Source organism: Rattus norvegicus, chromosome 5 (assembly GCF_021556685.1).
Source record: "Rattus norvegicus strain SHRSP/BbbUtx chromosome 5, alternate assembly SHRSP_T2T, whole genome shotgun sequence".
Classification (NCBI taxonomy): Eukaryota; Metazoa; Chordata; class Mammalia; order Rodentia; family Muridae; genus Rattus; species Rattus norvegicus.
Window position 1 is genome coordinate 65316374 of NC_141538.1, and position 61120 is coordinate 65377493.

General features: G+C 48.5%; 2 protein-coding genes across 2 annotated transcripts; one reads left to right on the plus strand and one right to left on the minus strand.

The window, feature by feature from the left end:
- Nucleotides 1-18702: 18702 nt before the first annotated feature.
- On the plus strand, nucleotides 18703-23725 carry Aldh1b1 (aldehyde dehydrogenase 1 family, member B1). Its single transcript, NM_001011975.1, is given in 2 exon segments — nucleotides 18703-18781; nucleotides 21596-23725. A coding segment is annotated over 1 exon segment (1560 nt). The 5' UTR covers nucleotides 18703-18781; nucleotides 21596-21604; the 3' UTR covers nucleotides 23165-23725.
- An 8038-nt stretch (nucleotides 23726-31763) lies between these two features.
- Igfbpl1 (insulin-like growth factor binding protein-like 1) lies at nucleotides 31764-47172 on the minus strand. The gene is given in 5 exon segments (NM_001108972.2): nucleotides 31764-32090; nucleotides 34035-34192; nucleotides 36490-36606; nucleotides 37298-37407; nucleotides 46556-47172. Coding segments are annotated over 4 exon segments (813 nt in total). The 5' UTR covers nucleotides 46992-47172; the 3' UTR covers nucleotides 31764-32090; nucleotides 34035-34042.
- Nucleotides 47173-61120: the final 13948 nt, after the last annotated feature.

Consider the following 61120-nt stretch of genomic DNA (forward strand, 5'->3'; position numbering starts at 1 on the left):
CAAAGTCTCAAGGTACTCAGGGGAGTTAAATCAAGAGGTGAGGTCTGGCTTACAAGCCAGGGGCAAGGCTAGCAATTAGAACCTTTTCTTGGAGCCTATTGGCGGCCCTAGGTAAAAGAGACCCTGCAAAGACTTCACTATCATCCCCAGGGCTCTGTGACTTGAATTCTCTTCACAGGGGAGATTGGAAATAGAGAAGGTGCTTTGTCTGGCCTGCAGAGGGCGTTTAAAGTCTTCCTGTTAATATTTAAGCCTGGGAAGAGTTGGGACCTTGAACTCATACACTGCTGTTGGGGTGAAACTGGATGCCTCCCTTCTGAAAAGCTGATGCCGAAGGCCTGAATGCTTGATATCCACCCTGCAGAGATGTGTGCACACAGGCACCGATGACAAGTACTGGCTGAGGATGCCGAGATGGCACAATGTGTAATACACCCAAACCAGAAACAGCCCACCCGCCCATCAGCAGCTGGATGGCTATACGGATTGAAACATAGCCATTCCAAAGCTAAATCTGCACAGCAGAAAGCGGCCCTTCCAATAAATCTGATGCTGTGCTCTGCAGAAGAACCAGACTCAGAGCCCTGTGAGTCCCATCAATTCCATGTTGATAAGGTTCATAACCAGGAAGAACTCATGTTATGGTATCAGAACTCTGGGCAGTTGCCGGCACATGTGACGTGATTGGAAGGGTACCCCAGACAGGTGCAGTCTCCTGGGTAGCTAATTCTGCCTCGTGACCCTTCTGATATCTTCACATATCTGAAGAGTCCTTTAGGCAACCCCACGCTTAAAATACCTGTGCTTGACTATAAGGGCTATTGAAACAGTGAGACAGCTCAGCAGGTATTTTAGTTTTTGTTTTTGTTTTTGTTTTTCTTTTTGTTTCATAATGTTGTGATAAAACACGATGACCAAAAGCAACTTGGGGAAGAAAGAAGTTGTTTTAGCTTACACTTCTGGGGTCACTCTTATCACCGAGGGGAGCCAGGGCAGGAACCTGGAGGCAGGAAGCATCGGACGGATGCTGCTTACTGGCTTGCTCCTATGGCTTGCTTAGCTCGCTTTCTTATACAACCTAAGACCACCTTCCCAGGGGCAAAATCACCCACAGTGAGCTGGGCCCTATCAACCAGTAATCAAGAAATTGCAGGGGCTGGGGATTTAGCTCAGTGGTAGAGCGCTTACCTAGGAAGCGCAAGGCCCTGGGTTCGGTCCCCAGCTCCGAAAAAAAGAACCAAAAAAAAAAAAAAAAAAAAAAAAAGAAAAAGAAAAAAAGAAAAAAAAAGAAATTGCCCTACAGACTTTCCTACAGTCCGGAAGACTTATTATAAGATGGCTGATCGAGGCATTTTCTCAGTTGAGGTTTTCACTTCTCTTGTCCTGTTGACCAAAAACCCCACCTAGGACAGCAGGTAAAGGTGCCTGCCTGCCACCAAGTCAAAGTGACATGAGTTCAATCCTGGTGGAAGGAGAAAGCTGATGCCTGCATATTGCCACCACACACACACACACACACACACACACACACACACACACACACCACACACACACACACCACACACACACACACCACACACACACACACACCACACACACACACACCACACACACACACACCACACACACACACACACCACACACACACACACCACACACACACACACACACCACACACACACACACACCACACACACACACACACACATTATTAAAAATAAATAAATCTTAAAGTGTTTCTTAAGCACTGACAAGGAAGGGCTCACAGGTATACAGGGCCATGAAGGATTCCCGGCACAGAAATCCCCAACCTTTTCCTCCCTGGGGAACCAGCCATCACCCAGTCTCTAGGGGTTCTCTTTGAGCACCTTGCCTACCTCTTAAGTCACAATGATGTATTCTCATCTGAAAGGCTCCAGGAAACCTTTTAACAGTTGAAAGCTCTGAGAGCCATTGGCATATGAAGGGGGCTGACCTCCAGGAACAAGAGGTCATGTGTTCAAGGTCACACATGATCCTGGTGTAGGAGACACAGCTCCTGAAATCATTATGTGACATGGGACCTAAGAAAAGTGACTCCAAATCCAGGAATACATAGACAAAAGTTTTCTAGGGACTTTACAGACAGAGCATGTTTTAGACGGCAACAAGACAAGGGGGTCCTTGTGCCCCACCATGGTGGCAAGGAATAGGCCACAGCTGTAAGAATACTTCTTGATCTTTCTAGAAACACTTCTTAATGTGCCCACGGTTTATCAGTCCAGTTTCTGGCCTATCACTCTTAGTACTTGCTTGTCTTGATAACTTCATTTGCCCTAACAGGACTGGGAGGTGTGCCAGGGTCTGCTTTTGAGCAGAATAGGGATTTTGGCCAAGATGGCCACCGTGTGTCCAGCTGGATGCCTCTGTGCAAAGCCCTCACAGTCTCCAGCTCCCAGATTGTTCTTATCCAACTTAAATTTTGCAGAGAGTAGATGGGAGTGGGATATAAAGAGGGTGAGCTTTGACGAATGAGAAGAGACATGAATGACACCCATGGAAGTCATCACATCTCAGAGAAGACCAAGAGCAGGGAAACTGTTCCCGAACACAGTTTACTCTCAGCTGCTCAAAGGCGTATCTGGGCCTGGAGGGTTCACCTCTCAGTGCCCACGTGGATGCTGGCATCCTGGAAGGAGATCTCAGCTGCAGAGCTGAGCGTGTTCAAGGTTCCAGGCCTGAAGCTTCTGCTGAGAAGGACAGAAGATGTTCTACATCGAAGCCATAGCACGTTCATGGAAGGTGATGAGTCAGCTTCCTGCATGGTGTCCTGACACCGAGTGGCTCTACCTACCCCTCCTGAGTTGCTCATTAGTGCTAGGCTTGGGGGAAGGAACGAAGAAGTTTGGAAGAGAGATGTTGAGTCAAATCGTCCTTCAGGCAAGAAATTTATTGACGCAGTAGCAAGCAGGAGGGGAAGGAGGTCTTAAGTAAGAAGCTTCGGTCCCATTAGACAAAGCAGGTGTCTATTTTTAGAGGTTTCTGGGGGTGGGCTAGAGAGATTTCTCAGTGGTTTAGTGCATTTGCTCTTGTAGAAGACCCAGGTTCGATTTTCGGTACCCATGGTGTGGCTCACAACCATTTGTGATCCCAGTTCCAGGAGATGCAGGTGCAGTCTTCTGGCTACCATAGCACCAGGAACACATGAAATATACACACCCATGTAGGCAAAACACTTGTACCTATAAAATTAAATAAATAAATCTGAAAAATAAAATTATCCTGAGGGAAGGGAAGTTTTTGCATGTTGAAGAAACGGTCTGTCCTAGTTGGCTTCTCCGTTGCTGCGACAAAACACTGTGACTGAATGTAACTTAGAGGAGAAAGGGGTATTTCAGCATGTACATCCAGGTCATGGTCCATCGTTAAGGGAAGTCAAGGCAGGAACTGAAGCAGAAACCGTGAAGGAATATCACTTATAGCCTTGTATACTGGTTCATGCTCAACTAAATCTTTATACAGCCTAGGAGCACTGGTGTAGGGGTGGTGCCGCCCACAGTGGGCTGGGTCCTCTCACATTGGTCCTCAATAAAGACAGTCTTTCACAAGGCCACAGGTTAATCTGACCAAGGCAATTCTTTAATTGAGATTTTTCTTTTCCTAAGTGACTCTAGGTCCTGCCACGTTGACAATAAAAAAACAACCGTCACAGCCTATACGTCACTTAAATGTCACATAGGCCTATGCGTGACCTATGCTTCATGACCAAGACAAAAGGGGCAGGGCACGTGTAACTTAGGCTACCTGACAGGGGTCACTCTTTCTCTGGATAGAGAAATGGGACTTCGTGCAATGTGACAGTAGTCAAGCTGCCATCCTCCTCTAGGTGGCAGGGGAATCTCGGCTGGGTTTGTTCTTACTGCTTTTAGCTCTCTCTGGGCCTGGATTCGCTAACCACTAGTTGTGTGAAAGAAGGGATAGGCCGCAGCTGTAAGAACACTTCCTGATCTTTTTGAAAACACTTCTTAATGTGTCCACTATTTATCAGTCCAGTTACAGAACCCTATCTTTTTCTTCTTCCTCCTCTTCTTCCTCGCTGAAGATTCCATACCTACCATTGCCGGGTGCAATGAGAGTCCAGTCATGTGGTCTGTGTGGGGCTTAGGTGCCAATGGCTTATGTGTGCCCTCAGGCGATTGTAATGTGCAGCCAGGGCCTGAGACAGCCCGTGTGTCACAACCGACTCCATGATGAAAGTGCCATTCAGGTTGTAAAACTCGGCGTGTAGACAGAACCGCCAACCAGAATAAAAACAAAGACCTAATGCATCAGAGTTCATGGCTCTGGGGAAGTCCCTCACGTACTAAGCTTGCTTTTTAGCTTCTGTAGTTCCACTTCTGGCTAACTGCTCCTGTTAACTGAAGTACATCAGCTCAGAACATGGTCTCTGTGCTTAAAAGCTCATCCTGAGAATCGAGTGCTACACTAAGATTCCGAACACTTGGTAAAGACTAATAAAGACCCTCTATTGGCTTAAATCCATGTGAACAGTCTTCCCTAGTGAAGGCCCCACAACACGATGACCATAAGAAGACAGTATGGGTGAATGCATAGCTCTGTTTATTTAGCAAACCTGTGTGAGCCCTTCTCCCGCTTCTGTGGTCCAGGATGTGTTTTGGTTGAGCGTAATATGGGATGCCTTCTCCCTCAGTCTCAGAGCTGTCCAAGCCCTCTCTACCCCTCCTCTTCCATTTTCCTTGTACTGCAAAACAAGATTGAAAGATCCACTCTGTCCCTCTGGGCACCGTGAATCCTGTTAAGTAAACATGTCTATTAAAGGCGTTGATCTGTCCCCAGCAGGCAGTAATTGCACCTCCAAGGCGGCAGATGCCTTGGCTTGGCTGTGGATTTACTCTCCTGCCCACCAGGGCTTTCGGCCTGGCCAAGGGCAGGCCCGTTCTTCTTGGCTTCCCTGTAATCTGCCATGCTGTGGGTGTGGGGGCGGTGATGGTGAGCAGTGGTGGGGTGGGGAGATGAGGGGGTGGATGTCTTCATTGTTACTGGTCCCCATAAGTCCTCTCATCCCTGCAAGGAACCTCAAGTCACAAATGGCCAGGTAGGGTTTCCTTATAGCTAGAAAGAGCCTCTATAGCCAGATAGGTACATTACCATGAAGGTTAAGCAGACAATGTCTGAGTTCTGAGACGCAGCTCCTTGCCAGCTCACACCCCAGCCCTCTATCTCTACCCCTAACCTTCCACATAACCAGCACAAAAAGGAGTGAAGCCTCGGAGCTGCTAAGATGGCCCAGTGGCTAAATATACACTTGCTACCAAGTCTGACAGCCTGAGTTTGAACCCTGGAACTTACATGGTGGAAGGAGAGAGCTGACCCCTACAAGTTGTCCCCTGACCCACACACACCGCTGTGACACTTGCATGTAGCCTATCTCAAATAAATACATTGACCTTGAAAATATTAAAAATAAAATAAGGAGCCTGGAGAGGTAGCTCAGGTAGTTCTTGCAGGGGACCTCTAGTAGCCGCAAGATGGCTCACAACCATCTGTTACTTCACTTCCTTGGAATCTGACCATCCTCTTCTGACTTTGTTGGGTTTCAGGCGCCGGCATGGACACACACACATAGACAAAACATTTATACACACAAAATAAACAAGTCTTAAAAACACTCAAAACAAACTAATAAAAAGATAGAGTAAATCCCGGCCCAGTGTGGCAGACACAAGGACCAGACGCTGGCTTCTGCTGGCTCACTAGTCAGGATAAGATATCCCATGATTCAGTGTGGACAGAACCTCACCTGGGTTGGGCACTGGGCCTCCCCTGGCTGCAGTTCCACAGCCCTGCCAGGAGCCTGTTTCCAGGGGCTTGTTCCTCCACAGCAGAACTAGGCTGTTCTAACCCCTCACTGTTCCCCAACCTCTCCCCTAGAAAGGTGCTTTGGTTGGAGAAGTTGGCCCTGGGGGACAGTTTGGCCCAACTCTGTCCTCCAGCACAGTGAACCATTCCCACCTCACCTGGCAGAGGCCTGCTTGGTTCTCTACCTCCCCATATATCCCTTCCTCTTCCTTCTCCTCCTCCTCTTCCTCCTCCTCCTCCTCTTCTTCCTCCTCCTCTTCCTCCTCCTCCTCTTCCTCCTCCTCCATATTCCTAGGCTTCCTTGGCCCAGGGGAAGAGCTGGGAAGGAGGAGAAGCTGAGAGCCCCTTGACCTCTCAGGGGCCACCAGGGAATGGGGTCAAGTGTCTCGTCTCACCGAGGCCTATGTCAGCCTTCTAAGTAAGATTTTATTTGCATCTGAAATGCATCCCACTGTCTTGTCATGTGGGTTTTAGATCACACAGTGAGGCTGTTAGCCTGGGACCCAGCTGACCAGGCCCCTCAGATACCTCACAGTCATCACTTTCCTCTGTGGGTCTCTCTCTCCCCTGCCACACCCAACATGCCGAGGAAGAAATAGTCCGTGATCCGTAACCTAGGTGAACAGATGAACCACGGCAAGTGCGTATGTTATTCTAAACCTGGGGCAATCCATTCTGCAGCTGACGCTTCACCCAGATGCCGACATTTCAATAGGGTTGTTTAAACATCACACTTAGCCTCAGGGACTGATCAATAAACTGCACCTGGAGGGCACAGTCCAGGCCCTCCTTCGTGATTCCCCACCCCCACCCCTGAGCGGAGGTCAGTCTTGTCAATTTGATGGGACTTTTAAGATCAGCTTGGAAACAAATCTCTGGGCATGTCCGTCTGTGGGAGATTTTCCAGATTAGGGTAAAGGAGATGGGAAGACACACCCTAATGGCCTGTGTGAACCAGAAAGTGGGCAGTCTGAGCGTCACCTACCTCCACCTCTGCTTCCGGACGTGAAGCAGAAGATACCATTCCTTCCTGAAGTGACTTTTGTTGGGGTATTTTATCACAGCAGCAGGAAGAGTTACTAATTCACTGGGCCTCAGACTCCCCATCTCCACCATGGCAGGGTGGAGGTCCAGGAGATCTCACGGCCCCTTTGCTCCTGGATCCACTTCCGACTCTACAAGGCTAGGGTAGGGGTTCATGAGACTCCTTTGGGGACAGTGTCTCTCTCTGGTGGAGCCACCACGCCAGGGAGCTTGGCAGTGGGGTTTGATGAGGTGACACTCGGCACTAGGTCAGTTGTCTCCATAGCTTGCCTGGCGCTTCTAAAGCGTGGCGTGCAGTACCAATTGTCAGAGGTACCACTCAGGGGCTAACTCTCCTTTGTGGGCCTCAGTGTCCTCTGCTAGCTGAAGCCGGTGACCCGCCTTCTTTATGGCTATGCAAAGCCTGTAACTATGTTCTGGCTAGTGAGAAGGAAGTAAAGGTGTCTGGCCATACTGAGTGATTGTGTCTCCTTTGGAGCAGTTGGCTTGTGCGATTTGCTGACTTCCACTCCTCCTGCATCCTGCCTCTGGGGAGGTGAGCAGAGCAGCTGTTCTGGATCATGAAGACAGTGCCCACTACTAAGAACAACAGCACAGGAAGCAGGAAAGGGGACATGTGTTCTCTAATCATTCATCTGTGGCTTCTGCCACTTACGCCTGCTTTGGGCTTATTTCAATAAGCCCAATATTTCAATAACTTCCTTTCTGAAGTTAGCCATGGCTACTGGGCTCTCTGATACTCAGAGATGAACCCAACCCTTACCTCCTACCAGCATGACCCTCAAGCCCCTCGGTTTGACATATGAGACACTTTACGATCTGCTTTTTTTTTTTTTTTTTTTTTACTGTCCCAGCCGAGGATCTCTTATGTCTCCACCCCATTCAGCCAGGAGTAGTATGTCACTCCTTCCAAGCCTCCAAGCTCCCTCTTCCCTCTGGCCCTCTGTGTAGCTCTGTCTTCTCCCCATTCAATTTCCCAGATTCAGCTGCAGCCTCCCTTCCTGCAGAAAGCCTTCTCCCTGACTGCACCAAGCTTAGTGTTGTGGTTTTGGTCTCACTTCCCAGTTCTCCGCTCTCTTGGCACCCCTGGGCTTTCTCACACACAGGGAGAAACATGATGATTTCTGTGTCTGTCTCTCTGCTTATCTGGGAGCCACCTGAGGACGGGCTCCATCTCTGCACAGCCAAGGCCTGGCTCAGGGCCCGGCGTAGACACACCAGCAGTGGCAGGAGCTTCGGAATGGCAGATGCTTGCTAATTTGGAAGCTACTAGGTTTGGTAGGGGATGGATTGAAGCGATGGTCTTTGAACCAGAAGGAGCTAGTTGGAAACAGCGGAAGGGAAGGACGTTCTGAGCTGCCACTTACAGCTTCTGCTGTCACCTCCACTTCAGCTCTGCTGGATCCAAAAGGCTCTGGGAATGTCATTAGAGACTGGGCAGTGTTTCAGGCCAGCTCAATCAGCAGATGTGTGAAGATAGATGCGCTGGGTCCCTGCCAACACTTTGTACTTCAACCATGGCCTTAACAGCCCCTGATAACAGGATGGGAAAGTCAACGGACTGGGTTTCACAAACAGCAGATGTACAGGGTTCAAGGTGTCTGACCTCAGGGCTCAGCCTGCAATGAACTTTTGTTAACAGCTCCATCTTGCTGGGTCCGGGGTCTGGTGGCCCTTTGTCCCTTGTTTTTACCTTGATGAAGAAGCTGAAGACTGAGGCTGCTGTGGGGACCAGGGCCCATGCTCTGACACCCAGCCAGCCGCCTGCCCTGCATACCATTTCTGTCTATTCAGTCATTGCTGCTCAAAAGTTTATTTTAGGTTTAAATAAAGACTGGATACCCCCGCCCTCAAGCACAACCACAGACTCACAAACGTAACAGATCTATGAACAAAAGAACACATTTGGGGGACATAAACTTCATTTTTATTTTTTCATATTTCTTGTGAAGAAGTTTAAATGTCCTCACATTTAGAAGCAGTCCATGAGCCCCTCTGTGCCCATCAACTGCCAGAACCACTAATTCTCCACGGCTGCTGCCCTGGTGCCATGATGGAATCCCACATTCACCTAAAGAACTAGCAAGAGACACATTCAGCAGGTGGGATAATTTGCTTGCACACAGGGTTGGATTGCTCTCCCTCCTCCTTTCTGATACTCCGCTCTCAGAGTTGGGGGTGAGTTTCTGGATGACCCACCTTTGAACCTCTTCCCAATGACATAGAGATGCCCATCTTTTTTTGGTGGCTTTGACCTATGTCAGTAGTTGACAAGCCTGGCTACACCATGGAATCTGCAGAGGAGCTTAACAACGCAACCAAGAAACCAGGTGCCCATGTTTCCAAAAGCTGTCCAGGGCACAGAAACACAGAGCCCAGCAGAGAACCATTGGTAAATGGTGCGCACCTGAGTGGATTCTAACTGATAGATGGCTCAGCTGGAAGGTCGCTGTATTAGCGTCCTAATACCTGACGTGTGTGTGTGTGTGTGTGTGTGTGTGTGTGTGTGTGTGTGTACATGTGTGCACGTGTGTGTGCGCATGGGTGTGCATGCGTGTGTGCATGCGTGTGTGCGTGTATGTGTGTGTCTGTGTGCATGTGTATATGTGTGTGCGCATGTGTGTGCATGTGCGCGCGAGTGTGTGCACGTGTGTGTGTGTTTGTGTGTGTATGTGCGTGTGTGTGCATGTGTGTGTGTGTATAATATAGTTATCATATGTATATGATATGCAATAGGATAATTTACAGGCTGTGGTCCAGCTAATCTAACAATGGCTTCCTATACATAAAAGGTCCAAGAATCCAGCAGTTGCTCAATCCGTGAGGCTGAATGTCTCAGCTGGTCCTTTAGCAAATACCAGGATCCTGAAGAAGTAGGCTACCAGGATCCTGAAAAAGTAGGCTAACAGCTTCCTTCTTCTATGTCCTTGTATATCTTTCAAACGGAAGGCATGGCCCAGATTAGAGGTGGGTCTTCCCACCTCAAACATCTAGATTAGAAGTGCGTCTTTGCACTTCAGATTAAGCAAAAGTCTCTCACAGGCGCATCCCTCCACTTTAGGGTCTTACACAACCATACACGTGGTCAAGTTGACAACCAGGAATAGCCATCACGGTCATTGTCTCCAAGGGGTCCAGGAAGGGACTCAGGGTCCTTCTGCTCACACAGATGGAGTGTTCCAATCAGAATATGAAACTCAGGCTCGTGTGTGGACACTCAAAGCCCAGATAGTGATGCTACCTGGGGAGGTTGTAGATCCTTTTTGGAATAGGGCTTAACTGGAGGAAGTGGGTTGGAGGGGACCCTTCATTGAGGGTTCTATCTGCTCTCAGAGCCAAAATAGACTTCTCTCCTCTCTTGTTTTTTTGGGTATTTTTGTTACAGCAGTGAGCTAAGGAATTAATAATTTGTCTCATAGGTTATTTCATTTCTTTAGTTTGGCTCAGCTTTACCACTATCCTTTGGGCTCCTCCAGGGTAGGACCACAAGTGAGAGCTCTATGACTCCAGAGCCCTATATGGTCTGGTCCCCTCCTCTTCTACAAGCATTGACCTCTTTTTTTCTGGATTCTACCACAACTGTCTTCCTTCAGTCCCTTGAATGAAGCTTGGCTCCTCCCACTTCAAGACCCATGTGTCAGGTCTCTTCTCGCTCTCTAGCCCTTGCTTGTCCTTAAGCACTGCTGGGGGGGTAGGTTATAAATGCAGATGGAAAACTTTAACAAGTTACCCGTAATCTGTAGGATGTGACAGTCTCACCAAATACATGCCTAGGATAAAGGGGAACACTATTTCCAGAAGAAAAGAGATATGTTGGACAATCAAAATAAAGGCTGCCCACCGTATCATGGTGTGTTCACACAATAGAACTCTGTTGAGCATCTGCCTTACTCTGCAGTCAGGCCGTGAGCTAAGATGTCTGCAAGCCCTATGACTGTGTCATTGTCTTAGTTTCCTAATGGTTCTGAGAAATCAATAGTTTAATACACTGTCCCTTGGTTATTTTATAGTTCTAGGGCTCCAAAGTTTGGCCACCTTCTCACTAGGGTAAAAATGCAGGTTCTGGCAGAGCCGAGTTTCTTCTGGTGACCCTGGAGGAGAATCTGCTCCATCTTTTCCAGCTACTCACACAGATAGCTGGTGACTGTACCACTCCCGTCACTTCTGTCTCCACAGCACTCTGATCCTGATTCCTTTCCATAGCGACCCAGGACACTACCTACGCAATTCATAGGTCCATTCACCTCAAGATCACTAGCTTCAAAGTCCCTTCCAGTATGTCACGTAACCTGCTCCTGGTTGTCAGGGATTAGGGACACCATAACGTGTTTAGGGACTGTTACCCATCTTCCTTATTAGTGAACCTGGTGTGGCACAAAAGGCTAGAGGGGGGCCTTTCAGCCATCTGAAGTGAAGGCTTCATTTAAACAGATATCTGAGCTGGCAACTGTGGCAGGACTTAGGAGGTAAAAGCAGGAAAATCAGAAGTTCATAGTCATCCTTAGCCACATAACAAGCTGAGGCCAGCCTAGACTACATGAGATCTTGTCTTGAGGATGTATGTATGTATGGATGTATGTATGTATGTATGTATGTATGTATGTATGTATGTATGGATGGATGGGCAGGTGAGCTGATTAGCCATTCCATGTGAGAGTGTATGTTCTTGTCCAGAACTTCCGAATTTTCAAGCACAACTACAAATTTATATTAAGCATTCTGTTTATTTTATTTCGCATGCTTGTATAATATAGCATACCTCCATTATTTTATGGCTCCAGGGATTCAAAGTTTGGCCAGCATATGTCTATGTCTATGTCTATGTCTATGTCTATGTCTATGTCTATGTCTATGTCTATGTCTATGTCTATGTCTATGTCTATGTCTATGTCTATGTCTATGTCTGTCTATGTCTATGTCTATGTCTATGTCTATGTCTATGTCTATGTCTGTCTATGTCTATGTCTATGTCTATGTCTATGTCTATGTCTATGTCTATGTCTATGTCTATGTCTATGTCTATGTCTATGTCTATGTCTATGTCTATGTCTATGTCTATGTCTGTCTATGTCTATGTCTATGTCTATGTCTATGTCTATGTCTATGTCTATGTCTATGTCTATGTCTATGTCTATGTCTATGTCTGTCTATGTCTATGTCTATGTCTATGTCTATGTCTATGTCTATGTCTATGTCTATGTCTATGTCTATGTCTATGTCTATGTCTATGTCTATGTCTATGTCTATGTCTATGTCTATGTCTATGTCTATGTCTGTCTATGTCTATGTCTATGTCTATGTCTATGTCTATATATATATATGTCTATGTCTATGTCTATGTCTGTCTATGTCTATGTCTATGTCTATGTCTATGTCTATGTCTATGTCTATGTCTATGTCTATGTCTATGTCTATATATATATATGTCTATGTCTATGTCTATGTCTATGTCTATGTCTATGTCTATGTCTATGTCTGTCTATGTCTATGTCTATGTCTATGTCTATGTCTATGTCTATGTCTATATATATATATATATATATATGTCTATGTATATGTATCCTGTGGGTATGTGAGCCTGTGGATGTCAAATCCATTGTAACTGAAGGTAGGGGGCTATGAGCATCCTGGGAACTGAGCCTGGGTCCTCTGCAAAAACAGCAAGTGATCTTACCAGTGGGCCGTCTCCCTAGCCCTAGATTGTATGTTTTAAATGTGAGCCGTCTTTAATTGTTAAGCATTAGGAACATACATAGGTTAAACGACAACAACAAGCGCCACAAACCTGCTAAGGGGAGAGCAAGCATGCATGCTGGCCGGAGCCTAGCTGTGGCTGGGTGGTGGGTCTTCTCCCTAGCACAGCCGAGGCAGCAATGACGGTAGATTTTGGGTTACTAAGCCAGTGGAAGACATGGCTGAGGACTGAAGGCCAGGCCCTCTCAAGTTCCAGGGTGCAGTTAGATATCCTTCCTGTTTATCATTCCCTTGTTATCCTATCCCTTGACCTTTGCTCAAACTCCAGTACAGTTAGCTTGTCTTCTGGAAAAGAGGACCCACAATAAGTATTTTGACTGAGATTTAGTTCAGGAAGTTAGACTTAATATATGGAAGTCATGGGGTGGCTGGGAAATAAAGAACAAGATGTTTCCAGGAAATGTAGAATAATAGGGAAGCCATCCCCAATGTCCTCTGCTGTCTGTAGTCTGGGACCAGCCGCTCCTCAGGGACTCTCAGGGATGTGGGTGGAAACCCACATTGTTGATGACTCTGTCTTTTGGCCGTGTCCTTTATATGTTGTCCAACAGACTCCCTTCTCGTATGAACTGCACAGTAAGCCCTTGGTGACCTCAGCCAGTCTCCCTCCCATCTGGGTCTTAACATTCCTCAACTGTGAAAAGTGCGGTGCAGAGGGAGAGAAGGCCAGCAGGAAAGGAACTGTCTATGACAAAGAGCCAACCAACAACATTCAGATCTTGGTCATATTTAGAGTGTAAGCTTCGATTAAGAGTGAAAATACACACATATATATATATGTGACTGATTTTTTAAAAATTGTTTGAGACAGGGGTTCAATAGTAGACCTGATTGGCTTAGAGCTAGCTATGGAGCTCAGTCTGGCTTCAAACTCTCAGAGATCCACCAACCTCTGCCTCTAGAGTGCTGGGATTAAAAGTGTGAGGCACCATACTTCTAGATGCTTTCCCCTAATTAATGGATTTATTTACTGGAGGAAACTGTTCAGGGAGCAGCGTCTGAGTGTTTTGTGGATAGCTCTCCTCTCAGGAAATATCCTATGAGAAGCTCCTGTATTCTTGGCATAGAACAAGGTGGCCAAATCTGCAACCTGGGCTGCCTTTCCTGGGACTGGCTGTGAGGTGATCCCTTTCCTCTAGTGCAACCCTGTGAGCGCTCTTGGTAGCTTTTTCTATCACTTTGTCTGTGCTGGATGTGGTAACAGCATAATAGATGTCGGGATAGAAAACTTGGCTCGCGTCCCGACAGACCACACCAAACCAACATGGTTCCACGTGGAAAGGTTTAATGAGAGAAGAAGGGTAGAAGAGGAGAGGAGTAAAAGTCGGCCATGAGCACGTGGAGGGAAGGGGGTGGGGAATGGGGAGAGAAGGGACAAAGAGGAAGAAGGCAAGAGAGCAGAGGAGAGAAGAGAGCTAGAGAATGAGGAGGGGGGCAAGCAGCCCCTTATATAGTGTCAGGCAAACCTGGCTGTTGCCAGGTAACCGTGGGGCGGAGCATACCAGGCTGTTGTCAAGTAGCTGTGGGGGTGGAGCTTAGACAGAATACTAACGGTAGACATTCTTAGTAGTGGTTCTAAGGTGGATTTATTAAAAAAAATATGATGGGGTTGAAAAGACGATAATTGAACTCACTAAAAACTTCAAGAAAGTTCTGTGAAGAACAGAATAGAAATCACGCAATTTCAGGAAAGCACAGGATGCATGCTGCCGACTCACAGAGTAGCCCTTGCAAGAATGGATTCGGGAGGTTAATGAACACACACGAACATGACTAGATTAACTCAGGAAGAAGGAACTCATCTCTGCAGGTGCCGAAACCTCAAGTAGTTAGAAAATAGAAAAGGTTGGCCAAGAGTCAACCGGCTGTTGTTCCAACAGAATACATTTTCTTTTCTTTTCTTTTTTTTTTTGGAAGCTGGGGACCGAACCCAGGGCCTTGCGCTTGCTAGGCAAGCGCTCTACCACTGAGCTAAATCCCCAACCCCCAGAATACATTTTCTTATTTTGGTCATAGTTGTACAAGACAGAAATAAAGATGCTGTCGGTGTAGATTCGGATAAAAATTTGTAGTGGGTATTTAAGACACTGGGCTAACCACAATGTTCAGAGAGATGTGTTTAATTATGAACCCATAAGGTTAAATATCTGCCTGGGGGAAAATAAAGCATGTGAGGAAAGAATCTTATTAATAAAAAATCTTCAGAGAGTTATGATCTGTTTTCTTGGAACATGTTTGAGGAAATAAAGCTGAAATTGTATGGTTTATGACTTTAAAATGAAATAGCTCGAGCTATTGGGGGCATCTCTTGTACAACAAGCTGGTGGTCATCTACTTCACTGTGCCGATGTCACATCTCGACGTCACACCTCCGTCCTGGGGCCGGTGGACTTTGGACTGGAGCTGAACTCCAGTAATTCACTTTATGTTCTGATCAAAGCTCCCCTCCCTCCTCTTCTCCCAGTCCTACCCACACACCCCTTCCCTGCACCCTCCCTCCCCTTCTACCACTGAGCTAAATCCCCAACCCCCTCTGGAGTTTTAAAACCATTTTTATTTTAAAGTTTCCAGTCATTGCAGAATCCCTTGGCCTAGTTGCTCATCTTCATTCCGATTCAGAGAATGAAGGTGCCAGCGCGGATCATTCCGCGGCGTTCCTGTCTTCTATCTTTGGACTCTACCCATGAGCCTCAGAGCTGGAATCTTCAGTTTCTTCCTGGACATATAAGTCTTTAAAAGGCCGAGGAAATCGCTCCCCTCCCTGCATCAACCCAGCGCACTTCCCCCACAGTCTCTTGTGCAATAAACCCCCAGTGGCTTCTGTTAGTTTACTTTTTCTCCGTCAGTCCTGTCACCCAGACAGTGTCGGTGGCTCCGGGCTCAATACCTGTTACAGGGTTTTTATTAAAGTAAATCGATAATCCCTGAAAATGGCCAGTCCTGTGCAGAACTAATTCATGTTTTATCTTCATCCGCTTCGAGGTCATCATCTCCATACCAGGAAGTGTAAGTCTGACAGCCCGCTTCCTTAGCATCTGACAGGGCACAAGAAATCCTAAATTCCCGGCTATGTCGTCAAGAACCGCCGACGTCCTTCCAGAGGTGTCTCCTCTCAGTTCACGATGCTACTGAGAATCTTGAGCTATTCCTTTTGGGTTTTTTTTTTTCCACATTTTTTTCTTTTACTTTTTAAATTTTTTTTGCACAAATCTAGCTATTTTTATCGCGTTTTATTTTTGATTTTGATCTTGAAGCCGTTTGCCTTTCTTAAGTTCTCATTGTATTAATTTAAAAACTAATTAAAAATGCAAGGAAAAAAGATTCCTGTTTCTGAAATTCGTTTAATGCTTTTTTACAACAGAACCAACCGCTTTGGTGGATTCCGATGCCAGCGAGTTTATGAAGTGTTTGGGGCAGGGGTGCTGGATGGAATTTAAACACAAAACATTCACAGAAGAAGTCTTTTTCTGAAACATTATGGTGTACTTACAGGATGCACAAAGAACTCTTGGGCCTGCCCATATTTTCTAAGCTACACATCTGAACATCAGACCTCCATGGGGAGCGTTAAAAGAAATCCTTGGCTCTCGCCCACACCTAGAGACGTTGAATCTCTGAAGGTTTGCCTTGGTGATAATTATTTGCTCCATTTCCCGATGCAGTTCTGACCCATGGCTGAGTTTGGGAGCCCCTGGCCTAACTGATCCTTGTTTGATGTTCCTTCCTGTAAGTTTCTGGCGAATTGATGTCTGTCCCTAGGGATGTCTGTGACTCCTCATTCTCCTCCAATGTGGAGAGCAGGCACCTTTTAAGGCAGCCCTTCCCCCCCTAAGCCAGCTTTGTTTTGGTTGGTTGTGTGTGAGGAAGGGTAGAAAGATGGGAAATTAAGAGAGCATGGTGGCAAGAGGCAGAAGTCACTCCCCCTGGGATCTAGTTTGTGACAGGCTGGCCCAGAGAGTCAAGACACAACCTGACAAAACCCAGACTGCCTGCAGAGGTGGTGCTTGTTTTCCTGGAGACTCTCAAACAGGATGCTCAAAACAACCAAGAACTCTGCAAGGTTGGGATGTCCATGGCCTTGAGTGTAGTAGCTCTTAGCCCAGCCTTCTCATCTCTAGATCTGAGCCATGCCTCTTCTAAAACCTGATGGTTTCCCTTACAGAGGGAAATTCTTCAAGTCAAGGTCAATAATAAGACCAGCTCATATTTTAAACTTAAAAAAAAACAAACCTAAAAACTTAATTTAAAAACTTTTATGATTCTTTTTGCCTTCTTGTAAATTATATACTTTGAACAAGGTTACTTAGAAACCAGAGCCTGTCTGTCTGTCTGTCTGTCTGTCTGTCTGTCACCTACCCATCCATCCATCTACGGCCATAGTAAAGACACCTAGCTAAGCAACACTTTCTTGAGAAGCCCAATATCCACACTTGGGTTCTTTCCCCGTGTGTGTCTCACTGAGTGTCTTCACTTAGATAAAAAGCATGTACTAACCTTTACTTCCTTTAAATCCTCCTCTGCTGCATAGTTCAGGGTCAAACTTTAACCTAGGGGGTCCCTAAACAGGTTAATTCCTCAGCGTTGGGGGCATTTCTGGGTTGCGTCTCCTCCCTGGGGATTGTACTTACATTCCCAAGTACTAGGTAAGACACATACCCAGCCCCTACTGTGTTTTACCAAGATATTTTTCTCATGTCCCGTAACTCCCCGTCACTGGTCTGGCTTTGACCTCTGGCACTCCACAGACCCTGCTTGATCCCGACTTTCAGAGACTTGATATATATACTCCGTTTCTTGAGTTCTAAAGAGTGAATACTCCAGGTTTGTCAGTGACCAGGATCTTGCCTCAGCCTCCCTTGGGCTCCCTAGTTCTGTGACTCCCATGGAAAGATCTAGAAGAGACACACAGAGTGTAGGTAGAGTTTATCACTGAGCATTAGGGGATTGCACACTAGCCAAAGGGACTACTTGAGAACAGACGAGCAGACAGTCAGAGACCACTGTGCTGACCACCTCTGGGTAGGCTTTCTCTAGAGCAGGCAGGCGTTTCTGAGGTTTCTGAGCTTTCTGTCTGGGTGATTGACAGGTCTGTTTGAATTCGTTCTTAAAGTAAGGGAGAATTCTATGTCTTTTTTTGTTTTTTTAACCAGGAAGCGTGAAGGCTGGCAATAATCCTGTTAGAGGGTTGTTTAGATAGTGATCTATTAACGACGCCTCCACCCAAGACAATACAGCATGTTATAGCTCTACCTGGGATTACAGTTATGACAAGTTCATACTCCTTTGATCAGTAATAAAGCCCCGCAGTTTCAGATTCAGTGCTATAAGGCATTGATTATGAGGGTGGCATCCTTCAAATCCACTAATCTGTAACTAGCTACCTAACACATCCAGGGGTCTTCACAGGATACAGCCTCCAACCTTTCTCCATGAGGTCACTTCCGCTGTCTTTCGGACTGCACTTCAGGCTGGTTTTTTAAAATGCATGATATTTTAAAACCTTCAGTTCCTGCAAAACCCTCTGTGTCTTGGCCCAACTGTCCACCCTCAGTTCGAAAGTAGAGATCAATGGTCAGTGTAGACTTTATAAACAACATAGCCCATTTTGCTTGAAGTGTAGCCCATCTGCTCATGATTCTCAGAACAAGAATTTTCGGTACCGTCTTAGTCAAACAGGCTCAAAAATGCTGATCAACTGATGCTCTTCCAACAAGGTCTGCAAATGGTTGATATTTAAAAGGAGGGTCTCCAGGATGGAGCCTGACTTGTGATCCTAGGAAAACCCTGACCCTCTCTGGGCCCCTCTTTTGATTGCCTTAGTCTCTCAGACTTGAGCTGCGTACCCTAGGTGAATCCCATCAAAACCTCTGGAAGGTGCAGGTGCTGGACCTAAGATGGTAGGATGGGTTAAATCAGGGTGCTGAGCTGAGATCCCTCAGTGGTGGGCCGTGCCGGGAGCAGGCGGAGCTTAGCTGGTGACGGAACCACATTGGCTGCCTAGCGGTTGCACGGAGGCGGGTCCACACAGCTTCTGAAAGGACCGGAGAAAGCTAACTGATACCAGAATTTGAGCCTGAGCGCGACTCGCGACTCGACTCGAAGCCAGAGCCCCAGACCGCCGCAGGTAGCTACCATCGCCCTCCCCCATGCTAGCGTATGCCACCCCTTCGGTCCCGGAATGGCGGGTCTCTCCTGGATGCACTGCAGGGCCCTTTGCACGCCGCTTCCTATCGGGGAGACACTGGGGGGCTGGGAAAACTCAGAACCTTCCAAATCTTCCCATCTTGTTCCTATCGGGCGCGAGAGCCACTGGTCATAAATGGAGAGGCTAGGACCCGAGCTCTTTTCGCTTAAAAGGCAGGACCGGAGCTCTCTTCGCTTAAGTGGGTGTTTCCGGGGCCTGACTGCAGGCCTTTGACTCGGTGGGCACTGAGTATCTGATATTCGGGAGGAGCCGCAAAGCTAGGCCTTTGGGAATCCAAGGATGAGAGAGTACTGTACTTGAACCTCTGTGGTCCCCTCTAGAGTAGCCATCAATATCTGTTCTACTCAACCTGAGGGGTGCAGGGAGACTGCTGAATTTACAGAGAGAAGGTAAACTACAAACTGTAAAGTGGGATAACCTGTGACCAGAGACTTTCCTATGTGCAAAATGAAAGCAATGGCTTTCAATGGACCCCATGAAGGTCCTGAGCCTAAGAGCAATTTGCTACCCAGTTAGCTGGGATCACCCTAGTTCCTGCGGGCTTAACCACTTTAAACTGACTGACCCCACTCCCCCACCCCTCCCACAGGTCCTGGCTTCTTGGTTACAAGGTGCAGATCCCTGTACAAAGCAGATGTCCCTGATAGGCCTGCTGGTTCAGGTTCCCCCAGGAGGGCTTTTTTCTTGTCGGCATTGATTTCTATATGGCTAAGGACCTGGCTGGAGCCTCCCTTTCCTGGATGAGTTCTTTGTTTCTTTCCCTGTGCAGAGGGTTGAAAAGGCTCAGAGGGCCGGGGTCAGGCTGGTGCAATTACATTTTACTGCTGGGTGGAGCAAGATTCTGAGGAAGGCAGAAAAGGCACAATGTTTCTATCCTGGCCAGAGAATAACTCTGTAACTAAGCTAGGAAGTAGAAACAGCAGCTAACAGTCCTTTATGCAATTCTAGATAAGTTTACATTTTATCATGTTATCCCGTTGTTTTAGTAAAGTCACTGCTGTTTTAGATGACAATAAACAGACCCACCTCAGCTGATGCTTGACTTGCACCCCTGTCCCACACTGTGCTGGGGTTTGGGGGCTCTGCCAGGTTGGTTTCTGATGCCCATTAGAGTGGAGTATCTCTGGTTTTCTACACATAAGACCCCATTCAACACCACCCCAGGGAACTCTATATTTGAGGGAACTGGGTCCCAAGTCTCTAGAGTTCTTGCTCAGATCTTAGGCCAGTTCTTCAGTGGCATTTGTGGAAATCTCCATGTTCCCTTGGCGTGTCACTTCATATACCTGTTGCATAGCTACCGCGCCTCAGGCATAGGTCGACACCAGGACCAGACATAACCATAGACGTGGATCTGATGGAAGAGCGGAATTAATAATTGTTTGTGTTGTTTGTTTTGTTGAGGCAGAGTCTCACGCTGTAGATCAGGCTGGCCTTGGACCTCCAAGGGCTTGTTTGGTCATCGCTGTGGGTTCGAGCATCCAGCTTGAGAAGGGCTTTATGTGTGGTTTAGGCCAGAACTAGGGAAAGAAAAGTTCTTACTTTCTCTTGGCCTTGCCTATAGCCATGCTAAAATTTTATAGAAAAGGTAAAACACAAGCCAGGAGGTGTGCATGTGCAAATTTTAGCTGTGATACAAATTATTGGATGGGCGGGTGTCTTCTGAAGCCCCAGGGTATTGTCACTCTCAGAAGGGGGCTTCTTGGAGAAGTTCTGGTCCCTCAGAGTCCCTTCCTTTGGGGTCTGAGACACTAGCAGGGCACAGAATGATAGCAACAAAAATCCCTGCCTCAGAGGCGCTCACCCTACTAACATGCTAAGAGACAACGAAGTTTATGCACGTAAAATCAGCACATGGTGAATGAGCTTGAGAAACATACTTTGGAGTTTCGGGGGGGCAGCTCTAGAGGGGTCCCGAGGTTGCTTTGTTTTTGCTTTTGTTTATTGAGACAGAGCCTGTTATGTATCAGAGTTTGTCTTCAAGCGCACTGTGAAGCCAGTGATGGCCTTGAACTCCTGATCCTCCTACCTCCACCTACGTGACAGGGTCACAGGGATGAGCCCTATGCGTGGTTTATGTCATAGGATGATCGAACCTAGGGCTTCAGATGTGCTGCTAATCAAGCACTCTTATCAGCTGAGCTATACCGCCAGTTATCGAAGTTCCTGATTCTGGTGTTCTGATGTTCCCAGATAGGGAACTAAGCGGAAACACATATTTGTAGCAGGGGCAGGTTATTAAAGGTCAGGCCATTTCCAACGGGGAGAGAGCAGGGCTGGAGAGTAGTTTAGCTGTTCAAACATTAGAAGTTCACAGAGGACCAGGCTTCTGTCACACAGATTGGGCTTTCTGCCTCATTTTCATAGTGTGGTATGGGCTTTTCCTCAAATGTCCTATCAAACCATGCACAAGTTCATGCCTGGTGTGTCTCATTAGCACCTTACATTTCCATCCAGAAATGTGGACGTTAGCGTTGTGATGAGTCAGCGGTCCCTTTCAAACACTGCAACAGGAAGACCAAGAAGGGTTGCACAGAGCTGATGATATTTGATAGAGACCCAGAAGAGGGGAAAGAGTGGACCAGACTTGAAGGGGACATGATGCGTGGTCTAGAGATTTCTTCCGGCACAACCTCTGCTTTAGGAGGCCACACTTCTTCATATTAGTGGGCCTCGGGGTAGCTCTGTTCACTCCCTCCCACTCAGCTTGGTTTTGTTTCTATCTGCTCCAAGGTCCTCAGGATGCTGAACGCCCGATTCTTGGTGCCCCGGCTCCTCTGCCTCCAGGGCAGGACCACCTCATATTCTACAGCGGCTGCTCTCCCAAACCCAATCCCAAACCCAGAGATTCGCTACAACCAGCTGTTCATCAACAACGAGTGGCATGATGCAGTCAGCAAAAAGACCTTCCCCACGGTGAACCCCACGACAGGCGAGGTCATTGGGCATGTGGCTGAAGGTGACCGGGCAGATGTGGATCTGGCTGTGAGAGCAGCCCGAGAAGCCTTCCGCCTGGGGTCCCCGTGGCGCAGGATGGATGCCTCAGAGCGGGGCCGGCTGCTGAACCGCCTAGCTGATCTCGTGGAGCGGGATCGAGTGTACTTGGCCTCACTGGAGACCCTGGATAATGGGAAACCTTTTCAGGAGTCTTATGTCTTGGACCTGGATGAAGTCATCAAGGTATACCGTTACTTTGCTGGCTGGGCTGACAAATGGCATGGTAAGACCATCCCAATGGACGGCGAACATTTCTGCTTCACCCGCCATGAGCCAGTGGGTGTCTGTGGCCAGATAATCCCTTGGAACTTCCCATTGGTCATGCAGGGTTGGAAGCTGGCCCCAGCACTCGCCACAGGCAACACCGTAGTCATGAAGGTGGCAGAGCAAACCCCACTTTCTGCTCTGTACTTGGCCTCCCTCATCAAGGAGGCGGGGTTTCCCCCAGGAGTGGTGAACATCATCACCGGCTACGGCCCCACTGCAGGAGCAGCCATTGCCCAGCACATGGATGTGGATAAAGTCGCCTTCACCGGCTCTACCGAGGTGGGCCACCTGATTCAGAAGGCCGCCGGTGATTCCAACCTCAAGAGAGTCACCCTGGAGCTGGGTGGGAAAAGCCCCAGCATCGTGCTGGCAGACGCTGACATGGATCACGCCGTAGACCAGTGTCACGAAGCCCTCTTCTTCAACATGGGTCAGTGCTGCTGTGCAGGATCCCGGACATTCGTGGAAGAGTCCATCTATCATGAGTTTCTCGAGAGAACTGTGGAGAAGGCCAAGAAGAGGAAAGTGGGGAACCCCTTTGAGTTGGACACTCAACAGGGACCTCAGGTGGACAAGGAGCAATTTGAAAAGATCCTGGGCTACATCCGGCTTGGACAGAAGGAAGGGGCAAAGCTTCTCTGTGGTGGGGAGCGTTTCGGGGAACGCGGCTTCTTCATCAAGCCCACAGTCTTTGGGGACGTTCAGGATGACATGAGGATCGCCAGGGAGGAGATCTTTGGGCCTGTGCAGCCTCTGTTCAAGTTCAAGAAGATCGAGGAAGTAATCCAGAGAGCCAACAATACCAGGTACGGCTTGGCTGCGGCTGTATTCACCCGAGACCTGGACAAGGCCTTATACTTTTCCCAGGCCCTGCAAGCCGGGACCGTGTGGGTGAACACCTACAATATCGTCACCTGCCACACGCCATTCGGAGGCTTTAAGGAATCCGGCAATGGCAGGGAGCTGGGGGAAGATGGGCTTAAAGCCTACACGGAGGTGAAGACTGTCACCATCAAGGTTTCTGAGAAGAATTCCTGAGATCGGCCACCTTGGAGGCCCAGCCCTGTCCTGCAGCTCCACGACATCCAGCCAAAATTTGATTTCAGCCCGAGTTCCTAGTGAAGTGTTACAAGAAGTGTCAACGAGTAAAGTAGTCCAATCAGAGCTACTCTATTTAAAGCAGAGCTGGTGGCTGGGCTCAGAGTGCAGCCCATCTCATCCCTGAGTCCACCTCACTGAGGAGTTATTGCCAGGGAACCTTAGGAGTCTCCAGAAGGCGTGTTCAAATCCATTGACCGGCCATGAAAAGGAATGATGGACTGGTCCAGGTGCAACATGAACGATCCTCGAAATCAGAATGTTAGTGAAGGACGCTGGCCTCATGTAGATCAGTGTTTGCAGGGACTCGGGGGAGGGGAATAAGGGAACAACTGCTTGCAGATATGGGGCTCCTCTTGGGGAGGTTTTGAAAACGTTACGGAATTGGGCAATGGGCACAGTTGGACAACTTTGCAATTGTACTGATCTACTACCAAATTGTGCACTTAATTAGGGTATGGGAATTAATTTCATTTTTAAAATTAAAATAAGCTCAGTGTACCATTTGCACATCTATATTGAAGTTTTTCTTTATGCTGAACATTTTACTGTCTCTGGCCCAGACAGGACCCAGGTAGTAATCTCCACCCCCACGTCCCCCTGTTTCTAGGTTTCTTTTTTATTTCTCTAATAACTAAGCACAAAGACCCATGGGAAATGCTGTAGTTCCTAACTAGAGCAAGTCCATACATGTCATTTAGGGCCTTCCACTGCCATCCTCCTAACCTCTACTAAATCACTTTATCAGGAGGGATTTGGGTACCTTCGAGCCTCAGAATTCACTGTTTATTGTCAGTCTTGTTGTCTGTGCACATGCAAGTGTGTGTGTGTGTGTGTGTGTGTGTGTGTGTGTGTGTGTGTGTGTGTGGTAGTAGTAGTAGTAGTAGTCGTCGTCATCGTCATCAAGGAAAATCCAAGCCTGTGGGTCAAGGTCAGAAGCTGAAGTCCAGTTGTCTCTTTGTCTTCTATTGGTGATAGATCATGGTGCTTCCAGACCACTCCAAGTTTTAAACATTGCTCATTGTGAATGCTACACCCAGTGAACTCTGCAGCCTGTGAACACTGCAATCTGTGAATGCTACACCTTGTGAATACTATGCCCTGGTCATCTTTTCAATGACCTCTTATCAAAACGATTCTGTTTTTCAGAACTTTCTATGTAGGTAAAGATGACCTTGAACTTCTGGTGTCCTGCTTCCACCTCCTGAGTGCTGAGATTACAGGTCTGCACCTCCACACCCACCCAGTTTTATGAGGCACTGTGGGTCAGATTCAGGGCTCTGTGGATGCTAAGCCACCTCTCCCCCGGCTGAAGTCTATCTCCTTCACTACTGTAAGGAAGGCCGTGACTGGAGTTTGGTCAGAAGCTGCTTCTCAAGGGTTGTAGGTTTGTTTGGGTCTCTTCTTCCTTTCTAGGACATCATGCCTGTGAGACTTTTCTAAGGCTTCCATAACCCTGACTCGATATCCTCTATTTACTTCTCGTAAGAGGCCATGGTAACCCCCTCACCCATGGTGACCCCCTCACCCATGGTAACCCCCTCACCCATGGTAACCCCCTCACCCATGGTAACCCCCTCACCCATGGTAACCCCCTCACCCATGGTAACCCCCTCACCCATGGTAACCCCCTCACCCAGGGTAACCCCCCGCCCATGGCACAGTAGTGAAGGTTTCTTAGTATGATGGCTAATTTTCTTTTTTATTTTTATTTTATTTTATTTTCCGGAGCTGGGGACCGAACCCAGGGCCTTGCGCTTCCTAGGCAAGCGCTCTACCACTGAGCTAGATCCCCAACCCCCGATGGCTAATTTTCATTGCCAACTTAACTGGCTTGTCTCAGCCTCCCAGAGTTGAGCCATATTAGGAAAACCTGCCCTAAACATAGCTGGTGCCATGCCCCGGCCTGGGCATCCAGACTGAATTAGAAAGGGAAGAAGAAGAAAGCCTGATGTGAATTATTATTGATTTCTTCCTCACTGTGGACACAGGGTGGCCGGGGCTTCACGTCCCACTGCCACGAATAGACTGCATCCTCTCAAATGAGGAAGGGAGGTGTCTCTGGGCATCAGCAAAGTGCAGCAGCACATCTGGACTGCCAGGCTGAGTGGTGGTAGGTACTGTGGTTTGGAGGCCACCCGTGCATCGATTCACCCATTCTACAGACTCCCACCGAACTCCTACTTGGTCAAGCACAATGCCAGGTCTCTTCACGAGCCACTAGGGCCTTAACACAGTTCTGTAAAGCAAGAGAGTTGATTTGTGTTTGTTTATTTTCCCAGTACAAGGTAGAAACTGAGAGGTTTCCTTTTTCAGTTTAAAGATGTATTTATGTGTATGTATGTGTGCCTGTGCCTGCATGCCGTGTGTGCCCACAGAAGCCAGGAGAGGGCAACAGATGCCTTTCAGGTGTCTGTGAGCTGCCTGACGTGGATGCTGGGAACTGAACTCCTGTCCTTTGGAAGAACAGTGAGTGCTCCTAACCACAGACCCATGCCTTTAGCTCCGAGAGGTTTACTACGCAGCTTATTTGGGTCAGTTTCCCACGAGCATGCCTGAAAGGACAGACAAGGTAGTACACATAGGAGCCCACCTAACGAATCCTCTGTGCCCACATCTGTGGCCAATCCACCACAGTGCTCGAGACTCAGCCACACCTGCTCTTGTCAGCTCTGGTAGCACCTAGGAACTTTCATTAGGATCGACATCATGACACATACAAGGCTGATCTCTGGTGGTCCCCAATTTTACCAAATTTGCTCAGACCAGTCGTTGATCTGAAAGAGATAAACGTCCTGATTGTAGGTGGACCGTTGGGAGAAAGTGAATTGGACGGACAGCCCTGAGGGGCTCACACTTTGTAAGCAAGACAATTACAGAACAGGATGACACGTGCGGTGGCAATAGGAGTGCAGAGACCAAGGCATCAAGAGGCCACGAGAGGAAAGGAATGAGTTTTCCAAGTACCCACAAGGCACCGCCAGTTCACCCAGAGCTCCCGTCTGCCCTCGGATATTCCATGTTGTCAACGTTTATTAAGCAGCTAAGTAGAGCTGACACAACCTAAACCCTCCTCTCTCTCCTCTGCCTGTTCCACTCTGCTCACCACAAGGGCAAGGCCCAGCAGGAATGGGACTCAGGATCCTAATGGATGAGGAGGCAACAAGACCATTGGTAAGGTGTAGGCCTTCTGGGAAAGGGAAGGGCAGAGCCCATGATAACTCAGAGACAGAAACAGATAAATTGTCCCCACAGGAGCAGGGAGACTAGGAAGCTCTTAATGCAGGGGTTGGAACACTAGCCTGAACCCTTAGGAACCAAGCCCCACAGTAGGAAGCCCTGGCAGGCAAAGGCTCCTATTCATTTTCTAAAGGCCACTATGCTTCTGTGTGGACAGTGGACTTGGGGCAGACTGTGTAAGACACTGCTACTCTGTCTGCTGAGACGTTTGCTTGACCAGGGTGTGGCATAGTGGGAGATCCTGGCCAACCATGAGGCAGGGTAAGCTAACAGACAGATTGGTGCAAGAGGAGAGTCTAAGGTGGCTCTTTTGGTTGGGGTGCATATGGGGTGCCAGCCACTGTAAAAGGGAGCCTTTACTTAGCATGCATGAAACACTGGGTTTGGTCCCCAGTACCACATATAATCAGGCATGGTGACAACACCTGCAATCTAAGCACTCTAGAGGCAGAGGCAGGAGGACCGTAAGTTCACAGTTATTTTCAGCAATATTTCAAGTTTGAGGCCATCCTAGACTACATGAGAACCAGTCTCAGGAATAAAACAAACAAACAGGGAACCTTGCTGGAGGAGAAGGCTTAAGGACAAGAGGAAGGTGGTCAGTTTGTCTATTTATTTAACACCCTTTTATTAAGTGTTTCACTGTGTGCTGGGAATTGTGCTAGATGCTGGGGATACAGCAGGAATTGGACAAAAACTGTGTGAATCCCAGTTGACAGAGGAGGGAGACCATGAGCAAAATACACATAATACAGCCATCCTTCGATAACCACGGGGCACTGGTTCCAGGACCCTAGTGGAGCTATTCAGAAGTCTCTCCTGTTAACCGGTGCTGTGTCTGCATCCAGCCTTCCAGACACTTTACAGCCAGCCACAGTGATGGACATTGTGAGAACTCTCTCTGCCAAAGGGTGGGGGATGGGGAACGGGGGTGGTGTGGAGATGAAGATCACCAAGCATTGACTTGGGGCCACCAAGACAGAGCTCGCAGGCAGCCTTGACTTATAAAGACGTTCACACTGCAGGAGAGAATTCGGCCCTACAGAACCACTGAGGCAAGCCTGGTGCTGGGCTCCATGTCCTGAATTCATTAAGCTGCAAACACCAGAGCAATGTGGTTTTCCTTAATTAATTAAAATGTCACATAATAAGTCTCTCTGATTTAACGTTCATGAGTTCCCAGAGAAGCTGGAGAATGAGGAAAGTCATTAGAGGGGACTGTTCCCTGCTGCATGGCTCTGATTGTCTGGCCTACATCCTCAATCCTCGGAGACAGGAGGGTGGCATTTTCTAAAGATAGGAATTAATTTTGTTGCAAAACCTCACTAAGACCCAGCTTTTTGGTGGTCTAGCATAGTAGGGGAATCCCTTTGGGCTGGAATGCAGGCTTTAGAATCACTGTGGTACCCTCTTACCTGTGAAGAATGCATTCCAAGACTCCCCAAAGACAACTTTCAGACTGGGTTTTGTGTGTATGTGTGTACACGTTTGTGCAGATAAACATCCGTGAGTATGTGTACCCATGGAAGGCAGAGGATCTCAGATGCCATTCTATAAAAGCGACCTTAATTTTTGAGCCAGGGTTTCTCATTGGCTGGCGGCGTGCTGATTAGGCTAGGCAGTCTAGACAGTGTGAGCCCCAGGGATCTATCCATTTCTGCTTCCCAGTTTGGTTTTGCACCACTGTGACCTGCTACTCCCTGCTGCCTTCTTATTTATGTATGTATGTGACTTCACCGTCACTCTCTTCAGACACACCAGAAGAGGGCACCAGATCTCATTACAGATGGTTGTGAGCCACCATGTGTTTGCTGGGATTTGAACTCAGGACCTCTGGAAGAGCAGTCAGTGCTCTTAACCACTGAGCCATCTCTCCAGCCCCACATCCAGCTTTCTTATGTGGGTCTTATGGGTTCTATCTTCTAGGTCTCTCATGCCATGCCTTTTCCCTATGCATGCCTATGATAGGCCAAGTTTATGGGTTAGGCATAGTGAGCATAAACAACAATAATAAATAAAAAAGCTTAAATATGTTATACTTAAAATTACGTGGATGTTACTGCTTTCTCTCTAAACTTCTTGTGGGCAGCTGGTGGCTCAGCCTTCAGTAGGCTCTTGCACCACAGCTAGCAGGAACCTGACACGTTTTATTCTCCCACCTAGTGACTTGCATCCTTCTGGTACCTGATCCCCTTCCTCACTCTGTCCACCGGGAAATGAGAGCACCGAGTAATGATTATATCTCTAAAACGTATGAATAGTGGGGCCTACAAGTTCAGAAGTCTTAGAAGGATCAGGCTGGGAATAGAGGACGGTTAGGGCTGGTTTAAAAACTGCGAGTACGGGGCTGGAGAGAAGGTCCAGTGGTTAAGAGCATCTGCTCTCATAGGGGACCTGGCTTCAGTTGCCAGCTCCCACGTGGTGGCTTAGGACTATCTGTAACTCCAATTTCAGGGGATCTGAGGCCCTCTTCTGGTCTCTGTGGGTACTACATGAGGGCAATGTGTGCAAGACATTTGCAGACATATATGCAAGCAAAATAAAACAAAACTAGCCAACACCTTCAGGTAGAGGGTTAAGCATGCTAGAACACACACCTTTAATTCCAGCACTGTGTCAGCCAAGGCTAGCCTGGGCTATATATGGATTTCCAAGCCAGTCTAAATTACACAGCATGAGCCTGTTTCTAAGCAACACCAACAAAACAAAACAAAACAAAACAAAACAAAACAAAACAAAACAAAACAAAACAATATCAAAGTCAGGACCAGGCAAAGAGGTAACTACAGCCCAGGTGGGAGAGGTGAGGACAGTTTGGTGGAAGTAGCTAATGGAAACAGAAAAGGGGACAAGATGCACACAGAAGGGCTGGAGAGATGGCTCAGTGGTTAAGAGCACTGATTGCTCTTCCAGAGGTCATGAGTTCAATTCCCAGTAACCACATGGTGGCTCACAACCATCTGTAATGAGATCTGGTGCCCTCTTCTGGCTAGCACGTGTACATGCAGGTGCAACGCTGTATACATAATAAATACATCTTTAAAAAAAAAACAAAGATGCGCACAGGATGACTAAGGTGGATGAGTGGGACATGGATACAGCAGCTGAAGCCACATTCCCAGGGTGGAGCAAGCAAGGAGTCTGTCCTAAAAACATTCATCTCATTCATCTCAGAGCGCAGGGGCTGCAGCATCATGAAGTCAGGGTTGAGCGTGTAGGTGGGTAATTACGCCTCCAAATGGAGACGGCCACAGCGTGTGTGCTGGGTATCAGAAGGGGTCCGTGCAGCTTTCCCCAGAGCGAAAAGCCACTAGGATGAACAACCGTGTCGATCCACTCTTTCTGACATCGATGGCATCTCAGACAATGTAGCACGCACCGTTTACCCACGTACCCAGCCCCAGAAGGTCTCCACACCCGGCCCTTCCACCGGGGTCTCCTGTACCCAAGGCAGAGCTGAAGTGACCCAGGGATCACCCACACATTGTGCTAACCGCTATCAGGTGAGTGAGGTACTTCTGCTTCCTTCTCCACAGCTGGGTGCCTCCAAGTATCACCAAGTATCTGAGCATGTCAGCTCCTACTCAAGTCACAGGAGCGGCAATAGCAGACTCTCAGACACAGAGATAATCACAATGGGGGGCACCGAGGGGGCCAGTTCTAATATAGACAGAAGTAGATCCCCTGTGGTAGTGTGAATAGGCTTGACCCAGGGAGTGGCACTATTTGGAGGTGTGGCCTTGGAGGAAGTGTGTCACTGTGGGCATGGGTTTAGGACCTTCCTCCTAACTATGTGGAAGGTGGGAGATAGTCTTTTCCTGTTTGCCTTTTGATGAAGATGTAGAAGTCTCAGTTCCTGTTGCACCTCTCCTTTCTGGATGCTGCCATGTTCCCACCCTGATGATAATGAACTGAACCTCTGAACCTGTAAGCCAGCCCCAACTAAATGTTGTCCTTGTAAGAGTTGCCTTGGTCATGGTGCCTGTTCACAGCAGTAAAACCCTAACTAAGGCATCCCCATTTCTGATTTCATACAGAGAAAGGCTTTCAACATATTCTCTTGAGGACACAGAGGCCCACGGGTGAAGGGGACTGGCCCAGGGTCATACAGCAAATATGCACATGGGCCCCAAGTTCCAGGTCCTCAGGCTTGTCTCCCTCTGCACGAGCGGTACACAGAGGCAACAACATCCCAGCATCCCGGCATCTCAGACTCGGATCTGCTAGGGTTAAAGGAAGGAAGTTCAGTTCCAACTAGAACCCCAAAACACAATGGCAGAGGTGAGCAGCAAGAGTGTGACCAGAAGCCGAGATGAGCTTCGGACCCAGTGGGTGTGGAACATCTCCTCTGTTGAGCCAGGGAGGCAGCTCTCAGTTGTGCCCTGCTCAAAGGCAGGGCACCTCCTCCCTGAGCCTGGCTCCTGCATGGAGACTGGGAGGGCAAAAGTCCCTGCTCTTCTGGCCGTGGCTGGGCCCAGGGATGGAACAGCCTCGTGAACTTTCAGGCCTGTTCACAGTGAGGGACCCCAACCCTGATTGTTAAGAATCTGCAGTCAGCTGGGCACACACCTTTAATCCCAGCACTTCAGGAGCAAAGGCAAGCAGATCAGTGAGTTGAGGCCAGCCTGGGTCTACAGAGTGAGTTCCAGGACAGCCAGGGCTACACAGTGAGACCCTGTCTCAAGAAACCAAAACCAAGGGGCTGGGGATTTAGCTCAGTGGTAGAGCGCTTACCTAGGAAGCGCAAGGCCCTGGGTTTGGTCCCCAGCTCCGGAAAAAAAGAACCAGAAAAAAAAAAAAAAAAAAAAAAGAAACCAAAACCAAACCAAAAACAGGGGAGGGGGAGGAACCTGCTTTTCTGCCTGGGTAAGGACAAATGCAGGGTCCTGCAGTGCTATTCCCACCACCTACAGATGACACCTGGTGTCCTTTCTTCAGTGTGACAAGTAAAGGTCAGGTGTCTCCTCTCTACCTGCTGGGAGAATGCTGGGTTAATCGGTACACAGCTTGGTCAACCTAGATCTCCTTGTCACAGGGAGAAGGTAGGAGCAGAAGAGCCGCCCCATGACTTTAAAAAAAAAATGCCAGGTTATAGTTCCCAGGTGTTGGGGCTACAGTTTCTTGGGGCTATCTCACTCTAAGTGGGCTATAGTTCCCTGGGGCCATCTCACTCTAGGTGGGTTGGGCTACAGAGAAGGAAAAACACCCATCCCAGTCTCCAAGGATGGGGTACAGGGCCCCCCTCCCTTCATAACACACACTTAGACAGAGTACCCACTAAGCAGTCACAGACACCAAGTCACAAGTCAGACGGCAAGTGCCTTGTTTTGAGCCCTTTAGAATTACAAACGTACAGTGTGTGGCCTTTCTTGGGACAGAAGAGTTAGAAAAAGAATTGTTTTTAAAACGAGTCATTCCAAAAGTGTAAAAAACCTGCATGCACATTTCCCCCATCCCCCTAAGGTCTGCCCTGCTAAAAACTACATCTGCATATGAATCTAGTTTGCATTCCTTAAAAACAAACATACAAAAAGCAGCCATCTACAGGCAATTTCCCTAGATTTTCACAGCGGAAAACGATCCACTCCTTGACAGCCGCTGTTCTGTGACCAGTGTCTCTGGAAGCCTGGGAAGAAAAGGGGGAGATGTTAGAGGCAGGAGCTTGACTGACCTCTGTGTTCAATGGGAGGCAGAGGGCGTGGTGCTGAGGTTTAAATCCCTTCTCAGCGAGGGATGCATCGGGAACTGATGAGAAGTGGGTTCTGGGGCAGTGAGACTATTCAAGACCAAAGGCTGGGTATTCCAGGAAAGGAGACTGTGGCTTCTAGGAGAGCACTTCTCAAGCCCCGAGAAGCCCCAGTATGGCTGACTGATGAGAGTAAGCATTGCATTCCTAGAGACACATGACCAAGAGCCGGCCGACAGTGGACGCAGTAGAGGGAGCTCAAAGCACAGATGCAGATCATACTATAAGCTATATAAAACAATTCAAATAATCATATGCATCGTGCATAATAAAAAAAGTTGAGTATTTTCGATTTCCAAGCTTTGCTGAATTCTTCTGGTTTTACACTTTCATATTTTTTTTTGTCCCTCTGACCTCTGATGACCTCTGACCTCTGACAACCTACCCTGCCTTCAAGCCCAGGGCCACTTCCTCGGTGAGTGACTTCTTTCCTTCAGTCTCTCCAGTGTAGAGCTGTTTCTCCTGCCTCAAGCTGACTGCACCCCTTGAAGTAAGGTGACACTTCTCATTTCTCCATACTTCTCTACAGAAACGATGGCTGGCAGCCCAACACAAGTGGCCGAAAGGATCATGGGGTTAAAACCACAGCCACATCCTGCTTTTTAAAACGTTTATCACGGACGGCTCAGCAGCTGAGAGTGCTGGCTGCTCTTGCAGAGGACCAGGGTTCGGTTCCCAGCATCCACCCGGCAGCTCACAACCATCTGTAAGTTCAGTTCTAGGGGATCTAACACCCTCTGTGGTCTCCCTGGGTATTAGCAGGCAAAAGCTCACACACATAAAAAATTTTAAATAAATAAAATAAAAGAAAGTCAATTATACTTATCTCTGACCTCCCCTGCTCTGTTAGAGCACGCTGGTCAGCTCTGACGACAGTTCACAATGGCAACTTTCACCCCTGTGGGAGGTTCATGCCTTCCTGCCCCCTTTGGCTCCACTGAGTGGAGTGTGTGTGTGTGTGTCCCACTTCATCCACCTAGCACAGCTCTGTGCACCAATGATCCATCAGCAGATGTGACCTCACTCCTGAGCAGAAACTTAACTGAGACCATGTACTGCTCGGTTCCTGCTCCTCCTGTCTGCCACAAGAAAGGACATGGCCTACACTGGGGCTGCCGCTCCTACCTGGGTTGGGGTGAGGAAACAGTGGAGCAGAGTCACCGTCACCTTGCAGCAGTTACATGTCACTTGGACATGACCAACAGAGCCGCTGTCTGCGGCTATGAGACAGCAAGTCTTTGAGGCGGCTTAGCCGGCAGAGCTGGCTTAGAAAGGATTCCTTTCCCAAGCCCCCAGTCACCTGTGGGTGGGGACAACTGCCACCAGCTGACACCTAAGGGGTGAGGAGGACGGAAGACAGAGGTCTGCCCTTCCCCTCCCCAGGAATGTTGCTGGGCAGCACCCAGTGCTGAGGACTGGAAGGAGGGGTTTAGGGGTAGAGAGTTGCTCAGGAGGGGGTGGGACAAATACACAGCCCCAGGCCTCCCTGTGGGGACAATTCCATAGTGTCCACAATGACACTGTTTTTTTTTTTTTCATCCCCATAGGAAGCAATTCCAGTCATGGAAACAGAAATGATCTGGCCTTTCCAGCTTGTGGGCCTTCATACTCACAGCCCTTAGCTTTGCATTCTGGGAAACTCAGAGATGCCCGTGTAGGACCCAGCCGAGCTTCCAGTTGCCAGCCTTCAGTCCGCCTGCTCTTTGCTTTTCCTCAAGCTTCCCAGACTTCTATCTTTCTCTTCTTTCTTACAGGCCCTCTAATAAGCCACCTAAGTTCTCTTATGCTATGGGGTGGGAGATAGAAACGGCTTAGGATGTGTACCATGTTCATCACAGGAGGTCACCCGGAACCGAGGAGTAGAGGCTTTTGTATCTGTTCAGATCGAGGACTGTCACCGTGCCGTGGGACTGAGCCTCTCCGATGGCATTGGCTGCGTGACAGTGGTACACTCCCTCATCTTCCTTTCTCAGAGGGTTGATCTAGAAATACGACAAGCGAGTTTATACGATTGCACACATCACACTCAAAACCGACTACCTTTCCTGTTAGGCAGGGTCTCTTGTTGCCTTCAAACTCACTATGAAGCCGAGGATGATCTTGAACTCCTGATCTTCCCGTTTCTGCTTCCAGAGAGCTAGGATGAGAGGCCTCTGCTGCCTGGTTTATGTGGTGCAGGGAATCAAACGCAGGGCTTCCTGCGTGCTAAGCAAGTATCCGCCAACTGAGACACAATGAGCCCTGTACTCAGTCCATGAGGACAGACATGCGTGCTTGCTCCAGACTCTGACAAGCTGCCTGTTTTCGTGTCTTGCCACAGAGGCCAGGCACGCAGGGCCTGCTGCTGCTGTGGTTCTTTTTTAGTGTCTTCTCTGTCTTCTGTCTTCACTGGGAGCTGCCTGGTCCTTTCACTAAAAGTGACAAGGGCTGATTGATTTTGAGGAAAAGGGCAGACATCTACCCACCAGAGAAGACCTCCAAACACTTTTTATGGGGTAGCCTTTCTTTACAAGACAACACCAAGAGACCTTGTCCTCAACATTCTTCATGCATATACAAGAGGGACTATGCTTGACTGGAGAAGGCCACGCACAATCAGCATTCCAAGTCCCTCTCTTGGATGGAACGCTGAAGCGACTGATATTCTTGTTCAAGACACCCTAAGACTAAGTTCTCAGCAAAAAGGAGAATTACTTGCCCCAGAGGGACAAAGAGAGGAGATAGAGGATGAGGGAGAAAGGGGAAACGAATGAAAGAGAGGGGGAACCATGGTGTTTGAGTGTCTTCTGTCGGGGCACAGGCCGAGATTTAAATCCTAACACTCAGCTCCTCCAGGATCATGCCTGCCTACATGATGCCATGCTTCCCATCATGATGATAATGGACTGGACCTCAGATTCTGTAAACCAGCCTCAGTTAAATGTTGTCCTTTATAAGAGTTGCCTTGGTCATGGTGTCTGTTCACAGCAGTGGAAACCCTAACTAAGACAGGAGTTGGTACCAGGAGTGGGGTATTGCTGCGATAGGCCTGACCATGGTTTAGTCTGGAGGAATGTGAATTTTGTGACTTTGGATTTGGAAAGCCATGAGGCTTAATGAGCCATCCTAGTAGGAAGACAGAAGACACTGGTGCTGAGGTACACTCCTCATCTTCCTTACCTATGAGTCTTCTTGGTCAACTCCATCTTAAAGCCTTAACCCTCCTTACCATGCAGCAGCTCATCCACAGCTGAACATTGGGACACCTTGCAGCAGATTGCTTATGCTCTTGGGTGTTAGCATTCTGTTTAAGCTCCACCCCCACTAGTACCTGGCAACAGCCAGGTATGCCTGACACTATAAAAGGGACTGCTTGTCCCTTCCTCTTGTTCTCTCTTGCTCTTACCCTCTTCCCCCTTTGTCCCTTCTCTCTCCATTCCCTTCCCTGCTTCTCTCCACATGCTCATGGCTGGCCTCTACTCCTCTGCTCTACTCTTCTATTTCTTTCTCTCTCTCTCTCTCTCTCTCTCTCTCTCTCTCTCTCTCTCTCTCTCTCCCTCTCTCTCTCTCTCTCTCTGCCGTACTACTTTCTTAACTCCCTTCCCCATGCCCTGAATAAACTCTATTCTATACTACACTGTCATATGGCTGGTCCCTCAGGGGGAAGGGATGTCTTAGCATGGGCCCGCTGAAGCACCCCCTTTCCTCAGACCTCCATAGAACATATTCTACCTCTCCTTATCTTTTTATCAACACAACAATGGTGCTGAAAACCAGGACATACCTTTCTTTATCTTTTTATCAACACATCGTTGGGAGCTATCTAACCTGCCCTGCCTACTCTAGAGGGTCCAATTGGAGACAGGGGCACCCTGGCTCCAGTGGCACAGAGAAATGACTCAGAGGACTTAAGCAACAGGTTAAAGAGTTTGAGGTCAGCCTGGACAACTTAGCAACACTTTGTCTCAAAATAAATGTTTAACGTTTAAAAAACTACATGTATCTGTTTTGCACATATGTGTCTACATACACACACGTGCATTGAGCTCAGAGGAAAACTTGCAGAAGTCAGTCCTCTCCGTCCACCATGTGGGTCTTGGGGAGTGAACGCAAGTCAAGCACCTTTACCCTCTGAGCCATCTCCTCAAATCTCTTCAAAATAAAAATTTCAAGTGAGGTCCTGGGTTCAATCCCCAGCAGAACCAAAAGAAAAGAATAAGAAACAACTTTTAAAATATAACATGTTGTGAGAAGACAAAGGATGGCTCATTGATAATATCCAGGAATCTGAAACACTCACCAAAATCCAGGATGTGGTCTCGTGGTCAGAAGGGCCCCCTCGCACCTGGACAGCTATATTGACGTGGTCTCCAGGCAACTCCTCCAACCCCTCAGTGCCCTCTGGAGAGTGCTTGACCTATTTGAGGCAAAGAAAGCATGCACAGTGAGGAAAAAAAAAATTGGGAGACAGGATGACCTCCCCCAAGACCTCTGGCCACCTGCATCCTCCCTGGGACTCGGAGGCAGAAATCCAAATGCTTCTCATTCTTATGCAAATAACTCCACCTTCCTTTAACTCTATCTATTCGGACAGTGCCCCCTGCTGGAAGTTTCGACAAAGGGTGGAGGGAGGTGGGAACAGAATGGATTTCATAGCCCTTATTAGGGTTTTTGGGGCAAAGTCACCCAAGGTTGTGACTGCTAGTCTCTCAGAATTGGTCTTTGGTGTTCAGAACAGGATTGAGTCTTGGTCACCGGCCAAGTCTGCCTATTGCTCCGTGCCACAGCAAAGCGGACTCTAATGACAGGGCAGCTGACAGTAAATTGACCAGCAGAGCTTTCTAAATACTTAAGCGGCCAAATGGACAAAAGGGAAGGGAAGGAATGCAAACCCCTCCTTTGGGGAGCATGGGGTACCAGCTTTGAGGCACAGGGCTGGGGTATCTTTGTTTACTCCTCTGGTCCACCTACAAAAGATTCCCATTCGGACACACTAAGGAAAATAGTTTACCACCCGCAGGTCTCTTCTGAGTCTGTCTTTCTCTCCGAGGTTCACAGCACATGTGCCCATGCACACAGACAAATGTATACGTTCTCTGAGAAATTACCTTCTTCCAGGTGATGACCGGGGTGGGCACAGCCTTCACCTCACAGGAAAGAAATACTTGAGTGCCAGTGACATTGTGAATATCTCGAGGGGGCATGAGGACCACAGGAGCTGGGAGAAGACCAAGAAACAACCCTTTACCCTGACAGGTCAGGAACCCAACCCTGGCTTCTGAGGGCCTGTGGGAAGCCATGCAAGGAGGAAGCCGGAAGGAAAGAGGAAAGCCATGTCCCATGGTCAGTGGCGGGGCTTGGGTCTCAGCACACCCTCTCACTGACTACCAGCGCCCCAGTTACCATCTGCGCATTTATTCCTTGGCCAACTAGGATCTGGTTTTTCGAGCCACATAAATACCTGTGGGGGATGGGGTTCAGAAAAATCTGGCCAGTCAAAGTTTTCTGAACACACATTGACCAAAATTAAATCAAAGTGCAATGAGGCGCTCTTACAGAAAACATGACTGAATTGCAGAAAACAAAGACTTTTTTTTTTATTTTAAAGACTGGGTCTCCTTAGCTTAGGCTGACCTCAAACGCTCCACGTTGCAAAGGATAACTTCAAACTTCTTATTCTCCGGCATCCAAGTCCTGAGCGCTGAGATTAGAGCTGTGTGACACGGGCTGTTTTGTTTTACGTAGTGCTGGGGGTTAAACTCAGGGTTTTATGCTCACTAAGCAGGCGCTCTACCCACTGGGATACACCCAGCCCTCTTCTGCCATTTTGCAATGTATATTTATTTATAGGAAGGGGTGTTATAAATATAAAAATGACGATCAGCTTTGAAAAGTGTTGCGATGCTCTGCATCCTGCGATATTGATGCCAGCCAAGATTTCATCCCTTTAAAACATTTTTTAGGGGTTGGGGATTTAGCTCAGTGGTAGAGTGCTTGCCTAGCAAGCAGAAGGCCCTGGGTTCGGTCCCCAGCTCCGAAAAAAAGAAAAAAGAAAAAAAATTTTTTAAAGAATGTTTAATTTTATGTGTGCATTTTGTCTACATGTATGTCTGTGTAACACATGTGTATCCTGCATTTGCAGAAGCCAGAAGAGAGCCCCAGATCCCCCTGGAACCGGTGATTGCAAATGGTTATGAACTGCCATGTGGTTGCTGGGAATTGAACCCAGGTCCTCTGGAAGAGCACTTAGGGCCCTTAACCACTGAACCATCCCTCCGGCCCCCGAGATTGAGTTCTTTATGTGAAGATAAGCAAGCACATCTGGGTCATTAGGGCACAACATTGCTCTCATCCCCAGTGGATGGTAAAAACTATACACACACTGAAGAACTGGTTTAAAGTTTATTTCATTGTGATTTATTATCAATTAAGTGTTTGATGCTTATTTAAATATAGTCCATGGGCTGGAGAGATGGCTCAATGGTTAAGAGCACTGACTGCTCTTCCAGAGGTCATGAGTTCAATTCCCAGCAACCACATGGTGGCTCATAACCATCTGTAATGAGATCTGGTGCCCTCTTCTGGCCTGAAGTCACATATGCAGGCAGAAGGCTATATATAAAAATAATAAAAAAAATGCTTTAAATATAGTCCATACTCAGGGTTACATGGGGATTTTTCTATTGCGAAGGTTTAAGAACCCTGAGGGGTAGTGTCAAGTCATGTTACCTAGGCCGGATCCACTCGAAGCTGCTTTTCTGTCTCTGAGTACAGAGAGTTCAGAAAAGAGAGGTGTAAGGCTTTGTTTATGTAAGAGGACCTGAAACCCTGTAGCACAGGCTAGACTCTTAGCTCACCCTTCCCAGTCTGCTTCTTTCCATATCGGGGATCTGTTAGGCATGGACTATCATCCAAGGGTACCTTGGTGCTCAGGATTTGGAGTTGAGACAGGGTTCCTTTGGGCTGCCTTGGAACTCGCTCTGTAGACCAGAGTGGCCTCAAACTCAGAGATCTGCCTGCATCTGCTCCTCAAGCGCTAGGCTTAAAGGTGTGCACCACCACTGCCCAGCCAGTGCTCAAGATGGATGTACTACCAATCCTGCAGGCCCAGCTCCACAGTCAAGGCCTAGACAAGGGGTCCGTTTGTCTGACCATCTGCCTCACAGCTGGCCTTAGGGTCTGGGAGTCTCTGCCTACTCTCCTCTATGTCAGAGGCCAAGTCCAGCCGTGAGGTCTGGCAGGTCAGAGGCCTGACCAAAGGAGCGCAATCAGTTCTTGCTTCTTCACTGGCGACCTGGGGAGAAGACCCTGGTGCTCCTGGTTGTAGAGTGACCAGCTGTGGAAGGAGGAAGCAATTACTATGGTGGCATGGCATGTGAGCAAGAGTCAGGGGCAGGTGTGACAGGCGGACGATGAAACACAGTGCATGAAACAAACAGCACCATTCTGGGGCCAGCAAACCCAACAGAATGGAAGGGCCTATGCCCCCTGGGATAGAGCTGCATGACAACCAGAGAACAAAGGGAGAGAGGCCAGGGAGAGACAAGGCTGGTCACACTATAGGATCCAGGGGCGGAAGGCCACAGAGAGGAATTACAAGTGGTAACCAGCAGCCCTGTGGGTTCTGGGAATCAAACCCAGGCCCCTCCAGACACAGTGAAACAGAACTTGTCAAGCCAGTGCCTGAGCACGGGACATGTCTCCATTGCACACCTCCAGGAATGGAGGGCTCACTGCCTGCAGAGCTCGGCCCCTAGAGGGCTTTGCGGTGAGCTCATTCTCACTGCAGCTGCTTCCTTCCTCTGTCCTTCAGCACCCGTTGACAGGGTTGCAGCCCTTGGCCCTAACTTCCAACCCGCCCTGAACAGAGCCCCCACACTTCCAACACGCCCTGCAGCCACAGACCCACACGAGGAGCTGTCTGGCAGAAGCCCCATCTGCCAGCACAAAGAGGGGCTAATTTATTCATATTCTCCTCCTTCCCGCACCTCCTCAGTAACACAGGCGCTTGCACAGGCAAGCCTGTCTCCAAACGGCTGTGGGACAGTCACGCCACCTCTGATTCCAAGGCCTTCCATGGGTTCCAGGGGGACGCTTAGTCAACGTGTTTCACTTTTCTTCAAGTAAAGTCATAAATTTTAAATGAGACCTCATCACTCCCTTTCAAACCTAAATGAATAAACCAGTAAATCACATTTCCTGCTTGCTCCCTGCGAGCCTCTCGCTACCTCTCTTTCAATAACTACAATTAAGAAGGGCTGTCTGGGGGAGGCTGCCTCTGCCAGGTCTTTCAAGACGGGGAAATGCCATTTCTTTTACAAAAGAGTCCTCCTGCTTTCAGGGCTAAAGGGACCTTTCCCAGTGCGCTTCTTTTTCTACAAATTTGCATGCGGCACGACTCATTCTGGTGCACAGATCTATGTTGGACTGACAGTTCCTTCGGCATACAGTTGGGAAGTCACCGTTGGAACCAGAGCAGTTCTGTGGCCTTGGAAGATTCCTCAGGCTACGTGGTGACAGTCACCTTCTTTTAATTTGAATGCGTGTGGCATTAAATTTGTGTTCTTATTCATAATAGCTCTGCACAGTGAACAGCAACCACCAAAGTAACCACGCTGCTGGCTGCTTACGGCTGACAACTCCTCCCTTCCCAGCAACCTTATCGGATGCCAGCAGGGGGCGCTGCTCAAGGTTAGCCCAAGCTCAATGGTGGGGGAGGTAGGATCTCTTTTTGGTCGTCCAAATCAAAAGATCAAAGGGCTTAAGTTCTATCCTAACACGATCTTGCCTCTTCCCCAGGAGGACTCTTCTGTACCCTCACACCAGTCCTGAAAGGTAAGTGTTCTGTAAAAAAGTCCCATTTTACAGCTGGGAAAGTAATACTTAAAAAGGCGAAGGACCTAGAGGAACGGGGACTCAAATTCATGCATGCACGGTTCTATAATATTCCATCCGGTTTTAAAACTGAGACCATTGCTATCTTGGCAGCTCCAGCCTAGAAGAAGAGAGTAGTTCTTTAGAGATCTGGTCAAGGGCTCCCAGGCATAGTGATTTGCTGGGAGGCCTCGAAGCTTACAGGGTATAGTGACGTAGTTATGACCTATATCAAGGACATAGAGCAAACTCAACAGAGAGGAATGTCAGGGAAGGGAGCCATGCACCAACTCCTGGGGAAACTACACAGGGCACAGCCTTGTGTGTACAGAGACACACTGTGAAATGCTGTCTAGTTGGGAAGCTCATGGGAGGTCAGGGCTTTTAATAAGGTCTGGTCACACAGGTACAGAATTATGAACCGAAGTCTCAGATCCCTAGACGGGTGGATAAGTAGCCCTTAATGCTCATGGGCTGGAGGCTGAGCTCCCAGGCAGGTGACAGTGGGGTGACAGCCTTTTCAGGAATCAGAGCCCAGCAAGAAGTCTTTAGGTCACCAGAGGTGCGACGACCTCAGAGGGGACAGTAGGGTTCTGGTACCTTCTCTCTTCTGCTTGCTGGCTTGGGAGGTGAGCAGTGTGCTCCTGCCAAGGTGTGCTGTTCTTGCCAGGGGGGCTAAAAGAGAACATGGGGCTGTGGATTCTGGACTGGATCCCCCAGAACCACGAGCCAAAGCAAAGCCATTCTGTCATGCTTGCCTCAGGTATTTCACAGTGATGAAATATCAACCCAGGTGTGGGCCACATTCCCAAGTGTAGGAAGTGGACCCCTCCCCCCCTTCCAGGGTGGTTCAATTTCCCAAAGTCCAGGTCCCCAGAAGCCAGCCACGGGACAACCTTGCCAGCTGATCACTCTGAAGTGACGGTCTCAGGCTAATTACTCAGGTTCTGTTCTGCACAGGGAGAGAACACTCCACACATCATCACCTCCTAGTGATGCCCCATGAGTGACAGCTTATAACACTTGGGGGTCAGAAACTCCAGTTCTCACAGTACTCAGGTGTGACAGCAGGGTGCTCAGTGACTACCCAAGGTAGGAGAGCTGGTCAAGGAAACCCACGTAAGGTTCTGTCTATGCTGTGTATCCAGTGGTATGCTTTAGTCTCAGCTATGGCTTCTTCAGAATGGATACAGGTGCCCATTCTCCTTGGAACCTGAGTTAGTCTACGACTGGCTGGCTCTGTGGCGTAGGTCTGTGGCAAGACAGAGACTTCACAGTGGAAAGGTAGAGTGCAAGAAAGCAAGTTAACTTAATGGCTGCCAGGAAGCAGAGGGAAGACGAGAGGTGGCTCCTGGGACAAGACTTTCCCACCAAGGCCTGGGTGTCCACTTACTTCCACTAGTTAGGCCCCACCTCCTGGAGACTCCACCACACCCAATAGTACCACAATTAGAGCTTTAATACACAAGTCTTTCAGGAACACTTCAACATTTAGGCCATTGACATTGCCCCTGCCTGCCCTCCACAGTGAGGTACACTTGAAGACCCCTTGCAATCTGCCCCATGTCCTATGGAGGCCCAGGGGGACTCAGCAGCTCATGTTACCTAGAGCAGTTCTTTCTACTGTGCTGTATCTGCCTGAAGCCCTCTGCTGATCTCTGGTGACAGAGCCTACCTGGTGATACTAGAGGTCATGACCCCTAACCCTCAGGATTGACAGCACTCAGAGAAACTGCAGCAGCTCGATGCCCTGCAGGCTGGAGATGGATGGTAGCCATCTTCAAAGAGCCCAGGACCTGGCATCTCACCTCAGTGTTGTCACGGCTGTCATGATCCTGGAAGGAGTAGGTTTTCCTGTCTACCTTTGACTGGAATGAAGTGGCTTTCCCAGAAGGTCAGCTCTTGGCCAGTCAAGTTCTAAATGAATCAGTTCCATCTACCTCTGCCCTATTCAGGGTTTCCTTCCTTCTGCTCGTACTCAGCCCAGGAAACTCATGATGCATCCCCATGCATCCCAGGGCAAGACAGAAAGTCAAGGGCACTCAATTCTGTGCGGTCAGAGTGGTCCTCGTGGACCTAGTAGCACTGGACAGGCAAAATAATACCAGGGAGACTCAGCTGCCTGGGAATCCGAGTGCTGTCCATTGGTACCTAGGCGGGTTGTGAACCACTGTCTGCTTGGGAAGAGAGCAACGCTGCCCTCTGGGGTGTGGGGACGTGATGGTGGTGTCTGTGTTAGCTCTGTGGGTCTGCACGGATCAAAGGATCTGTATCATTGTTACTGCAGGTGGTCATCTGTCTACCCCTTTCATTAAATGGGTCCTAGGTGGCTGAAATGAAAGATCGTCCCGCGTGCCTCCGAGATTTAAGTTAATAGTGCCAAAGTCATCCCCCAGGAGACTATCTGCTTGTATTAAGACACACGCAAGCAAAGACTTTAATGATCAGCGTGCAGAACAGGCTTGATAATTTATGCTCATAATCACGGCCGGATGTGGAAGGAGGTCCTGTTTAATCCCACCGCCTGCAGCCGGTGCCTCAAATCCCCTCCCTCGGCTCTCAGGAAAGGCTCTGGAACACGAGGCCCCTTTCTTTGTCCCTCTCACAAAGTGGCATTCGCCTGCCTCTTCTGGTTACCTGGTAACACATACCTCAGGCTTCTAAACAGAGTGGGAATTCCAACCAAGAATTTTTCTAAGATTTGAGCTCTCAGAGAGCTGCTGGGGCTTAAAGGCCTGCAGGCTGGAGGATGACAGCAATCTGCCAGGAGTCAGGAGAACCAACCTGGGGCCCTGTCTCAGCCGGGCCAGCCATGCAGTTTCAGGAAATCCCCTTTGGTGTGTCTCGATGGTCCCTTCTATTAAAAAGTGGTTCTCAACATGTGGGTCTAAACCCATTTGGGGGTCAAATGACCCTTTCAGAGGGGTTGCCTAAGACCATCGGAAAACACAGACATTTGCATTATGATTCATAACAGCAGCAAAATTACAGTTCTGGAGTAGCAACAAAATAATTTTATGATAGGGGGTCAGCGTAACATGGCGTTAGGAAGTTTGAGAACCACTGCCTTAAGGGGTTGGGTAAGACCCCCTCCCTCTGGTGGTTGCAAAAGACCAAGGACAACAATGGATATAAAGGCAATATCTGCCAATAAAATGTTCACACATACGTCCTCCAGGCACAAAGATCAAAGGGTGCTCTAAGTACTAGGTGGTGGGCAGTTCTGAGCAAAGGCTTCTGGGAAGGGCAGTTTGCCACCACTGTCCCATGGAGGCATCCCAGTGACACTGTCACCACTGGGAAGGACATAATCGACACGAACCATCACTCCATTAAAGTGGAGGTGCTTGGGAGGAGCTGAGGAATGACTGTCACCAACACTGAAGTAAAACTGTCTGTTTCTCTTCAAACAGGGTCCCCTGGGGCTTTGTTAAAAGTGCTCCCGCTGTGTCTTTTGAATTAAAGATGGCTTTAGGGCAGCCCAGAAGGAGGTGCAGCCAGTGTAGGGAAACAGTCCCCTGTGCACACGTCCATACCTCTCCAAGGCACAAGGACAAGGACCGCACAAGCTTGTGAAGACGAGAGGTGACAGGGAGACATCATCAGGTCTGAGGTGGGTGACAGAAAGCGGGTGGGAAGGACAGCTGGGCTCAGGAGTGCTGAGGCCTGCCACTAATGAGGTCCTGGAAAGTGGCTTCTGGATTGCTCCCATTGGCTCTGAGGACCGCTTTATTCTCCTGGCTGGGGCCCAGGGCGGGCCTCAGAGCCCACAGAGAGTCCGGGGGCTGGCACATTTACTTGTCATTTGGTAATTTTCAGTGAATTAGGGGTGTGGGCTTTCCATCTGCCATCTGTCTGTACCCTGGTAACCATGGAAACCACCATCTGCCTGACTTAATATTATCAAGTCCGGTCCTGAAAGAGTGGTGAGCCAGGGGTTGGGACCTGGGAGGTGGCAGCTTTAAGTGGACATCATGGACAAGTCCCCTGCTTTCTTTCTCTGGGTCTGGGTCTCCAGTAGCTTTGAGCCATGCGCCTCTAAATGGCCCTTTCTCTTAGGGACAGAATGTCACTCCTGGGGAAAAATCACCCAAGCCCATCCGCACTGGGAAGCTTTGGGAAGCCTGGTCAGCATTTCTTCGGTATCCTGTGTGTGCCATTAGTGCTACCTGTCTCAGACAAAGGGAACTGCGTGTAAGCCAGCTGCTGAGGAAGCAGAGTGTAAAAACAGTGACAGAGCTACGAGGGGGGAAAGACGGGGCTCTGGCCGTGCATCAGGCAGACACAAGTGCTCCAAGCAGAGCAGGAACCAACAATGGCTCCCCTGGAGCTGCTGTGGCTGGTCAGGGGCAGGAGCTACCCAGGAGTACCCCCAGCACTGTCCCACCACTGGAGCCTAGGCTAGGAAAGAGCCATGGTGACTTTTCTCTGTCGCCCGGCCTGCTTCAGCCCCTTACTGAGTTGCACAAAGCCGTTGCCTCTGTGTACAGTGGACTTCCTGCCCCATGGCTAACTGTCCACCAGAATGCTGGATGTGAGCACGTTTCCATGGAATGTCTGGAGAGAGAGGAGAGTAGCACAAAGCCAAGTACTATCTAAGGGCTGGAAAGGGAGCCCCCAAGTGTCTTTCTTGAAGTGTTAACTTGGGCATCTGGCTTAGACTTCCTCTCCCAGTCCAGGCCAGAAATCTCCAGAAGCCTGAAGCACAGACTTCAGGGCAGCATCGTGGGGGCTGTCTAACCACCACACTTACCACGCTGAGCTCCCCACTATCTTGTCCAGACGGAATAAACAGACTGTTGTCTCAGAGCTCCTGACCAGGTCAAACCACACACACAGGCAAAGTAGGCATCCACAGACACTAATGTTTTGGTTATAAAAGATACAGGACAGCGATCAGTTAGGGCACTAGGAATGCTTACAGTGCAGTGTTAAAAACAGTTGACCTTTGGAATCCCTGGCTGTTGGTAGTTTTCTATTGAGTTCCTTAAAGCAGGACACTTCAGATTATGTCCCCTTTACACTGGATCAGCCTCTATGGTTCCACAATCTTTTCAGAGCTTAAGTTTCCAAAGGTCTCACCCTTTGTGGGTGGAAGCTCCTCGAAGTCCTGAGTCTGAGTCTCACTGGATACCCAGGATTCTGTCTTGGTGATTCTTGAATCCCATGTGGGACTTTTACTCTGGGAAACCTCACCTTCCCTTCTTCTTCATTCAAACTACGTACCTGGACCCGAACCCCCTTGAACTCCCGTTTCTAAACAGCTGCAATAGCAGGTTCTTCAGTATCCACATTCCTGTTTGTTCTAGGGCTGAAGTCTTCAGGAAGTGGGTAAGACAGCAGGCAGGACGTAGAAAGATGAGAAACACTGTTCCCGAAGGGGAAACTGAGGCCCAGGTGGTGTTGTCCACTTTTGTACAATAAAATTCTTTGTCCCACACCCTAGAGCTCTTCCCATTCGCCTAGGCCTTTCTGGGTCAAATCCTACTCACCGAACTCGCAGGGCCCATCGCGAACCTTGTGCAGATGGCCGTGGTGCGCGCGGGTTCCAAGTCGGGCGCGCAGACGTAGCGCGCAGATGCTGGAGTAGGAGCGGCCGTCGGAACCGCAGACGGCTCCGCGTTGCGCACACACGCAGAGCCCGGTGCCCTCGGGAGCCGTCTCCGAGGCGCGACTCGCACACACCAGGCCAGGGCCGCAGCGTGCGCCCACCCTTCCCCCGCAACCCGCGCCCTCGGCGCCCAGGCAGCGCGCGCAGCAGCCGCACTCGTCGCGCGCGGAGATCCAGGGCGCTGGGCAAGGCGTAGGCGCAGGGCAGCGATCTGGCTGGCACGGGCTGCACTCGGGGTGTCGTCTACCCGCGTCGCGGAGCCCGAGGCCCCAGGCCAGTGACGGCAGGAGCAGAAGCAGCAGCAGCAGGCGCGGCATGGCCGGCTCCCAGACGGACCGCAGCAGCGCCTCTGCTCCGCTTAGCGCTTGGTGCGTGCAAAGCCACCGCGCCCGCCCCGCGCCCGCTGATTGGCCCGGCCCGCACCGCGGGGCGCCCCTCGGCCCGGGACTAGCGCGGCCCTACCGGCTCATGGAACTGCCGAGAAGACTCCAGAACAACTCTGCCATCTCCGATTGAGCTCTTGGGGGAGACTCTGCCCGATTCAAAAGGCAACTTGTCCACCGGCCTTAAAATATTATGACTCTCAATCTTCCCACCAGGATACCCTATTTTACTTTGCTCTCGTTCTAGTTTTGTTTAGCAAAGGGAATGTCTAATTTAAGAGGACAGATTTTACAAATGGATGGATAGATTTCCCTCCCAGATTGAATTCCTGTTTCCAGTGGCCGCTCTGGCTCTCAGGTTCTTGAGTATGTTTTCAGGAATTGTTTCTGGTTGTACAACTGTAGGTGAGCGCATAGCCCCGTCTCCTCATATAAAACACCCACTTAAGTCCTAAGTGCTGCACTTGGCTTTTCTGCCTACAGATTTTCAAGTTTCCCACCTTTTGTTATCTCTGGAATCCAACTCTCTTCCAAACAATGGGTGGGTGCACAGGTGAAAAGGCTCTGGGTCCTCATGGGGCTCTCTCTCTCTCTCTCTCAAAAAATTTTTTTTCATTTAATTTATGTGCATTGGTGTGAAGGTGTCAGATCCCCTGGAACTGGAGTTACAGGCAGTTGTGAGCTGCCATGTGGGTGTTGGGAATTTAACCCAGGTCCTCTGAAAGTGGAATCCAGTGCTCTTAACTACTGTACCAATGCTCCAGCCCCTCGACAGTATTTCTTAGTGCTACATAGAGCCATGTGTCTTATGGCTGACAGGACCTTGTGGTGACTAGATACAGTGATGCATTTTGGACTTTGTGTGGGACCAGTCTTGATTGTTACACTTGGCACAGCATTTAGACTCACAAATGGAAATTAACCACTTGTGTTCTGACCTTTGGCTACTAAGAATGTTGGGCTGGGGGTCCCAGAGTACAAGTCTCAGGGCACCTGTGTTGAGGTTTGGTCTTTTGCTATGTATTGTAATGCTAATCACTGCCCCCCCCCCAGCCTGGTTGCCTCTAGGGATGAGAGACTCTGCATTTATACAAATGATGCGATGTAACCCCCAAGTTTTCCCTGATTGGTTAATAAAGATGCCTACTGTCTATAGCTGACAGAAGAGAGATAGGCAGTGAGTGTTTGGGTCCCCGGGCTTGGAGTCCGAGGAGAGCTCACAAGGAAGAGAAAGGAGAAGGTGGAGAAAGGAGAGATGCCATGCGGTAGGTAAGTGAACCTTGAAAACATGGCCATGAGGGCTGGGCAGTAGGAGTTAAGAGCAGCCCAGATGGAGCATAGCAAGTGATAACTCGGGGTTATTGCTAGGGAAGCAGACATACCAGCATAGTGGGTAGATCTGCCCAGCTCTGGTGCTGATTGAGGCTTATTATAAATATAAAAGTTGTGTGTCTTTTATCTGGGAACGGAATGATCCAAGGTGGGGTAGAAACCCCAATTTGAGATTAACTATCTACCACAACACACCTTTGGCCCAGCTGAAAGGATGTTGAGAGACAGGATCCTGCAGTGGGGAATCCATACAGGCTCTCAGCCAGACTCTGCACACCTCATCCCTGACAAAGGGGTCTCTGTTGCTGGACGCTCATGTGTGGCTCGGGGAATATACCCTAGGGCCAGAAGAACTTACCAGGCTTCTCAGGAGTCATCATCTACAGCTCCAAGTTCGCTCTCTTATGTATTTTTGGCTTATGTCTGGAGATGGAGAAAGCCTCTCAGTGCCTGGAATGAGCTGCTGCCGATCTCACAAGTGACATCTGTTTTCCTTTCTTAGCCCAATTCCTGACCAGTCTGCAGTTCTCTGGGGGAGGTCCTTATCTCCGAAAGAAGCCCTTGTGGAAGCCACTTTATGTGGTGAGCAGAGCAGAGCCACGTGGCCATCCATTCTAGCTCTTATCTTACAATGGGCCACGTGGAGCAGAGCGGGTCAGGGGCCTTGGGGAATGGAGGTAACGAGTGAGGAATGAAGAGGAGAATGCTGGGAAAGCTCTCCGCGCATGCTCAGTACTAAGATTCCAGACCACTCAGACACCTCTGGCTTTACCTAGAATGGCCTCTTTACCTGTTCCTATTTCTTGACCCTCTGTTCCCATCTGTGACTTTCCCAGGAAAATGTCTGCTCTTGGGCTGGAGAGATGGCTCAGTGGTTAAGAGCACTGACTGCCCTTTCAGAGGACCCGGGAAATCTCCTCACATAGACATGCGCGCAGGCAAAACATCAATACACATAAAATAAAAATGAATAAAGCACGCTTTGAAAGGAAGGAAGGAAAAGAAAGGAATCGCTCCATTTGAAGATTTCATCTCTGAGTCGTGTGTCAAAAACTTGGAGACACTCTAAGGCAGACAATGATTGAGTAAATTATGGCCCATCTAACAATAGAGGACAAGGTAGACATTAAAATGAGCAAGATGTGGGCTCACAGAAATGCAAAGATGTTTATAATGAATTGCTTATTGCGATGGTCCTTATAAAATGCACATCTGTGTATGGCATATGCACATGAGAATATAGATGCAGGTGAGAGAGAGAGAGAGAGAGAGAGAGAGAGAGAGAGAGAGAGAGAGAGAAAACATCATTTAATGACATGGGAGAAACAATGTTCATTTCACAGAACAGGATTGGAAGCAAAAGCGATAGACTGTGTGCTACCTTTCAGGGACCACCTTCTGGTAACTGCATGCTTGGCTCATCACTGTCTAAGCAGAGAGCAGCCTGCTCCGAGTGAGTGAGCTCCCTGTCAGTGGAAGAGTTCAAGGGCGAATCTTGGAATCTATGGAAGGGATCAAAGTATTAGAGGTTGGAAGAGGCGATCAGAAAAAAAAATCCTTCAAACCGAATCATCATTTCTGAGGTCCAAAGTCTGACTGTGAGACCAGGATAAACCAAACAGGACAAATGTATACAGCACAGGATTTCTCTGCTTTTTATGCAGACACGGAGGGAGCAGGCGCTGAATGATGTCACTGTGAAATTCATGTGTGCTTAATGCAGGTTGGGATATACAATTCCACAGAGGCGCATTTACATACGATCTACATCCCTTTTAAATGGTAGGGAAAGCATTATGTATGCATAATGGCCCTGAGAATTAAAGCAAAGGATTCATTTTCCAGCCCCGAGCCTGGGGCATCAAAGTCTGAATGTGTCTGGGCGGGGGAAACATACCAGGCTTTGAAGATGATCCGCTCTGTCTCTTTTAAATTGCCCCAGTCCATAGCTCAGCAGAGTCAGTTATTTCTCTCAGTATGCTTCTCAGGGAGCCAACTAACACGGTGGGCCACAGATGGGGGCCCCAGAGGATTATGGGAAATGATGGGGGCGAACCCGCCTCATAAGGAAGGGAACTGGGGCAGGTGGTGAAATCCCAGGCACCCAGGTAGTGATTAAGCAGCAAGAATGGATGGGACTTTCTGCTACACACAAGGCCTGGGCGTAAGAACAAGGCAAAACCAATTAATGGCCCAAAGTGGAGGCGTGCACACTCGTTCATTTACCCAATGAATAGCGGGTGCCCCTATCCCGGAGGAGCACAAGCAAGGGAGGCCTCTCGTGAATAGCCCAACACCGGGCTGCTCCTGGAAGGCCTCTCTGTGATTTTAGACTCCTCGTGGACCACCGCAGAGCAGAGGAAGAATCCTGCGAATGATGTGCTGGGGTTTCCAAGGGACATGATTGGCTTCAATGATGTATACAGTGAGCACAGCAAGATGCAGACTTCTACAAAGAGGTGCATTCAGATGCTGAGCAGCAGAACAAAAGAACCACAGAGAACTCCTCTTCCTGCTGGAAAGCAGGATAAAACAAGGAGACAGGCACTGGACGGGGCTGCATTAGGGCAAGGGGGGGTGCACGGTTTTCTCTCGGGGCATCAGTTCCAGGACACGGGGCAGAGAGGTAGGCCACGCAGATCCAAGAGGTCTGGCTAAATAGGAGAGGAAGAGGTCAGTTTAGAGTTGGGGTAATGGGGCATCCGGAGAGCAGGGACCTGAGTGAGGGAGGAGGTATAGAGAGGGAACCCCCAAATTCTCCCACCTTTGGCTGACTCTGTACTGTGTTAATGCAGAGCAAGATCAGGGCCTGGCACAGAGCGGCTGCTGCGGCTGAGAGCTGAGCAGTGATCCTGTGGCTCTTGTACTGATGGGAGGCTGGGGCCCAACCCGGGTCAGAGTGGGCTACCCCAGTCTCACAGTGTCCCTTCTGCAAGGCCAGTGGCACTCCTATCAGCTGATCACTGCGACCCTGCCGACCCTGCCTGGAGTGCCAGGAGTGGCACTCCTATCAGCTGATCACTGCGACCCCTGTGGGGTTCAGCACCAAAGCGCCTCTCCTCCGGGATTCCAAGTTGGAATTATTCCAATGCTCCCTTTGTTCTAGCCCCGAGGGCGGCAGCTGCTTCCTGCACTTGCCTCCTAAGACTTACCTAGCTAACAATTTCTCCCATTAAATTCTCTCCGTTTTCTGATAAAATCCCGGAGGACGCATTAACCGATACCGGAAGTAGTCCTGGGAAACAGCCCTCAAAGACGGACCACAAACAGCCAGAGAGCTTCACTAGAAATAAGCTCCGATAATCACTTAAATTATTTATGAAAATAACAAGTGAGAAATGCATTTCTTAGCTGCAGGGCCAGCATTGCTGAAAGTGACGAATGCAGTTTAATTGTGTGGACTGCGTAACCACAACTTAAGCCTAACCCACAGCCTTGCCCATGTCCTGCGTCAAAGTCAGGACGTGGGTTTGGAAATGGTAAATACCCAAAACGTGGGGAATATCAGTGTGGACTCCGGAGAAGTGGGAGCCTCCCTTGCTAGAGGAAGCTTGCCTGGCGTGTTTCTACTGAAGACCTTGCAATAAGGTCCTATAGGCAGTTGTCCAACAAGGATGCCTTGCTCCCGAGTCTTGTTCTCTGTGACCCCCAGAGTCTCAACAGGTATTGGACATGCATGGACAGGGGAAATCTGGAATATGACGATGCCTTTATTGATCCACATGCCTTGAGCAGAGATTCTGGACTTGGGGTCAGGCACATGTAGCAGAAGGTGACACTGCAGTTAGTCCTTATCTAGGACTGTGTGGTGCGATAACCTCCGTGTAGTGCCAGGACTTCCTTAGTGTGTTGTAGAGGAAGCAATGGAAAGGCTTAGGGGAATAATGAAACAGATTTGTTATAACAACCTGCATGCCTGACCATGCATTAAGTTCCCCAGTGGGCTCAGGGGATGTCCCTGTCACCGTGACACTGATAAAGTCACATGTGTCTATGCCACTCTTGGGAATCAACCCACAGGCATCTAAGGCAGCGTATTCCAGAGACACCTGCAGGTCTGTCACAGATCTAGTCACAACAGTCAAGCTATGGAATCAGCCTCGGTGCCTAAGAACAGATAAATGATTCAAGAAAATGTGATATATATATATATATATACACATATATACATACACACATATATATGTATATATACACATATATATGCACATTCTTTATTTAGCCATAAAGAGGGATAAAAATTATGTCATTTGTAGGAAAACAGATGAAACTAGAGAGCCCCACATAAGGGAAATAATCCAGTCTGGACAAATAACGTATGCTTTCTCGTATATGTGGATCATATATAGGTATGTGTGTGTGTGTGTGTGTGTGTGTGTGTGTGTGTGTGTACATAAACTTATGTAGGACATGAAAGTATAAGTTAGACTCTTTGGGGAAAGGAAGGGGACCAATAGTAGGTGGCGAGGAGAAAGGGATTTGGGAGGGAAAAATGTGGCCAAAATACATGAAATACTTGAATAAGAATATCTTTATGAACCCCATCACGGTGAACAACGACTACACACACCAATAAAAAAAAAACCCTAAAGAACCTACACACTAATTTCCATAGTCTGTACGGGTTTGAACTCCCGCCATCATAAGTGCCTGCTTCTCTTCCTCACAGCCACACCAGCATTTGTGTGTGGCCATTTTTTTTTCTAATTTTCTGACTGGGGTATGATGAAATCTCAAAAAAATCTCAAAGGGGTTTTAATTTGTGTTTTATTCATGGCTATGGGTGCTGAAGATTAAAATGATATATCCCAGCCATTTGTATCTTACCTTTTGAGAACTTTCTGTTCAGTTTCATGGCCCATTGTTAAATTCAGTTGTTTCTTTTCTCCATGTTTAGGTTTCTGAGTTCTGTGCATATTACCAGAGGAGAAAAGTAACCTTGCTCAGCTGTGAATCTTCAAGGCACATTAACACCATCCTGGTAAGTCGTGCCTGCTGGTGCAGCAGTGGTACGACAGTTGGTTAACGTAACCAACCACTTTCTGACTGGATTCAAGCTCCACTCAAGATAAAACAGATACCTGGAGCTGTTATTAGAGGCCACAAGATGTGGCAAGACAGGTCATCGTCCCCGGGGGAGAGCCTACTGTTACTCTTCTGCTCTATGGACATCTTATCAAACCCACTACTAATGAATTATTAGTTTATCCATAGATTAGTGCCTCCCTCAACCCTCATCAGAAAAACTTCTTTCTTCGGTAGGTGTCAGTGAACACAGAGAGTCAATGCTGGTCTAGTCACAGAGAATAAGAGACTTAGGAATGCATAGCCCTAAATCAGACTTCTACATCATATTTCTTCCCTCCAAGGCATAAGCATCATTGAGGAGGGTGGGGCAGAAAGATCGTAAGACCCAGAGGTGAGAGCTGACACAGGGTGGGTGGCAGCTGCACATATAAACCTGCAGCCGTTGAAGCAGCATGGACAAGACCAGTGCAAGCGCAAGCCAGACAAAATTGCAGCATGGAGCAGAGAGGCTGAGGGGAAGTCCCTCCTCCAGGGGAGGAGCTATTAACAACTGCTGGCTTCGTGGAGAGGGAGACTCAGTTTTATTTACTCGAGGGGTCCAGGGTAGGCTGATCATTCTCCAGTGACTGCTCACACATCCAAGAGTATATGGGAAGTTGTTTGTTTGTTAATGAGGATGCAGTGCTGGGAGGGGAGAAAAGGAGGGACGGAGATGTATGTAGATTTGAGGGTGGGGATAGGGAAGGGCTGAATACGATCAAAATAAATTCTATAAAATTCCCAAGGAATTCAAAATAATAAAGAAATAAAAATTAAAAAAGAAACCACAGGACTGGAGAGATTGTCCAGACCCAATTCTAGCCAAGCTTGGTCTTGAGTGTGTTTACTGCCCCAGTGCAGAGGGAGGGGCAGGAGAACGTTGTAGTTTGTTGGCTGGCTAGCTGAAAAAGAGAAGCTCTAGGTTTGGCTCGAGGACCTGCCTCCAAGGAACAATAGAGAGGGACACTCAACAATTTCCTCTGGCCTCCACACACACGCACGCACACACACACATGCACATACACATGTGCACACATGGACACATATGCACACACATATACACACACATGTGCACATATGCACATACATATACAAGATGCACACATGCACATATGCACATGCACATACACACATGCACATACACACATGCACACACATACATATATGCACACACATGCACATACATATATATATATACATACACATATACATACATACATACATACATACATACATACATACATGCACACTCATGTACACATGCACTCACCCTTGGGAACTCTTTTTTAAAAAAAATCGCCTTTCCTTTGCCATCCACAGATGAGAGTAGGGGATCCTGCCAAGAAGGTGACTTCTTAAATGCCAGTCCCCTTGGCCAGGTTCCCAGAATAGCAGAAGCCAAGTGTGCCTTTAACTACCAGGTTCTCCATAAGAGGCAGCAGGATGAGGTGGGTGTCTATGGTGACTGGTGGTGTCAACCTGACTAAATCTAGAAGGCCTGGAATGCCAACCTCTGAGCACACCTGTGAGGGATTACCTCGATTACATTAATTAGTGGGAAGATTGATTGCAATTGTGGTGGGCCTGTTCCCTGGGTAGGGATGTCATCTCAAACTGTGGGTCAAAGTAGCCTTCTCTAAGCATCCTTCGCCAGGGATCTTCAACAGCAACAGAATAGGAACTCAGACTGCGTCTCCGGGGCCCATAGCAATCTACAGTGCTGGCTAGCCATGCTGGTTAGTAGAGCTTTTAACTGTACACACGATGTTTTCTGTTCTTCTAGAAACATGATGGTTTCACATGGAAAACAAAGGCTTTTAATATCTTCATTCTTACCAGCCTTATGGAAGCATCAGATTAGTACATTATTGGACTGTATGGTATTAGAATGTTTGATTTTAAAAAAAAAATTGCTATTCGGGGGCTGGAGAGCTGGCTCAGCGGTTAAGAGCACCGACTGCTCTTCCAGAGGTCCTGAGTTCAATTCCCAGCAACCACATGGTGGCTCACAACCATCTGTAATGGGGTCTGATGCCCTCTTCTGGTGTGTCTGACAGCTACGGTGTACTCATATAAAAAAAATTGCTATTTGAATTGCTGACTTGAGTTTCATTTAAAAAAATAAAGTTAAAGAAGCCAGCTTTGGTGGTGTTCTAGGCCAGCCTGGTCTACGATAGAGAGTTCCAGGCTAGACAACATAGTGAGACCCTGTCCCAAAAAAAGAAAAAAGTTTCAACAATATCTGAAATGGTCGAAGTGTATTTTGTGCATTTCGTATCATACGTCTATGCAAAGCAGTGTTCTTAGCATTGATGACTATAAAATCAAACTATCCATGACTGAAAGGCAGATGGACTGTGAAAGAAAATGCAGCGGCAATCGCCACTGTGGTGCGAGACACTCAGGCAAGGTAAAGTCTGTCTGGAAAAGTGAACAAGTGCATTGTGCCAGTGGTGTGTAATTCTGCTTTAATCCTTAATAAAAATTAAAGCTGTATGTCTACCAAAGGATGGCTTTAGAGTGAATTCCCCTCTGATTCGTTATCACTAAACGTTTGATGTGTATACCTATTTTGTTTACCTGTTTACTGATATGGAACTTTCTTTGGGAAAAGGCATCGTGAGGTGAGAGCTGAAGTCCTACTCTGCAAAACAGGAGGACCTCACATCTGATGTCCCAAAGTGGATTTGAGTCAGTGCTAGGAAGAGCTGGGCTCTCCCACCAAGTCTTCAGACTTAACTTAGACATGGCACCTCTGTTTGAACGATGCGTGCTGCCCTCAGGAGCTCTGAGGAGATGCTTTCTGTGTGTCACTCTCCATAGTGAGCTACAGCCCAGGAGGGCTGATGGCACCCACATGCCCTGGTTCAGATCACAGGGCCTCCACTCTGGAACCACCTCCAGGGTTCCTGAATGGACAGACAACTTTGACAACCAGCAGGTCTCATCTTGACCCTGACACACAGAGTACAGCTGTTATGGGACAGGAGACACAGGGCCAAGCAGAAGCTCCGGAACTTCCTCTTCTGCGAAGGAACCATTGCTGCTTTCCCCAGCAATCTCTGAAAGAAGCCACATGGTCAGCAGGACGCATTTTCTCAGAAGGTAGCCTGCTGCCTGTGAGGAAACTGTTGCCTCCTTTGAGCAGGCCTTGGCCCTTCTTTCAGTCAGCTCCATTCCTGTGTGGGTGGAGCTGATGCCTTCCTGACCAGGTCAGTGGAAGAGTTGAGTGTTCTCCTTATTGTCAAGGCCCTGTTGACTGGGGGTCTCAGTTCGCCTCACTATAGCACACAGCACACAGCCATTCCTCCGTTTGCTCATTCTTTATTCAACAAACTTTCTGGGGTTCCTAGTGCATGCTGAGCCTGTCTTTGACACAGCGTTGGAGACACACACATGTTGTGTGCTCAAGGAGGCATGGGGGAGGCAAGGCATCAGTGTTACTTTTATATTTGTCTGTTTTGAGACAGACTCTCTTTATGTAGCACTGACTGGGATTCTCTGGGCAGTTTAGGTGAGCTTTGAACTCACAGAGATTCCACTGCCTCTGTCTTCTGAGTGCTAGGGTTAAGGGTATGCACCACCAGGCCTGGTATTTAAAAACAAACAAACAAACAAACAAACACCAACTAAATACGTTTCACTGCTGTTGTTTCATTTTATTTATTTGAAATTTATTTTTATGCATGTGAGCATTTTGCCTACATGTATGCATGTGTACCCTACGTGGGACTGGTGCCCTCAGGGGTCAAAGGAAAGAGTTGGATCCTCTGGAACTGGGGTTATGGATGGCTTGTGGGACACCATGTTGTTGCTCAGAGCTGAACCTAGGCTTTCTGCTAGAGCAGCAAACGCTCTTAACTGGTCAGTCATCTCTGCAACCCCATGTGTCAATATTACAATCCGGAAAGTATTGGGGGTAAAGAGAATAGAAAGTTTGGGGGGAAGTTAACTCCTCAAGTGACTCTAGGTGCTAGAAGCTGTTTCCTGGGAGGGGAGGGGAGATAAGCAGGAATCTTAGTGGTGGGTGTTGAAAGCGGAGTCAGGAGGCCTGAGGACCACAGGGAGAAAGGCACAGCCTGGTGTAGGGGAGAGGGTGGAGGAGGAAATTGAGAGAGGGCTGGCAGGTCACAAGGCTGTGCTATCTCAGAGTACCGCCTTGGTACGGTGGGGGGAGGGTCGGGGCTTTGAGGAAAAGCTCTGCCCCATACCAAAACAAAATCCCTTATGCCCATTGCTGGAGCAAGATCCCTGACTTCTCTACAGCGACATAGTGAATAAAAAGTATCCTGTGAAGAAATTGTGTGTCATCCTTCCGGGCAGGCCTCAGTTACACTTTGCCTGCTGGGAGATTAGTTAGCCTTATGTATGGAAAAGCCTTGAATCTGGTCAGGCTAATCACCTGTGAGAAGACAGCATTCAAGTTTAACTCTGTTTTACAGCATTGCATTTGGCATTTCCCTCAAATGTTAGTGTCTGCACAACAGCACTGGGCAGAAAGAGTGCTACATCCTCCACGAAGTCACCTCTGAGAACACTGACGCTCACTACTACTTGAGAGAGAAAGTGTTCCCAACCACTGGTGTGAACGTCTACCTACCTGTCTTCTTGGCCATACCATACACTGCCAATGGAGACGTGCCGGCAGCTTCCCATGTACACGTAGCATTAGAGAAGAGGTCTGTGTGATGGTGGTGGCAGATGCTATTAATTTTAATGTCTAGGTAACTGAAGACCCATTTTTAAAAGGCCAAATTATTCTCTACCCTAGACACAACTTAGGGTTTTTGGCTAGGAGGGTCTCAGTTGAGGAATTGTCTAGATCAGATTGGCCTGTGGCATCCCTAACAGGGGCTGTCTTTTTTTTTTTTCCTTTTCTTTTTTTCGGAGCTGGCGACCGAACCCAGGGCCTTGCGCTTGCTAGGCAAGTGCTCTACCACTGAGCCAAATCCCCAACCCCAACAGGGGCTGTCTTGATTATTAACTGATGTAGGAGTCCAGCCCACTATGGGCAGCACCATCCCTAGGCAAGTGGTCCTGGGTTATATAAGAAAGCTAGCTACTAAGCACGTGCCAGTGAGCAAGCCAGCAAGCATTGTTGCTGATTGAGTATCTGTTCTCACTTCCCTTGGTGATGGCCTGTAACGGAGAAGCTGAAATAAACCTTATCCTGCCTCAGTTGCTTTTGGGCCGAGTGTTTCAGAGCGAAACTAGCAGGCACACTTACTTCCTCCCTTCACTTTGCTGGGTTTCTACAGTTTCTGCAATCAGCACCCTGGAAAAGCGCCACCATGTGGACAAAGCCAGGATGACTGTTTCTCATTGGCTTAATGAAGAGCCCAAGAGTTGCTCAGGAGAGATGCCCAGAACTGAGTCTTCCCTCAGTAATGGGGTGCATGTGGCGACCAGTGACACCTTCAGGACGAGCAGCTGTAAACGGAGGTGCGCTAGGATCCAACTGCCAATGCCTTACTCAACTGCAGCCCAGGGCGTGGAGGGATTTACACCCGGTTGCTTAGTTTTCCTGAGAATAATTATAATTTATAAACAAGGAGTAGCTTTGTCCCACAATTTTGCAGCCTGGGAAAGGTAGGAACATGTTGCCAGCATCTTCTGTAGTTCTGGAGAGGGCCCACTGGGTTTCAAGACATGGCCAAAGGCAGGACGACAAGGGGACCTGCATGACAGACACCGCCAGGGGACTTGCTTTGTGCTTTCTTGTTTCCAATTGTTGAGATGGAGTCTTATGTAGTCCGGGTTGCCCTAGATCTTACTATGTAGCCAAGGATGATCTTAAACTCCCAATCCTCCCACCTCTACCTTCCAGGTTTTAAGGTTACAGAGCTAAGCCAACATATCCTGTTTCCGCAGTGATGGGGGTGGAACTTGGGGCCAGGTGCATGCTGGGTAAGCTCTCTACCAACTGAGCTTCATCCCCCCCTCCCCGCCCCCCAGCCAAGGACACATTGGCTCCTCCTCCCTTTCTCTCCCCCTTCCATATTCACCCCTACAACAATGACAGAGCTCACTGAGTTTTGTAAAGACTGAGCCATAGAAGCCACACGGCTCTTAAAATTCTGTTTTCTGATTCTCCTAGCCCAGGCCTCTTATTCTGTCCCAACGTGCCTTTAGTTTAAGTAACTCTCACTCTTGATAATATAAAAGTATCCTTCAAATGACTTCTAGTCCTACAATCTCAATGAGCCTTCTCAAGATAACCTGGAAAAAACTTCTTCCAGGTCAAAGGTCACGGAATGCCCAGCTGTGGGGTTTGGTCTTATTATTTAATTTATTTATTTGGTTCCCAGATCTATTTGTGAACCCAGAAGGAATGGAAGCCAACTCTAAATTCTTTTTCAAAGAGAGAAACGCAGTTCTCACTCCCAACCCCAGAAAACTCTTAGTGTCACACAGCGATAAAACTACACTAGGTGTCCCAGACATCAGAGTTCTTTGTACATGATTTTAATAATTAAGCCATATTTCTATAAGACATGGAGGTTATCCTGTGACAAGCTCCTGACCCTTAGGAAGCAAGTGCAGCCATTGTGACACACTGTCCAGTTTCTTTCTGTGTCTTCACCCACAGAAACATAGGGACCAAAGACAGCAACTTCTCTACGAGGTTCTAGTGAGTTCCATCATTGCTGTCCTTGCTCTGCCCACACGCAGCTCCCCTCCGCAGAAGTCTCAAGTCGAGGGTCATGGGGCTCTTCTCTGTTCAGGGCTTTGCCTTGTTGTTGCTTGTTTTGTTTTATAAATCAATGACCTGTTCAAACTCAGAGAGACCCTTCATGTATCCCAGAGCTGGGAAAAGGAATCGATGTACGTTGAATAGAAGAAATAATATTCACGAAGGCTCCCATAGGCTGGTATCCTGGAGAGAAATCTGTTGTGAGAGTATCTTAGGCACATGTCAACTTCTAGGTTCGAATTCAACATAGACTCTTCAGGGAAGGCAAGAAAGTCCGAGGGAGCATGGACAGAAAGGGGCCACGGGGGCACATGGCAGCCTCTCAGATATGGGACCTTGTTACTCTACAGGAAACTCCCCTGAACTTACTCACCTGGGAACAAATGCCTTGGATTTTCTGCATTAGGTGGTTAGGTGGTTGCCTTCCCATCATGCCCCGGGCCAGTGACAATTCAACAACGACCTTTTCTTAAGAAGAATTGTCATGGCGATCTGAAAGTGGAACACATTCACTTGCAGCCTGGTCAGAAGCCAGAAGAAGGGCACCTCCAGACGAGAAAGGCTCGTAAGTGCCTGGCAAAGAGATGGGCACTTGCACTAGAGCTGTCATCCCAGGAAAGCAGCCACTGCTCCCAGCAGCCCCTTCTCACGCCTCCCTGCAGGTACCGAGAAGAAAGCTGAGTTGCACAGGGCCCTCCAGTGTTCCTTTCTACCTTTCTTTGAAGTCCATCTTGACACCAAGCATGTGTGGAACCTCGTCTGGATCCCAGACATCATGCTGATTCAGATCTGGTCAGACAGCTGAACCACTCTGATCCATCAGGGGTGCTGGGGCTTGATCACCAGTATCTTGGTATGACTGGAGGCTCAGCTGGTTGACACACTGCTCTACTAAACATCTTCTGTGTCTTTGTTCATTTTAGACTCAGATGTCCATAACCCAGGGCAGCTCGTCTTCAGATGGGGCGCA